General features: G+C 30.8%; 3 protein-coding genes across 6 annotated transcripts in view; all 3 read left to right on the top strand.

Moving 5' to 3' along the window:
• The window catches only part of LOC111678017 (adenylate kinase), a 14,846-nt gene extending 13,105 nt beyond the window's left edge, over positions 1-1,741 (top strand). Inside the window, exons 2-4 of the mRNA XM_023439250.2 lie at positions 408-644; positions 710-877; positions 946-1,741. Coding sequence (XP_023295018.1) covers positions 408-644; positions 710-877; positions 946-1,161 — 621 coding nt within the window. The 3' untranslated portion in view covers positions 1,162-1,741. The remainder of the gene's footprint in view (positions 1-407; positions 645-709; positions 878-945) is intronic.
• Positions 1,742-7,043: 5,302 nt separating this feature from the next.
• LOC111678015 (obscurin) lies at positions 7,044-33,952 on the top strand. Of its 4 annotated transcripts, none has more exons than XM_023439247.2 (30): positions 7,044-7,104; positions 10,612-10,730; positions 11,946-12,098; positions 12,179-12,349; positions 12,420-12,585; positions 17,686-17,778; positions 18,750-20,304; positions 22,003-22,188; positions 22,386-22,628; positions 22,698-22,833; positions 22,920-24,526; positions 25,030-25,317; positions 25,386-25,552; positions 25,616-25,730; positions 25,791-26,024; positions 26,094-26,462; positions 26,526-26,782; positions 26,860-27,071; positions 27,135-27,274; positions 27,332-27,524; positions 27,578-28,570; positions 28,648-28,949; positions 29,013-29,367; positions 29,433-29,573; positions 29,639-29,824; positions 29,887-30,706; positions 30,766-31,466; positions 31,524-33,308; positions 33,486-33,591; positions 33,662-33,952. In XM_023439247.2, the coding sequence occupies exons 1-30, from the start codon at positions 7,096-7,098 to the stop codon at positions 33,791-33,793; spliced, it is 11,934 nt and encodes a 3,977-aa protein (XP_023295015.2). In that variant the 5' UTR covers positions 7,044-7,095; the 3' UTR covers positions 33,794-33,952. The 4 variants fall into 4 exon arrangements, with proteins under 4 accessions (XP_023295015.2, XP_046810938.1, XP_023295013.2 ...); XM_046954982.1 differs by having other exon boundaries at positions 21,916-22,188; XM_023439245.2 differs by having other exon boundaries at positions 18,750-21,141; positions 21,916-22,188.
• Positions 33,953-35,888: 1,936 nt separating this feature from the next.
• On the top strand, positions 35,889-42,711 carry LOC111678022 (peptidylglycine alpha-hydroxylating monooxygenase). The gene is made up of 8 exons (XM_023439254.2): positions 35,889-36,325; positions 38,570-38,627; positions 38,753-38,840; positions 39,083-39,155; positions 39,220-39,352; positions 39,422-39,470; positions 39,534-39,872; positions 42,234-42,711. The coding sequence occupies exons 1-8, from the start codon at positions 36,128-36,130 to the stop codon at positions 42,400-42,402; spliced, it is 1,107 nt and encodes a 368-aa protein (XP_023295022.1). The 5' UTR covers positions 35,889-36,127; the 3' UTR covers positions 42,403-42,711.
• Positions 42,712-67,230: the final 24,519 nt, after the last annotated feature.

Genomic DNA, 67,230 nt, shown 5'->3' with positions numbered 1-67,230 from the left:
CCACCAAAAGTGGATTTCTGGGTGAAAACATAAAAGTCCTTTTTCTGGCTAAACGGAAGGCCCTAGGGCAAAAAGTCGATTTCTGGGTGAAAACATAAAAGTCCATTTTCTGGCTAAACGGAAGGCCCTAGAGCAAAAAGGATTAAAATCTGTGATCACTTTTATTTCCCACCAAAAGTTGATTTTTGAGTGAAAACATAAAAGTCCATTTTTTCGCTAAACGGAAGGCCCTAGGGCAAAAAGGATTAAAATCTGTGAACACTTTTAATTTTCACCAAAAAAAGATCTAAAAAACTGTGTTCATATTTATATTTAATCGAAAAATGAGACAAGTATTGTTTTGTTAGAGTAAAAATTTTGTAGTTCTAAAATAAACTTTAACTAATAATTTTTTAACTTCTTTAAAGGCCCCTTTGTTGAAGGAGAAATACTGCGTCTGCCACTTATCTACTGGTGATATGTTGCGTGCTGAAATCAGCTCTGGTTCCGAATTGGGTGCCACTCTCAAAAAAGTCATGGACGAAGGCAAATTGGTGTCTGATGAATTGGTAGTCAATATGATTGATAAGAATTTGGATAAACCTGAATGTAAAAATGGTTTCTTATTGGATGGCTTCCCACGTACTGTAGTACAAGCTGAGAAGGTGAGTTAAATAAAAAAATAATAACAAACAAGAAACAAATAATAAAATTTTAATTTACTTTACAGTTGGATGAATTATTGGCCAAGAGAAAATCTGAATTGGATGCTGTTATTGAATTTGCCATTGACGATAGTCTGTTGGTGCGTCGTATTACCGGCCGTTTGATTCATCCTAGTAGTGGACGTTCTTATCATGAAGAATTTGCTCCACCCAAAGTGAGCATGAAGGATGATGTAAGTTTTAAGACAAAATAAACTTTTCTGAAACTTATAGCTTAAAAAATGTTGTCTGATTATTACAGGTAACTGGTGAACCTTTGATCAGACGTAGTGATGACAATGCTGAAGCTTTAAAGAAACGTTTAGAATCTTATCACAGACAAACTAAACCTTTGGTTGACTACTACGCCTTGAGAGGTTTGCACTTCAGCGTTGATGCTGCCAGAAAATCTAGCGATGTCTTTGCCCATATTGATCAAATCTTTGTCCGTCAACGTCAACAAAGAGCGCAATCTTGATTAGGCTTGTTTTTAAGCAAATTATTTATTTAATACTTGATTTTTGTTTACAAACATATATATTTTTTTCTAATTTTTTTTCTTTTGACTGCCAGCAAAGTAATAAATGCAAGATTTTAATTGTTTTCCCGTTCTCACCTAGAGTTTTAGTAAATTTAAATTTATTATTTTAATTTAAATTTATAAAATAAAAACTTTATTTACAAATGCATAAGAAAAAAAATGAAAACAAACTAAAACAACCTGTACTATAAAAATGACTAATTCCTCTTGTAAATGTGTAATAAACAAAACAAAATTTTAAAACAACTTAAGAATAAACTACATAAATATAAATAAAAAAAAGAAAACAAATTCTAAATGTCCAAATATACATATGTACATTCATACGTACATACACTCTTATATGAATGTTAATAAAACGTTCTTTTTAAAAATAGCCATCAAAGAATAAACAAAGTAGCTGCAGATTGAAAAGTATAAACAAAATGGATATTATAAATATATCCATAAAAATGATACATATTATTAGTGCATTTACAAAGAATTATAAAATACATAAATAAATAATTAAAGAATATTATTATTTAGGTGTCAGTATATACATACATATATAAACAAACAAACTTCTTTATTAAATAGATTTGTAATTTTAGTTGTTTTTCTTTCATAAGGGTAATTAATTAATATAATATTTTTGTGTGTGTATCTTATACAAAACAACAACAACAACAGCAAAAAAACATAAAAGAAAAACAATCAAATATAAGAAAAACTACTTGTTATCATGGTACTAAAAATAAATAAAAAGAAATTATTCAAAATATATTAAATTATTTTTTTGACTTAAATTATTTTAGTTGAATTAATATTTAAATTTTTGCACAAAAAAAAGATTTCATTAAATATTGCAAAGAAATTAATAATATATGTTATATATACCCTCTTGTGGAACTAATTCTTTTCTCAACGATACCTATTTGAAGTTGTTAAGACTTGTACAGGATATACGAATCTAGCTGCTAGTGATTCCAGAATAGTTCATAAAACTTCCATAATACTGATTTCAAAACTGAACAAATCTTTGATCTGCAAGTAGAACGGTTTCAAGAATAAGGCTTTCTATTGAAGTAGTAAAGTACCACTGGATAACTAGTGCCAAAAAACTGGTTCTTAGGATTCTCCTTAGAAGTGCAATGATCATAAGAAAAAGTGCTAGAAGTATTGGAGACATTACTTGTTCCACAAAAAAAGCATAACAATTTGTTATATTTCTTTATGTAGGATTGGCTTTTGCTTTAGCCAACTAAAAATTTCTTCTTAGAATATGAATTTTTGTTTAAAATTATTTAGCAACTTATAGTATTTGAATTCTAAGACCTATTGCAGAAGATTGCTTTTGTTATGTTGTTGACAACTCAGTCAAGTTTTTGACAGCTACCATTAGGTTTTAATTGTTATGTTTTATTATTAAATTTTAAAATGTATTAGAGCTAATGATTATTCGAATCTTGCACTTCAAATTTTAACTAACTAACTAACTTGTCAAGCGGCACTTCTTCCATAAAATTCTACCACTTCCCTATTAGTTAGACAATGCAAACAAAAATCTGTCAATGCTGGGTCGCCCTGTCTAACATTTTCCCTTGTTTGGGTACCCTACACACAGAGAGTATTATGAAAATGAACTGTGAGATGAGGTTCCCAGAACGGTAATCCAGTTAGGTTTTAAAAGAGTAATATTCTATCTAAACGCTGAATGAAAATAGGTTGAATAGCCTAGACACATGTAACGGGGCGAAGATCTTGTGTTCAATGAGAAACGTTCAAGACTCCTTATAAACATATGTAAACGGCATATATCGAGATTGATAGTAGTAATAATAGGACACTGGGTGCTGGGCGACATGCAAATTGGTTTGAGATGCATTTCAATGAACACTGTAGCATTTGCAAAGACAGGGAAAAGGAAGACGAAACGGTCTTCCATCTTCTCTGCGAATTCTTTATCCGTTACAAGAAACCGTTTTATTGGCCGTTACATCAATATAAACTTGGTAAGATATCTGGATCTAAACTTAATGTTATCTTGAGATTTCTCATGCTATAGACTGCATTTAATACTATGCAGTACTACATCTGTCAAGTAAAGTGGTCCGGTCTAAACGGAGTCTCTTCAACTAAACTCGCGCGCAGTGTAGTCAAGATAGAATCGACTAACTAGCAAAGTAACTAACTAACAAACTGACGAACTAACTAACTAGCTAACTAACTAACTAAATAACTAACTAACTAGGCCAACAAAGTTCGGAAAAAGTCGGCACCCAGATAGGACTATCAAATGAAATAACAAAATTTATAAAAAGTGTATCTTCGCACTGTTACAGCATGGGACTTATGATGCGATGCCTGAAAATCTCATTTGATGTCTAAATTTGAAGCCTTTTTGTATATAGAATGAATATATAGGTCTATATGTTAAAAATTTTTTAGTCACTGTAATTATATTCAATTTGAAGAAAAGTACATCAACCGTGTATCACGGCTTTTACTCATTGGGTTTTCTAAATAGGTTTTTAATTTCAAAATCTTGAGGCTAGATTCAGGTTAAATATTCTTGTTATCAAACTTCTTATTACCTTTTAAATTAAGTTTAATATAAAATTCGATTCATTCCACAACGAGTTTTGTGAATTGCCTTTCGCTTTAATCGAATAATTCGAGTTAATAAATGTCAGTTCTAATGAGACAGTTTCGATGTAGTTGTTTTCGAAAATTTTCCGCCTTTTATGTACTATTTAGTATTTTGTGCAAAAAAACATGCATTTCAATTTTTGTTACCTTCAATGATTAAGAGATTATATTCGGATTTAGTTGTTGTTGTTGTGTTCCTCTCACACAGGTGTATCTGAAATGTTTGTTGTTGTTGTTCATATGTTCGTTTGCCATTCATATGCCGATTGGCAGTGTGTGACTAAATTGAAAAGTATTTTTGTTTACAATTTTTCACTAATGAATTTCACTACCTCATTCGCAGTCATTATCGTCATATATACATACTTATTTTCTTTTCAAACATTTAGCAATATTTTTGGCAAGACTTTGTTTTAAACTATAAAAGGGTACACATTTTAGGGTCATAGAAAGGTTAAGGAAAAGATCTAAGCAATACTTATAGAGTAAAACATTATTTTTTCTCTATATTTTTTTTAATTGCTAACGATTTTGTTTATATATTTTTTTTTTTTAAATTTCATATAAAAGTGCTTTTAAAAATATACCCTTTATTTAATATAATATGTATGTTTTTGAAATTTTTAAAAATTATTTCCATGTTAGCAACATAAACAAGTACTTTTAATTTAAAATAAACAATATTTTAAAATTTTGTTTTTAGACTTTTTGCAAAGAACGCTCAAGAAAGAGACTTCCGCTAAAAGACAAGGGCATTTCGAATAAAAATAAATATTTTGAAAAACACTACTACATACATACATACATACATACATACATACATACATACATACATAGACACATACATACATACTACTTGAAAACATGATCAAAATTAAATTTATTAAAAGATTAAAATTTTTAATTTGACATTTTCTAAACATGTTGTTATTTTGAAATTATTAAAATGTAAATGACACACATTACACACATGTATACAACATGGATGTTTTTTTTTCTCTTTTGTAAATAAATATTTGAATTCAAAATTTTACCAAATGTTGCAATAATAAGCCAAAAAATAAAATATACATTTGGATTTATAAATTTTATTAACGTATTATTATAGTCGGATGGATCTTTTTTAGCCTCATGTTTTTAGTTTTTAGGGATTATAGGCGAAAATGCTTACCAAACGGACAGACAGACATACATACTCGTTAGAAATAAACTGAGGGAAAAACAGACGGAACCACTAGGGAATTGAAATTTGAAGAAAGAAAGAAAAAAAAAACCAAGAACAAAACAAGAACAACAATGAACCTAACATCATATTAAATACAAAATATATTTTGCAATTGAGAAAAAAGCTAAATATAAAACAGTTTTTAAAAGAATGCATTATTTGATATCAATACAAATTCGATACAAATCGAATTTTAGACTAAAGCTATTATTTATTAAGTCTTAGCCCAGATTGAATAAACCACTGGTTTTGGAAGAGATAAATCAGCTTTCTATGGTCTAGACTATAGACCAGACTTTAAACTAGACTTTAGACTAGACTACAGACAATAATATAAACTAGACTATAGACTAATATAGACTAGACTATATGCGAAATAATATACTATAAACTAGACTTTACTATAGACTATACTATAGACTAGACTATAAACTAGACTATAGACTACACTATATCCTAGAGTATAGAATAGACTATAAACTAGACTATAGAATATACTTTAAACTATATAGACTATATACTAGACTATAAACTAGACTTTAAACTTGACTATAAACTATACTATAAACTAGACTAGAGACTTGACTATAAAATATACTATAAACTAGACTATAGACTTGACCATAGACTAGACCATAGACTAGACGAACTATAGGCTAGACTATAGACTAAACTATAGACTAGACTATAGACTAGACTATAGACTAGACTATAGACTAGACTATAGACTAGACTATAGACTAGACTATAGACTAGACTATAGACTACACTATAGACTAGACTATAGACTACACTATAGACTAGACTATAGACTACACTATAGACTAGACTATAGACTAGACTATAGACTACACTATAGACTAGACTATAGACTAGACTATAGACTACACTATAGACTAGACTGTATACTAGACTACTCCAGATAATAGACCAGAATTTCATCTGAAAATCGAATTTTTTATTATATTGAGCTATTTACCTACCTATCCTATTCCAATGATCAAGATTCGTCCCTGTGTGATTATAATTACATTCACTGCATACAATTAAAGAACTGGTCAAGTGAACAACAAAATGTATTTGCACATGTATTCGCATTACCAACAAAATTTTGAAATTTCACAAAAAAAAACCACATTATATTTTTTCAGCTATAAATAACTAAAAATAAGTATAAAGTATATGAAATCAAAAAACACAAACACAACAATAAAATTTTCGTAAAAATCGACCGACTTTACTCAACAAGCACTTTGTTGTTTATTGTAACACGGATTGTGCCTCGTACATGTCGTTTAGTGATTTAGAGTGGCCAACAATTGACGGTTTTTATTTTTGAAAATTTCGAAAGAAAACACAAAAAAAAAACAAAAAAAAAAAAAGAAAGTACAACAATTGTGATAAAATATCAATCAGTGAATCGAACGAAGAAGTAGTGATCGACTGGCACACAATTAATTTTCTTCACATTTAAACATCGAAGTAGATTTCGTGTACAACGGTTGATCCCATTAGTACGTTGATCGGGTTGTCGTTAAAAAAATATATATTTATATATATTCTTCGTCTCATGAAAAAATATAAAAATATTGAAATTTGTAATAATTCATAAACATTCAAACGTATTGCAAGCGAAATTTTAAAAACAAAAACAAACGGAAAATTTGTTTATTTATTTTTTAATTTAAAAATAAATTAACTCACCTTGTTGGAATTAATTAAAGAATTTCATTACAAAAAAAATGAAATTTTCTTTTAAATAAAGTTACATAATTGCTAGAAATTGTGAAAATTTTTTTAAAAAAATATAGAAACTTTTTTAATAAAAAACAAAATTTGTTTAAGTGTATTAAAGTGTAAAATTTATGGAAATTTTTGTTTTAATTTTATTCATATTTTTATTTCAGTGAATTATTAAAAAATCATATTCAACTACTTTAAAATGTAAAAAGTTAAAAAAATCAAGAATTAATTAAAGAAAAGTAAACCAAAAATCAATTTTAATATATAAAAATATGGAAACGGTGAGTTTGTTTATGGATAACACGAGTTGAAATGTAAAAAATAAAAGTTATTTTCAAAATGTGTCAAATAAAAGAATAAAAATATATTCGAAATAAGAAAATACTAAAATAGAAAAAAGTTCATATGGCTTTTGCCGTTAAAAAAGTGAATAAAAAAATTCAATTGTTTAAAATGTGAAAAGTGCATAGAAACAATAAAATATTTTTAAATACACTGGGAAAAAAATGTAACTAAAAAATAAAACTAATATTTAAAAAAATGAAATTAAATATAATAAAATTTAAAATTAATAAAAAATCAAAATTGGTGTTTAAAAATAAAAATTATTAATAAAAAAATGATGAAATAATGAACAAAACCATAAAAAATAGGTCAATAGGTCAAAGTTCATATTAATTAATAAATTAAAACAATATAAATAAATCCAAATTTACGGAGAAAATATTTTACATTAAATTTGATTTATTTTTAGGGCGATCATAGTCAAAAAATAGTGGCAAAATATGCTTCGTGTTCGGTTAATTCCCTAAATCAGGGGAACGAAGAACTAAAGCTGAATTATATATTATAATTAAAAATGAAAAGGAATCATAAACAATGAGAAATTTTCATGAAGACTTCCAACCAGCAATAAAATAAAATAAAATAAAATAAAATGAAAAAATCGGAACTTATACGATGTTTTCAAAAAATATATACATATTTGAAAACTGTTTTAAAATCAAATTGAAATTACATGAATTAAATATAATTAAAAAAATCAAAAAATAAATTCAAATCAAATAAATCAAAACTGAGTGTTTTTAATAAAAAAAATTAAAATGTCACTAATCATCTGATTAACATTCATCATTACAACAACTAAATGTTATCTTCAATGTTTTTAAACGTATCTAGTAAATCGGTTTCAAATCGAATCGAAATTTTCTCCATTTGTCTGCATTGGTTTTCTATATTTCGAATCGATATTCGAACGTGTCCAGTTTTTGGGTTTGAACTACATTTTAATTCTAATCGAAACTTTCTCCGTTCACGAACTTTGGTATTCTATTATTCAATTGGATATTCGCACGTGTCCAGTAAATCGGTTTGAAATAGTCACTCCTATTCTGCATTTCAATTTGAATCGAAATTTTCTCCGTTTGTCAACTTCGCTATTCTATACTCGAACGTGTCCAGTAAATCTGTTTAAAATAGTAACCTCTATTCTGCAATTCCAATTCTAAATTTTAATTGGTATTTCAATTTTATCCTTTTGGCAACTTTGGTATTCTATATTTCGATTCGATATTCGAACGTGGCCAGGAAAAAAGGATTGAAATGGTCACCCTTATTCTAGATTTCAATTCTAATCGAAATTTTCTCCATTTGGCAATTTTCAATATTTGAAAGTGTCCAGTATATCGATTTGAAATAGTCACCAATATTCTGCATTTCAATTCCAATAGAAATTTTGTCCTTTTGGCAACTTTGGTATTCTATATTTCGATTCGATATTCGAACGTGTCTAGTAAAAAGGATTGAAGTCATCTCTATTCTAGGTTTCAATTCTAATCGAAATTTTCTCCATTCGGCAACATTGGTATTCTGTTTTTCGATTCGATATTCCGTCATTAATCTAACAATTGGAATGAAATGGAATTATTTATTCTCTTTCCGTTTTTAGTTGGAATACCATTTTACTGGATCAGGGAATGCAAGCAAAACTCAGAAAAGGTCTAAGTGTTTTAATAGACCTAAACAAAAAAAACCGGTAGTACATGAACTTGGAATCATATTTAAAAAAATCTGACCTCACGGTCAGACTAACGACATACAATGGTTTTTGTAAGCCAAAAACTATTCAGCAGATTTATCACGGAACGGAACGTAGAAACTAACTAAGCCCTAAAACTCAAACGCCTTTTACACCGCTCAATTAAGCAACAACAAAAAATATCAAACGGTCAAAGATACTGACCTAGAATATCTAATGTCTAACGGACATATTATGTGGCTAGATATGGGTTAAATGCAGTAAAATGCTTTTGCAAAGTATACTTGTCCAGGCACTATTCTATAGTTTTGACTAAAATCTAGTTTTAATCAAAACTATAGAATAATGTCCAGACTATGGTTTAGTCTATAGTTGGACTATAGAATAATGTCCAGACTATGGTTTAGTCTATAGTTGGACAATATTCTAGTCTACATCATCTGCTCAAGTCTAATCTATAGTATAAACTATATTATATAGTCTTAAGTTTGAACTAAAGTCAAGTCTATAATCTGAATTATAGAAAAAGTTGTCGTGTTACTTTTTCTGAAGAAAAAAACTAGGCAAATAATTCCACTTTCGATCTGATAAGAATTCTGTGTAAGGCCTTAGAATGATTCTCCAAAAATCACATCCATATTTATTTTTTTTTTTCATTTTCGATCAGATAGGAATATTTATTACATCATATAGGTCTACAGTTTTATATTAAACATCTGATGAAGTTTTTTCTGTTAATTTCTTCAAGTGTATGATGTATGTACATATATGTATGTATATACTTTCATTTTGCATTTAATTTTCGCATTTAATTAAAAATGCATTTTTCTTGTATTTGATTTAAAATTTTTGATGAAATTAAATTTATCGTTAATTTTACTTTATGAACCAATGACACAGTGAGGCAAAAACTCAAAATCTAAAAAAAAGATCTTTAGAGGAATTTCTGCTGCAGACTCGTGCATAGAGGGGCGGCAAAAAAACCACAAAAATCTAACAAAAACAACAAAAGACAACAAATTGCAACAAATAATAAAATTAAAAAAAAACACTAGTGAATCGTGAAATAACACGACAGCATCGTTAATATACAATTTAATTAATGCAATACACTTACAGAAATATTTTTATCTTATATATTTATAAATAAACAAAAAAAATATATTTTGTATTGTTGTTGTTGTTGCAACTGCATTGTTTATAAATGAAAAATGTAATGCATTTCAGCAGTTTTAGTCAATTTTAATTATCACATCAGCCAACCGTTGACAGATAATTTGACAGTTTTACACTTTCATTTATAAATTTGACTCCCTCTCGTTTTTTTTTAAATTTTGTCATTTCTCTTGCTCGTTTCGTTTATTATTCGCGATTATTTTAGGAAGAGACTCTTTTATTTATGATTTCGACATGACAACATAACTGTAAATAGTTCAAACGTGAAAATGAAACATATTTAAGACTCAAACCATATTAACCTTCAATTATGAAAGATTTATTAAATGTGTTTTAAAATCAAAAATTAAAAAAAATGTGCATTTTAGTCAAGGCAACATCCAAATAATTTAAAAATTTAATTGAACGTGTATGAATATCAAAGGCTTGTTGTAAATGAGTGTGCTGATATTAACATTAAATTTTTTAAATATAACATATTTTGAAAATAATTTATGATTTTTGTGGATATGATTGATGTCTTTGATATTATTATAAAAGTGCAATATTTATTAAAAATAATTTGCTTTTTTAGGCATTTGATATATTAGTTGTAAATCAAGATTTCAAAGCGGAAACCTCGGACTCTGTCACTTTAACACGCGGTGATATTGTAGAAGTGCTGAAAACCACTGAAACCAATGGAAATTTGAAGTAAGTACTTTCTTCATTTTGAATAGACTGAAATCATAAATGCTAGAGTTTTCATGTTGTCTTCACTATAGTGCCAGTCTAATCTATTGTTTAGACTATAATCTAGTTTTGTAGTAAAAACTGAATTCCTGGATTTCAATCTATAATATCAAACAAAGTCAAGTCTATAAGTTTTACTACCGTAGTCTAGTCTATAAAATGGATTAAACTATAATCAAAAATGTAATCTGAATAGAAGTCTAGACTATAGTTTAATCCATATTCTGGTATCTACTACAGTCTAGTCTAGACTAGGCTATAGTCTAATACATAGCCTAAGTCTATTGTCTGGACTAAATTCTAGTCTACAGCAGGACTATGGCTAGATTAAAAATTCTAGTCTGCACTAAAAACTGGCCTAAAGTCTGGACTAGTCTATAGCCTCAACTGTAGTTTACTATACAGTCTCGACTGTACTTTAGTCTATTGTCTGGGCTATACTGTAGTCTACAGACTAAATATTGTATATTCCACAGACATGGCTTTTCTATAGTTTGGATTATAGTCTAGTCTATAGCCATGTCTGGAATATACAATAGCCTATAGTTTGGACTATAGTCCAGTTTACAGTCTGGACTATAGTCTAGTCTATAGCCTGGACTATAGTCTGGAATATAGTCTGGACTATAGTCTAGTCTTGACGATAGTCTAGACTATAGTCTCTAGACAATAGTCTAGTCAATATCCTCGACTGTAGGTTACTCTACAGTATCGAATATTCTTTAGTTTATAGTCTGGACTATACTGTAGTCTACAGAATATAATCTATATATAGTCTAGTCTATAGTCTGGATTAAAGCCTAGTCTATACGCTGAACTATAGTCTATTCTATAGTTCAAACTAAAGTCTAGTCTACAGTATGGAATAAAGTCTAGTCTACGGTTTGAACCATAATCTGGACTATAGTCTAGTCTATGGTCTGGACTGTAATCGGAACTAATGTCGGACTACAATCCAGACTATTTACTGGACTATAGACTAGACTGTACTCACGACTATAGACTAGACTGTAGTCACGACTGTAGACTAGACATGTCTGTCTTTTCTTAAGTCCGGACTATAGTTTATTGTCTAGTCTATAGTCTAGACTATATAATCTGAACTATAATACAATCAATAGTAAAATTGTTTAAAATCATAAATTTTCAATTAATTATATAATTGTTTATTTTTAGAAACGTAGCAGATACTGATGCTACTGTGAAATGGTTGGTTCGAGTATTCGGTGATAATGCCAAAGAGGGATGGGTGCCGAAAAATATTTTAGATGCCGGCCTAAATGCCATGTTAAATGGCAACGAAAAAGAAAGTGCTGATTTTCAGAAAAAGTAAGTTATTATTGTATTAAAAAGCAAAAAAGATAAATTTTTAATAAAATTAAAAATTAATTAAAATCTTTAATGAATAGAGCCGTTATACGTGAACTAATCGAAACAGAGGAGGAATTCAATCGTGATTTACAAAATGTAGTTGATCGTTATATTAAAGCCGTTGATGCGGCCACAGCGCCGCGCAATGTACGCGATAGTAAAGATATAATATTTGGAAATTTTCAACAAATTGCTGAATTTCATAATATGTGAGTAGAAACAGCGTTAAATTAAACTGAAGATTTTCAATTTAAATGTATTATCTTTTAAACCGTTTAGGGTTTTCATTGATGGCGTCAAGTACTATGCGGATAAACCGAATATGGTGGTCAAAACCTTTTTACGTCTGGAAAGAGATTTTGATATGCATGTTAAATATTGTAAAACCGAACCTTTAGCCCAAGAATATTTAGCATCGAATAAAGAAGCCTTTACATTCTTTCAGGTATGTTGTAGTGTTCATCATCTTCTACTACTATCAACATTTTGTTTCTGATGAGTGTTTTAAAGAGTTGAAAACGTTTTTCGTAAAACTATAACAGATTTCGGTTTAATCAGTATTGTAGTAAATGGAATATAGTTTCCAAACTGTCTTTATTGTTTAGGAATTCTTAATGTAGTGCAATCTGTAGGTGTTATTGGGATCATTTTATCGTACGAATATTTCCTTTAGATTTAATCGATTGTTAGATCTAGTCGATCCACAATTGTTTTTCCGTGTCAGTCTAATATTGTAGCACTTTTACTTTTGTTTACCTTTAGTTTTATTTTGAAATTTTTGTCATATTTTTAAACGGTTTTCTATTTTTAATAAAAATAGAATTTTATGTTTTTTTATATTTTCATCTCATCTTCAACCACCTGAGTTTGTGATCATTTTCTCTTCAGGCCAAAAGAAATCTCATCATAATTTGAATTTACTTTCTACCTATAACTATGTATATGTGCGTGTTTCTTCAAAAAAAAAAAAAAAAAAAAAAATGAAATAAAACAAGTTCAAGTTCATTTTACATCAAAGAATTTTCAAACTCATTAAAAACACAAATTTTTGTGTTTCACCTATATTTTTTTTATTTCCCCAGACTACAATTTAAAATTCCCCTTAAAATAACAAATAATAAAAATACAAAATGACCTTGATCAGTGTGATCATATAAATATTGAAAACTTCATTATAGAATATTTTTTTTAAATTTTAAAATTGTTGTTAACAAGTGTGTTGACTGGCAGAATGATATTGAAAATATTTGAGTTTTTTTTTGAATTTTATTAAGTTTATTTTCACCAGAATTGTGTGTATAATTTTTTAATTATTTATTATAATTTGTGAAGTTGTTTGTTAAACAAATAAAGAAATTATTTGTCTGATGTCAGATCATGGTCATATTTACTATTTAGAACAATTTTCATGGACCAGTTTATGAAAAATTTATGTTTATTTTTCTTATTTCTTTTACCAATAGTTTTATTTTTATTCCAGTGTGTATTTACTTATTTTGTTTTATTTTTTTTTTGGTTCAAAGCAAATAAGTTTTAAAATTATTAAAAATATTTTATCAACTTTACCGCATGTTTTTTTTTTTTTGTAATTTATAATAGTATTAGTGCGTGTGTTTATATATGTATATATGTGTGTATAAATATTTTTTTTGAAAAAGCTTTTATTTCCGCTCGTTATAAGAAAAATACTTTTCTTGTGATCTTTAGAGCTTTTGAGCAAAAAATTTCATAATATTTTTTTGGTTATTAATTATTTCTTTTACTTTAATTATAGATAAATTAAATTTTATTTCTACGGTGTATTGTATTGACCACTAATTTTGTAAATTTTACAAAGATATATAACACTGGTTAACAGGTTATATTTCAGAATTCGTCAAATTGAAAAAAAACTCTCTCGTGCTTATTCTCTTGTCAATAAAATTGTTAAAAAGCAGTTCTAGTTCAATTCTAGTTCAGTTCTAGTTCAGTTCTAGTTCAGTTCTAGTTCAGTTCTAGTTCAGTTCTAGTTCAGTTCTAGTTCAGTTCTAGTTCAGTTCTAGTTCAGTTCTAGTTCAGTTCTAGTTCAGTTCTAGTTCAGTTCTAGTTCAGTTCTAGTTCAGTTCTAGTTCATTTCTAGTTCATTTCTAGTTCAGTTCTAGTTCAGTTCTAGTTCAATTCAAGTTCAATTCTAGTTCAGTTCTGGTTCAGTTCTAGTTCAGTTCTAGTTCAGTTCTAGTTTAGTTCTAGTTCAGTTCTAGTTCAGTTCTAGTTCAGTTCTAGTTCAGTTCTAGTTCAGTTCTAGTTCAGTTCTAGTTCAGTTCTAGTTCAGTTCTAGTTCAGTTCTAGTTCAGTTCTAGTTCAGTTCTAGTTCAGTTCTAGTTCAGTTCTAGTTCAGTTCTAGTTCAGTTCTAGTTCAGTTATAGTTCAGTTATAGTTCAGCTCTAGTTCAGTTCTATTTCAGTTCTATTTCAGTTCTAGTTTAGTTATAGTTCAGCTCTAGATCAGTCCTTCTTTTTCATTCGTTAATGTAAAAAACACTTGTTGCCATAACAGTTCATTTGGCAGCAATTAAATCTATTCATAGATTTAATTAACAACAAAATTCATTAAACTTATTTAAACCCACAAAAAAAGCTCTTAATGAATGAAAAAGTTCAAAATCCTTTAGGGCAACGAGGTGAATTTACAAAATTGTAATATTACAAATTTAAATTGTTTAAGAGAAAATAATTAAAATCACAAAACCAAAATATTACAAAATGTTTAAATTAAAAGTGGTAAAAGGAAAAAGTGATCACAATTGTTTTTCATTTTGCGGCTGTTTTTTCTTTTTTAATATTTTATTTGAAATAGAGCTAAAGACACATAATATTTATATTTAGATTTCCACCAAAAATGAAAATTAAAGAAAAATAGAAATGAAAATCTTGTTGAAGCTTTTTTTCAAAGTTCTAGTAGAGCATTTTAGTCACTCTTTAGACGTTCGAGTGTACGTGTCGCGCTGAAACACCGTCTATTTGGATACAACGTGTTGGATATACATTTTTTTAAAAATTTTTCAAAATTTTCTCTGTTACTGATTCTACCAGAAGAAGAAGCATATATAGATATATATTTTCTAAACCAGATACATATATATACATATATTTCCAAGATATTCTAAATAGATATATGTACATTTATATATTGTATTTGTAGACGTCAAGTTATATTCAAATACATTCAAAAATATATATTTGTACTTGTGTGAGTGTAGTTTAAAGAAGTGAAAAAATCTCAAAAAAATCATTTATTTATTTGAAAAAGTATAAAAAAATTATATAAATTGAATTGAAAAAAAAATTGCAAAAATATTAACAAAATATTGAAGTTTTTTTTAAAAAATATTGTAAATTTATATATATGTGTACGGAGCATATATAGACAATTTAATTTACAAAAAAGTGAGTGAAAGCTTGAAGACAAATATTGAGTATTTATTTTGCACATCTTTAATCATTCATTTGGAAATCATTAAAAAAATATTATAACTTAATATCGGGTGACTTAAAAAAATACTTTGTATGTATATAGATATAGTAATCATTTTATAAACTTTTAAAAAGAAAATATTATTTAATGGACTCTTAATGGACTTTTGTTTAAGATTTAAAAAAAAAACATTGAAACTGAAAAGTGTTAAAAAAAGTACTAAAAGAAATGAAATTGTATATACAATTTTGCATAATTTTAATTTTTCTATATTTATTTAAAAGTGTACAGTGAAAGCTTTTTTAACTGGACTTTCTGATGGCGGTATATTAAAAAAAACATTCTTTTTTGGAATCTCGCTGTTTTAATATTACTGTGCCCATATTTTAAATTAATTTTATTTTTTTCTTAAATTCAAATATTCCTTATGACTTTTTATATTTGGTTTTTTTGTTGTTTTACTTTTAAATAATGTCTGATTTTATTTGCCAGTTGTATTCTTAAACGCCCACTAATGTTTCAAAATGATTATTCTAGGCCAAGACTTTTTCGTATAAAAAATTATATAGAAACATCATACATCGATGCCACATTTTTTGAAAAATCATTCTTGTTTATTTTTTAAACATTTAGCAGGGTCGTAAATTATTTGTCTGAGAAAAAGAATTTGTCAAAGTTGACAAAGTAGTTTTCAAAGTAGGTTTTTATAATAGTAGAAAAAATAAACTAGTCACGTGACTGATTGCTTGTGGTGAGGGCTTGCATTTTGTTTTGATCTTATAAGATCACGTTTCATTTATATATGTATATGTTAATTCATACATAATTCAATTTGGCAGTTTAGATTACTAAATAACTTCGATTTGAAATAATTATAGTTGAAAATTTATTGAAAAAGAGATAAACTACTTCAAATGAAACTAATTCAGTTTAGCTTTGGTTAGTCCTAGTTCAGTTCTAGTATAGCTCTACTTTAGGTCTCCAGTTTTTTTCAATTCTTGTTCAGTTCTAGTTCTAGTTCAGTTCAGTTCTAGTTCTAGTTCTAGTTCTAGTTCAGTTCTAGTTCAGTTCTAGTTCAGTTCTAGTTCAGTTCTAGTTCAGTTCTAGTTCAGTTCTAGTTCAGTTCTAGTTCAGTTCTAGTTCAGTTCTAGTTCAGTTCTAGTTCAGTTCTAGTTCAGTTCTAGTTCAGTTCTAGTTCAGTTCTAGTTCAGTTCTAGTTCAGTTCTAGTTCAGTTCTAGTTCAGTTCTAGTTCAGTTATAATCCGGTTTTAGTTCAGTTCTAGTTCTGTTTAGTTCAGTTCTACTTCGGTTCTACTTCAGTTCTAGTTCAGTTCTAGTTTATTTCTAGTTCAGTTTTAGTTCCATTATGTTCCGATACAAATATAGTAACAGTGTTTTTACACATTTATTTCTTTGAGTGTAACACTACTAATTAGCGATCGGCTGCCAAAATATTATTACAATTATTACAAAATATTACAAGACCTACCTCAATTGTGCATTTAAATACAAATTTTGAAATATGTAAACATATAAATAAATAACTAATAAATACAATGAGTGCACAATCACTTGTAATTAATTTTTGAACAATTTCCTAAAAATGTTAATATGATTTTAAAATTTTGAGTGCAAAATTCAGTTGTTTTTCGATTTTTAGAAATTAAACAAAAAATGCAATTAAAGAAAGGAAAACTAATTTCAAAATAGTATATGTATGTGTGTATGGAGAAAAGTAAACAAGATCCTATTGATTCATAGTTTATACAAAAATCTATTTTTAAATATTTTACATGGGCGATCATCATTCTGAATAGATTTGTTTGCAAAAACGAATACAGTAATTTTAAATCAGTTTATTTTTGCAAATTGTGGGTGTGGATAATTATAAACAATGTTCAGAATTGAACTAATAAAAAGAAAATCCAATATTAAGAAAAACAAAAATGTCATACTCAACATGTGGGCGAATTGGTCATAATATGAAAACGTCATAAAATATTTCACATCAGATCATGCATCATTATTTATTTACTCTTTTGCCAATAGAATTTGGTGAATTAAAATTTTAATTATTAAAAATTCTTTTCAGGAAATTTCGAATAGATATAACGACGAAAAAACTTTGAGTGAACATCTTAAATTGCCCATACAACGAATTAACGATTATCAACTTTTATTAAAGGTTTGTATGAATTTTTATTAATATTTTATCATTAACAAACAATAACACACAACTTTAAACAGATATATAGAAAATTTTCCACTAAAGTGATAAAGAAGTGATTTGTTTGTCAAGTGGTATTATAAAGTTTACTACGGGAGGGAATGTTTGCAATTTAAAAAGTTCTTCCCTTTAAAAATGTTTAATTATTTATTTTTTGTTATACATTTTATTGAATTGTGTAAATATTTTAAATCACTTTAATGGAAACTATTACCCCGGTATTCATAAATCACTTGTGATTACCGGTTTAAGTCAACAATAACAGTAGAACTATAGCAAACATACTTGGTACAATATTCAAAATATTCTCATACATTTAAGTGCAAATACTTTTAATATATACTTTCCAAAAATAAACTACAATCTAATTTCCACAAGTCCAAAGAATAAAGATCCTTTCTCCCTTTCCAAACCCAGGAAAACGAGCACATTTTAGTAGTTTGAAATTATATATTTTTAAGATTTTAATACTAAAACATACAAATTTACACAAAAATGTAGTTGAAATGCTTAAAGCTTAAAACACTTTAATAATTTGACACAACTTCTACATATACATATAAATCTATAAGCTTTTGTTTTTTGAAATAGTAATTTTATCCAAAAACAATAAACTCTAAAGGAATACTTTAGCACTTCATTACTTTACACCTCTGGTCACAATTTCAACATTACACCCAACTCCCTACAATAACCAATGCTTACACTTCCCAAAAACAAAAGAGAAAAATACACAAAAAAACTACATATATTCTCTAAAAGAGAGGACTCAATTCATAAACCATTTCTTCACTCATTTAACCATCCACAAGATGGCTTCTATCAGATTCTAATAAACATTTTCACCACAAAATAAAACACTCAAGAAACGTTAATTGCTAAACAAAAACGAAAAAAATCGTCAAAGAAAACTTTGTTTTATTTCACAGGATTTGCTTAAATTCTCACTGAGCTTAAAAGAAAACATTAAAGATATCCAAAAGGCTTTAGAGTTAATGCTTAGTGTTCCTAGCCGAGCCTACGATAATACATTCTTGAATAGCATTGAGGGTTACCGAGGTAATATAAATAAAATTGGACGGCTTCTTTTACACGAATGGTGGACTGTGATCGATAAGGAGGGAAAGCCCCATGAACGTTATCTGTTCCTATTTAAATCACGCGTGCTAATCTGTAAAGTACGAAAAATAAGTGAGAAACGTTCCATATTTGTGTTGCAAGAGATAATAAGAATCCCCGACTGTACGGTAGAGGAGGATACTGCGAATAATCTAATCAAGTTTACCGCCAAACCCAATGCTAAGGATGCCCAGCATTTGCCCATATGCCTAAAGCCTCATGGTAATGATCAAAAGGATATTCTAAATAAGTGGTATACGGAAATTTGTACTCATATAGATAAAGAAGTAACTTTACAAGAACATAAGGCAGACGATTTGCGCATAGATTCTACACAAATCCTACAAGAAACCACTTTAAATTTACCTCAAAAGGCCGAAGCCTATAATCCCGATACAAATATAAAGGCCTCCGATGTGGCCAAAGACTATTTCCTAACCAAAGAGGAAAAAGAACGTTATCAGGCTGAATATCAAGAGTTACTGCGTTTGGAACAAGAGTCCATAGAACGTTATAATAAAACGAAATTGGAAAGTTATCAGTCGGTGCAAAAATCATCGGTTTCTAGCAAAGAAACCAGCCAGCATTCGGAAATACAACAAAGAACCGAAACCATATCGAAAGTATCTCAAAGAATAGATGGTGTTGAGCAGCAGATAACGACACAAACACAATCGGTTCAAGAGCAAGAAAAAGTTGTTGTAAAGAACGATAATATTGTTGAGGCACAAAGATCGGCAAATGTCAGCTGCTCTCAAGAAACAAAAACAGAAATTGTAAATAAGGAAACTGCAACACAAAGTGTACAAGAAGCTCAAGAAAGCGTAATACAAAAGAGTGTTAAAATAACAGAACCCAAAGAGGAGCCTGTACCAAAACCGGCGCCTGAACCTAAAAGAGAATCTCCCAAAGCCGCCCGAGAATCTCCTAAGCATACTAAAGAGGAGCCTTTACCAAAGGCGGCACCTGAACCCAAACGAGAATCTCCCAAACCGGCCAGAGAATCACCTAAGCTTACTAAAGAGCCTTCAAGAGAATCTCCAAAGCAAGCAAAGGAACCTTTGAGAGAATCTCCTAAACCTAAAAAAGATTCTCCTAAGCAACAAGAGCAACCTGCTAGAGAATCTCCTCAACCTAAAAAAGATTCCCCAAAACCGCAAGAAACTGCCAAACCAACGCCCGAAGAACCAAAGGCGGCACATCAACAATCAGTTGCCATTAAGCAGGAACTAAGACAAGAATATATTGAATCATCTTCTAGAGAAGAACATAAGGAAGAGATAACCCAAACAGCTACTAACATAACTACAGAGACTGAGATCTTACCACCCTCGTGCCCAGTTGAGGAAATCGACGAAAATCTTGGTAAGAACGACACGCCTATAGAAGCAATATATGCGTCCCATGCTTTTACGCCTGAACCTTTGCCAGTTCCCCAAATCACAGTTACACAAGATATTATACCCAGAGTACACAAACCCATACAGCTAAAAGACATTGTTGGCTATCAGGAGTCGATCCGGCAAGCGGCTGGAGGTCAAGGTAATCCCAGTGGATCTGGTGGCCAACAAAATGTCTTTAATATATCTGATAGCGCTTCGCTTAGCCAATGGAATGATCGTCTTCATAACATACAAATGGGACGTGATGGCTTTGGGGATGGTGCAGAACCACCCCAGCCTCCCATGCCTCCACATTCTGTACGCATGCCTGGCTTTTTCCAGCCACTACCGCGCATTTCATACGAAACATCTATTGAAATTCTAATAGTTAAAGCAAGTCCCCCTTCGCCACCCCCACCCATTACACTGATACCACGCGTTGTGGTGCTCAACGATGCCTTAGAGATGAAATCACAAAATTTCCTAGAGGGTATTTATGAAACAGATAGCTTTGATACTTCCTTGCGTACGGCCAAAAAGAAAATCAGATCCATTAAATCAACGGTATTAAAATCGAAAGATTCCACCAATTATGCCGTGGATACCGTGAAAAAAGCCACTGCCCGAGATTTTTTGCATATATTTACGCCACCCATTAAACAAAAGCGACCCATTTATGAAATTGTTGAAGAACCATCTAGAAGTGATGTCGAAGATGATTTCTCCGAGTCGATGTATGGTGATCTGCACACAGAAGTAAGAGAACATAGTGTGGCACGTACCGAGGATCATTTGTCGGTGACATCTAGAAAACGTTATGGTATAAAGAATATGTTAATGTCAGTGTCAATGTTTCTTAAACGTGTTGGGTGTATTTGTCCCGTGTCCTACGAGTTTCCCCCCCACTCTCCTTAAAAGTCGTAATGCTGCCAACAAGAAATTTATGCTGCTTAAAAAGTATAGATTTTTTTTAAAAGCTTCAGCCTAGATTTCTTGCTAGTTTGGTCAGATGTCATAGTATTTTTACAACTTTTAGATTTTGTATTTCTCCTCATCCATGTCATTTCATGTATGTAGTTAGTTTTTAAATATGTATACATAAGTACTATTTCTGTAACTGTGCTTTTATATAATCTATTCAAAATTTATTTGTAGTTTCGATGTCTAGCAAAATTATTCTTTCTTACTTTGGAAATCAAACTCTTAATCGTACACCTGTATGTTTGTTTCGAAATTTTGTCAAAAATATATATTTATTTGTAATTAATACAACTTTTATTTAATTTCAACAAAAATATAATCTAACAATAAGCTTTTCTTCTTATTCTTTCCCCCTTTCTCAAAATTCCTCCACACATACAAATTTCTGGCACATTCTATATCTCCACAACTACCACCAAACCACCATCATCATAATTATTATCATGCACACTGAACAAAAAATTATTTACTATATCATGGCATGTTTTGAAAACAACTTCATATAAAAATTTGCCTTATGCTGACGCTGAATTGCTGAATTTGCGAAAATAAAATGTAAAACTAAAAAAAAACACAATGTGAAAATGCTTGGCTGCCTTTGAGAAATCTGTAGACAGTAGAGCACGCGATTTCTCGAGAGGCACCTCGTATGATAGTCTCGCTGAAGTAGATGCACTTAAACCACCAAGAAATGTTTTAGTTGGCAGCACTAGTACACTACTACGGTCACACAGTCGCTTAGAAGATCGTCCTTATTCCCGTCAATCAATAGCATCCGTTAGAACTCTTGGAGCACGCTCTACCACATCCCAAATGGAGGGCCGTGCGCATAAATCGATAGATAAACCTATCGTTATGAAAATGCTAAGATGTGCGCAGGTTCAACGTAAGTGGTTTGCAAAATAAATATTTATTGATAAAAAAAAAACAAAAAATGAAAGTGAAAAAAAGAATTCTGAATATTTAGCTATAAATATTTATGTATGTATGTGTATTTACATATGTAGACATGAATCTGTGTACAAATCTTTGGAGTTATTGTGTTCCGTTATTAATAGTTATTTTTTGACGGACATTTTTTAGCTGGTGAACCCGCACACTTCGAAATACAATACAAAGAAAAACCTGGTTTGGTAATTTGGCTAAAAGACAACAAGCCCTTGGATGACGTATTAGCTGATCGCATCACCCAAACTGAAGCCGCGATGAACTCTTATCGCTTGGATATTAAAAATTGCAGTGAACGCGATACTGGCGCTTATACTGCTAAAGCAACAACTGGTGCTGAGGTCACCACTTGTACAGCTCAATTGGTAGTTGGACAATGTAAGTTGGCGATTAAATGGATTCGTAAAAAAAAAATACGAAACATTTCAATTTCTTTTTGTTTTTTAGCTGCCGAACATGATGAAAGTAGAACAAATGTGGCTCCCATTTTCTTGGTCAGCCTTAAGGATGCTGAGATGTTGGAGAATACCATGTTCCGCTTTCTGATCAAAATTATGGGTGATCCCAAGCCTAAAGTTGAATTGTTAGTATTTAAACACCTAATGAGTAATCAGTAACAATTAACTAATTTTTCTTCACTCTCTCTCTTTCTTTCTCTGTCTCTGTTAGTTTCAAAGATAATAAAGAGATTTTAGACTCGGATACCAGACGTCATATTGTACGCGAAAAAGACTACTTGGGTTATTATGAATTGGTAATCAATGAGGTAACTAAAGATGATGCCGGCACTTATCAGTGCAAGGCTTACAATAAGCATGGTGAAGCTTTCTGTGAGGCTACCGTCACCACAGCGGAGGATAAGAACCCCTTCGGTTCGTTGGCTGGTCAAATTTTACCTCCCGGTGAAAAGCCTGTATTCCAATGGAAACGCAACGGAGCACCTTTCGATCCCGAAGAACGCTTCAAGGTGTTGTTCGGTGAAGATGAAGATTCATTGGCTTTGGTGTTCCAACATGTCAAGCCTGAAGATGCTGGTATTTACACATGTGTAGCACAGACTACAACCGGTAACATTTCCTGCAGTGCCGAACTATCCGTGCAGGGTGCCATACAAACCCTTAATAGGGAGCCAGAGAAGCCCACTTTGGTTATTGAACACCGTGAAGCTAATACCCATGTTGGTGGTACCGCAATTTTGGAATTGCAATGCAAAGGTTTCCCCAAGCCAGCTGTACAGGTCAAGCATGAAGGTGAAATTATCCAGGTTGATGAGAGACACAAGTTCTTGTACGAAGATGATGAAACAATGTCTTTGTTGATCAAAAATGCCACCACCGATGATGCTGGCATTTACACAATTCATGCCATGAATGAATTGGGTGAAGACACGTCCGAAATTAGTTTGGTAGTAAAAGCTCCACCTAAAATCAAAAAAGTCAAAGATATCACTTGCCATATAAGTGAGACTGTCAAGATTGAGGTCGAGGTTGAAGGCTACCCCAAACCAATTTTGAATTTGACCAACAACGGCAAAGACATTACTTGTGAGAAGAACATCAAAATCTCAGAAGTATCGATTGGCAAGAGCACTGAAAAGGTTGTCATTGAAATTGTCGACATTAAGCTCTCGCAATCTGGAAATTTCTCTTTGAGGGCCACAAACGATCTGAGCCAGACCTCAGAGTACTGGAATTGTACGGTACACTCGAAACCAGTGTTTGTTAAACAACTCGAGGAGGAGTACGTGCACGGTGAAAAGGAAACGGTCATCATGACCTGCAGAATTGATGCATTCCCTGAAGCCAAGCTTACCTGGTATCAAGAGGGTAAAGAGATCAATATGAAGAATAGCAAATATTCTGTATCCTGTGATGGTAATGCTTACACTTTGAAAATCACCGGAGTTACTAGAGTTGATGCTGGTGAATATTCAGTTAAAGCTGAAAATGAACATGGTACCGCCACCAGCAAAACTAATTTGCTAATCAAGTGCACCCCTGAAATAACCACCAATTTGAAGAATATCATCGTTACCGAGGGTGATACAAATGTCATGCTAAATATTGGCATAGATGCTTATCCTAAACCTAGTGTTAAGTGGTACCTTGATGGTATTGAAATCGATGAAAAACGTAATGAGTTCAGACGTCAAGAGGAAGGACATGATTATAAATTGATCATGAAGGAGGTTACCACTTCCCTACAGGGTACTTACAGTGCTGTAGTTATGAATGATTATGGAAAAGTACAAAACGAATGTATTGTTACCGTACAATGTAAGTATGCTAGTTATAAGGATTATATGGGTAGGGAACGATTTCGATTTGGGGACTCTGAGAAGGTTTTTTTCAAACAAAAGGTTTGTTAGCCAATTCATAGCAAGCATGCAAATAAAGCTTTAAAAGTCCAGTACATATTTACTAAACTTGCACAAAAAAAAAAAAAAAATTGGAAAAATAACAAGATAGAGTTCTGTATTCGTCAAAACCGATTCTTATATACCCTTCTCCAAAAATTATTTCAATTTTATAAAATTGAATATTTTCCGAGCCCAGCACAATTTACCCTCCCTGTTTGGATATGATTTAATCAACGCCGCTATTAGGACCCAGTATAATACTTTATAAGGTGAAGGGTATACAAATTAATTGGAAATGTATTATAATTCTATATAAAATTGGGAAATCTATAGCTATTAATAGTAGAGTAGAGTCTGCTTATAATTTCTTAAATATTATGTGATTCTAGCAACTAATTAATTCCAATTTAATTCAAACAGGCAAACCTAAGATCAAGAAACAATTGAAGGATACCGAATTGGAAGAAGGCAAAACATTGACCCTCGAAACCGATATCTATTCTGAACCAGAAGCCACCGTTAAATGGTACAAAAATGGTCAAGAATGTTCGGCCGATGCTCGTTTGAAGATCCATCATGACTCAAAACGTTACGAAGAATACAGCATGACTTTGAACTTATGCAAGCCCGAAGATAGTGGCACTTATGAAGTGAGAGCTAAGAATTTGGTGGGAGAAAGTGTATCCAAATGTCAAGTTAATATATTGAGTGAGTTGTGAGAAAAAAAAAACAATGGCTTCCTTTAAGATTAATTTTCTTTTTAATTAAAATTTTAGCTAAACCTGAAATTGATCATGTGGATATCTTTGAGAAACACAGTTTCGAATCTGTACCCTTGAAATATGAGGTCATTGCTCATGGCATACCCAAGCCCGAAGCTATTTGGTATAAGGATGGCAAAGAAATTAAGCCCGATGAAAATACCGCCATTATTGTGGAGGGTGTAGGTTTATTTTTAACTATAAGAAATTCTTGAAATTAATTCGTTTGTGTTTTTCTTGATCAGGAAAAATATCGTTTGGAGAAGAAATATTTGAAATTGGAGGATGCTGGTAACTATAAGGTGGTTATTAAGAACAAAGTGGGTGAAAAGACCCATCAAGGTGTCTTGTCATTATCGGGTAAGCTGCCAAATGTTTGATTAAATCGTAAATTTAACTTAAAGTTATATTTTTTAAAAGGTATTGCTGAATATCGTAAACCAATTGTTAAGAAGGGCCTGGCCGATATCAGCACTTACAAGGGCAAACCTTTATCATTGCCTGTTGTCTTTACTGCCGATCCTGAGCCCAAAATTACTTGGCTTAAGGATGGCAAACCCATACAAGCCAATGAACACGTCAAATTGGAAGTTGTGAAAAAGGATTTGGAACATGGTTTGGTGGAATATGCTTGCACTTTGAATATTGATAAAAGTAAGTTTTGGCAATTTGATCAAAAGTTTTGTGGTTATTTATTTATTATTTCATCTTAAATTCTATTAGCTGAACATGCTGATAATGGACGTTATGAATTACAAATTGAAAATAAATTTGGCCAAGCTAATATTAGCTGTTTCGCTGATGTTTTGTCCAAGCCTGAAATCATTGGTCTTAAAGATCAAGGCTGTATGCCTGGTCAAACTGTCTGCTTTGATGTGGTGGTACAGGCCAATCCTAAACCTAAGGTTACCTGGAGTCGTGGCAATGAAAACTTGTGCAACAATGAAAACTGTGAAGTTATTGCCGATGTAGAGGCTGACAAATATAGATTAGTATTCCAGACAGTGGGTGCTAATGAAGGTGGTACTTACACTTTGACGGCTGTCAATAATGAAGGCACTACTACCCAAGACTTCAAGCTTAATGTTCATGGTAAGTTTAGTTATTGTTGAAAGAAGATGAGAGTTTGTTATAATTTTCTCGTCCTATTTTTAGTTGAGAAACCCACATTTATTACTCCACCCGAGGATCAAGTGATACATGATTATCATGCCGCTTTAACCAAGGTTTTGGTACATGGTGTTCCATTGCCCAAAGTTGAATGGCTTAAAGATGGCAAACCCATTGATATTGAAGCCACCGATAAGCTTACCGGTGAGAAAATATATCGTGTGGCCCACAATGTGGTTGCCACCGATCAAATTGCCAGTGAAATGGAAGTTGTACACTTCCGTTTGAACGACATCGCCAAGGTAAGTCTATTCACTATATTTAGTCCAAATATTATAATAAAATTTAATATATATTTTTTCTATTTCATCTTATTTAGTACGCAGCTGTTGGTGTTAATGATATTGGCAAAACTGAAGCTCCCTTCAAACTCACAATGTTGGATTTGGCTCCCACTTTTATCAAGAACTTGGAACCTACTCAAGAAGTTACAGAAGGCAGACCTCTTACACTACAATGTGTGGTCGATGGCAGTCCTTTGCCTGTAGTACAATGGTTCAAGGATAACGAAGAGGTCAAACCTACCGAGCAGTAAGTTTTTTCAAGTTTATAGTAAATTTTTGTGAATTTTTCTAATTTTGTGTTTATATTTAGCATTAAAATTACCACTACACCTCAGGGTCTTATTAAGTTGGAGATTGAAGAGTGTGTGCCCAATGATTCCGGTGCTTATAAATTGGCAGTTACCAATGAACATGGCAAAAAGGTGGCCTTGTGTGCAGTTGCTGTTAATCGTAAGTATTTGTAACAGATTTCCTAAATGAAATTTAACATTTATTTTCTTGCAACAGCCAAACCCTTGGAACCAACATTTGTTAAAACCTTTGGTGATCAAAAGATTACTGTCGGTGAGCCTTTGAAGTTGGAAGCTGTGGTAAATGGTTTCCCTGCTCCTGAAATCAAATGGTTCAAGGATGAAGTTCTTTTGAGACCCAGCGAAGCTATTAACTTTATTAATAATCCCAATGGCCAGATTGGTATTGCGTAAGTTTTTCATTCTTCTCGAATTTCCCTTTTTAATTATTTGTCTTTTGCAGCATTGATTGCTGTACTCCCCACGATGCTGGTATCTACAAGTGTATCATCAGCAATCCTGGCGGTGAAGTAAAGGGTGTAGCCAAAATTCAAGTTGTTCCCAAAGAGACTAAACCTGAATTTATTGCTGAATTGAAAGATGCCAAGAGTATTGAAGGTTTTCCTGTTAAAATGGATGTCAAGGTGGTGGCCAATCCTATGCCCGATGTTAAATGGTTCCACAATGGTCAAGAACTTTTGCCACAAAACAAACACTGTACCTTGGTGCAAAATCCCGATAATACCTACAGTATGATTATCGAAAAGCCTACACCAGCCGATTCTGGTCTTTACGAAGTTATTGCTACCAATGACAAGGGTTCTGCTGCTTCCAAGGCTAAGCTGTATGTAGCCCCAGTAACCGATGAAAACGCTGCTGAAGAAGCTCCCAGTTTTGTGTCCTCACTGCGTGATGTCAACGCCGATGAGGGTCAACCACTTGAATTATCAGCTCCCTTTGTTGGTAATCCGATGCCTGAGACCATTTGGAGCAAGGATGGCGTACCACTTACACCCAGTGAACGTATTCTCATGACCTGTGATGGCAAACATGTAGGTTTGATCATCAATCCTGCCGAGACTTCCGACTCTGGTGTTTATAGTTGTTTGTTGGCCAATCCCTTGGGTGAAGACACCTCCAAGTGTAATGCCAATGTTAGCAAAATCTATAAGAAACCCATTTTCACCCAGAAAATTACCGATCAACAACAGGTTTATGGTGGAGATGCCAAGATTTCTGTTTCAGTTTCAGGTGTACCATATCCAGATTTACAGTGGTACTTCAATGACAAACCCATTGAGGATGGTGATAAGTACTATATGAAAAATGATGGTGATCACCACACTTTAACCGTACGCGACTGTGGAGATCATGATAAGGGCACCTACAAGTGTATTGCCACCAACAGGGAAGGCAAAGATATTACCCAAGGACGTTTGGATATTGTTAATGAAATGTAAGTACAAATACATATATATTTTTAAATGTAACTGTAAAGAATTTTTTACAACTGTATAATTTTTATTGGAATAGCAAAAAACATATTCGCTCTGAACCACCAGTATTCCTTAAGAAAATTGGTGATTGCGATATTTATGCTGGTATGGCTGCCAAATTTACGGCCATGGCTACTGGTTATCCTAAACCCGAAGTTGAATGGTTCAAGAATGGTCAAAAACTCTTCCCCACCGATAAGATCCATATGGAAACGGAAGCTAATGGTTTAATGCGTTTGTGCATTAAGGATGCCGATGAAAATGATGTAGGTCGTTACAGCTGTCGTATATACAATCCCCATGGTGATGATCAATGTGAAGCTGAATTGATGTTCGATAGTAGGTTTTTTTTGAATGCTAACAATTAAGAAAGATTTTACATGTTATTTATGTTTTTCTTAGCCTTCGACAGTCCTTCTCAGGCTCCTTTGGGTGATCAATACAGTGATTACAAGAAATACAAACATAGCGGTGCTCCAAATCCTCTTTCCGAAGCTCCTTATATTTTGAAGATGACCGATCGCAATTTGCAATTGGGCTGGTCACCTTCAGTGCCTTCAATGCCACGCTATCCCATTACCTATCAAGTAGAAATGATGGATCTTCCCGAGGGTGAATGGCGTACTATTCGCACTGGTATTCGCAATTGTTCCTGTTATGTCAAGGACTTGGAACCTTTCAGAGATTACAGATTTAGAGTGCGTGTTGACAATAAGTTTGGTGTTAGTGACCCCAGTCCTTACATTCAAACCTATAGGTAATAACATGATGTGCTTTAAAAATGTTTGTTTTTAATATATTTTCAATTATTTTCCCAAACAGATCGAAATTGGTGCCCGATCCACCAAAGACTTATACATATTTGGCTCCTGGTGTAGATTTCAGACCAGAAACCTCACCTTACTTCCCCAAGGACTTTGATATCGAATGTCCTCCTCACGATGGCATGGCTCAAGCTCCCCAGTAAGTTATTGTTAACGAACAATTTCTTTTAGAATAAAATTAAAATATATTCTCCTCACCCATAGATTCTTGCGTCGCGAAAAAGACGTTACTTATGGTGTTAAGGGCCATAATACCGAATTAATGTGGTTCGTTTATGGATATCCTAAGCCTAAGATGACCTATTACTTTGATGATATGCTAATTGAACCTGGCGGCAGATTCGACTTCAGTTACACACGTAATGGTCAAGCCACTTTGTTCATCAACAAGTAAGATTTTTCTTTAATGTTATTCGATGGTAAATTTCAAAATTTTATTTTCTATAAAACAGAATGTTGGATCGTGATGTAGGCTGGTATGAGGCTGTGGCCACCAATGAGCATGGTGAAGCCAGACAACGTGTAAGACTAGAAATCGCTGAATATCCACGCTTTACTAAACGTCCCGATGAAACCTTTATCATGGCCCGCAAGAATGGTCGTATTGAGGCTCATGTTGTAGGTGTTCCCATGCCAGAAATTCGCTGGTATAAGGACTGGCAACCTTTGGCTGATACCACACGCATTAAGATGCGTCATATTGAACCCAATATTTATATTTTGTCACTCAGTGATACCATCATTAAGGATGCCGGTCTCTATTCGATTAGTGCCCGTAATGTGGCCGGTTCGGTTAGTTCCTCGGTCATGGTCCACATTGAAGATAATGAGGATCAATATATATTTAATACCTATGGCAGACATCCATATGTGCGTACCAAGCAGTTCCGCTGTGAAGACAAATATGATTTCGGTGATGAATTGGGTCGTGGTACTCAGGGTATTACTTATCATGCTGTTGAAAGGGCCACAGGCTACAGTTATGCTGGCAAGGTTATGTATGGCAAGCCAGAGATTAGACCTTTCATGCTCAACGAAATGGAAATGATGAACATCATGAACCACAGAAACCTCATACGTTTGCATGATGCCTATGAAACTGATCGTAATGTTACTTTAATTTTGGAATTGGCAGCTGGTGGAGAATTGGTCAGAGATAATTTATTGAAGCGAGACTATTTCAGAGAACGTGATATTGCTTCATATGTAAGACAAGTTTTGTGGGGTTTGGAACATATGCACGATGCCGGTTTGGGTCATATGGGTTTGACGGTAAGTTTCTAGAGTTTTTTTAATTCGTAGAAAGATGTTTAAATGATTTATTTTTTTAGATTAAAGATCTTTTGATTTCTGTTGTGGGTGGTGATTTCTTGAAAATATCCGATTTCGGTTTAACACGCCGTATTCATACTCATGCCTTGACTACTCTCGATTATGGTATGCCTGAATATGTCTCACCCGAAGTGGTCAACAAGGAGGGTGTTGGTTTTGCTCACGACATGTGGAGTGTTGGTGTTATCACTTATGTTTTACTTTCCGGTCACAATCCATTCCGTGGTGCTAATGATCGCGAAACTTTGCAACGAATTAAAGAAGGTCATTGGGACTTTAGCGATTCCATTTGGACTCACATCACCGATGAAGGTCGCGATTTCATTAAACGCCTTTTGGTTTACAGCCCCGAGGAACGTATGGATGTAAAGACAGCCTTGAGACATCCCTGGTTCTTTATGTTAGATAGACGTGCCTCCGATGAAGAATATCGCATCAGCACTGATCGTTTGAGGAACTATTACAATGACTTTAGAGATTGGTATGCCAATGCTTCTTGCAAGCACTACTTCAGACGTAGACGTTTGAGCGGTTGTTGGACACATCCCTCGAAGATGGTTTATCCACCAGGCTTAGTTTACACCCCTGAACCAACACCCGAACGCACACCAGAACCCAGAATTCGCAGTAAACGTGTTGAAACCTATTCGAAATACTTACATCCCGAATACGAATTGGGTATTATTCAATCCGAAAGCCAGTAAGTAGTTAGAAACTTCTTTAACGAATTTATTAATAAAACATAAATCATTTCCAGCTACCAATATGGTCCTGATACCTATTTGTTGCAATTGCGTGATGTTAACTTCCCCGTACGTTTGCGTGAATACATGAAGGTGGCTCACAGAAGATCACCTTCGTTTGCCATGAACGAAAGCTTGGATTGGTCTTTGCCAATTATTCGTGAACGTCGTCGTTTCACCGATATTATGGATGAAGAAATTGACGATGAACGTACTCGCAGCCGTATTAGCACATATACTGCTCAGGACTCTTATACCATTCGTAGACTGCGTACCGAATTGGGTCCACGTTTAGATGAATATACCGAAGCCGAAGCTATGATTGAATGCAGACGTGAAGGCTATCCTCCATTCTTCAGAGAAAAGCCTCAGGCTTTAGCCATTACTGAGGGACAACCGGCCCATGTTCATTGCTTTGCTGTTGGTGATCCTAAACCCAATGTTCAGTGGTTTAAGAATGATATGGTTTTGATTGAGAATAATCGTATTAAGTTCCACACCGATGAAGATGGTCGTTCGATTTTGCGTTTTGAGCCCGCCATGCAATTTGATGTTGGTGTTTACAAGGCTGTAGCTCGTAACAAGGTAGGCCAAACTGTAGCTAGATGTCGTGTGGTAATTGCTACCTTGCCCGATGCTCCTGATTCTCCCGAAATTTCGGCCGCCAGTGGTAGTGAAATCTTGTTGCGCTGGAAACAGCCACGAGATGATGGTCACACTTCTGTGTTGTGTTATAGCTTGGAATACAAACGCTTAGATGGAGATGCCTGGATTAACATTGCCGACAATATTGATCACGAATTCTATTTGGTTCACGATCTTCAACCCAATACCCAATACCAATTTAGATTAGCTTCTAGAAACCGCATTGGCTGGAGTGAAATGGGCATTCCTATTACTGGTGCCACCAGTGGCATGGATGCTCCTAAGATTCATATTACCAAAGCCATGAAACATTTGCAACAGCTTACCGAAAATGGTCATGTTGTTTTGCCCGAAGAAGAACGCGTCCACACCGATTACCATTGCGAACGTGAACCTCCCAACTGGGTAACCGATCATTCGGTCAATGAGAAATATAGTTTCATTTCGGAAATTGCTCGTGGTGAATTCAGCACTATTGTTAAGGGCATACAAAAATCTTCGGATGCTGTTGTAGTAGCCAAGATCTTCGAAGTCAATGACGAGAATGAGGAGGATATTGTAGCTGAATTTGATAACTTTAAGACATTAAGACATGAACGTATTCCTGCCTTGTTTGCCGCCTACAAGCCTCTTAATGTTCCAATTGCCATTTTCATTATGGAAAAATTGCAAGGCGCCGATGTTTTGACCTACTTCAGCAGTCGTCACCAATACACCGAACAAATGGTTGCCACAGTTATTGTACAACTTTTGGATGCTTTACAATATTTGCACTGGCGCGGTTTCTGCCATTTGAACATTCAACCCGACAATGTTGTCATGGCCTCTGTCCGTTCGATACAAATTAAATTGATCGATTTCGGTTGCACCAAGAAGGTCAACAAATTGGGTGTTCAAGTTAGACCATGCGGCATGTTGGATTTCCAATCTCCTGAAATGGTTATGGAGGAACCGGTATTCCCACAATCGGATATTTGGTCAGTAGGTGTTTTAACCTATTTGTTGTTGTCCGGTACAAGTCCCTTCCGCGGTGCCGATGAATACGAGACCAAACAGAACATCACCTTTGTACGTTATAGATTTGAAAATCTATTTGGTGAAGTGACACCTGAAGCCACCAGGTTTATTATGTTCTTATTCAAACGTCATCCACAGTAAGTTTAGATTATTGTTGTTTTCCAAACAAGTCAGTTTTACAGTTATAATAACAGTTTTAGCAAGAGATATTAATTTGAAAACCCTGCAAATCTGACTAATGTTAGAGTATAATTTTCAAATTTTTTCTAATCCTAAAGATAAAAATTAACTCATACTTTGTTTCTTCTTTGTAGAAAACGTCCATACACCGAAGACTGTCAAGAACACAGATGGCTTATGGCTTCCGATTATATGGTTAAGAAACGTGAAAGAGCTCACTTCTTAGGCAATCGTCTCAAGGTATGTTTAAAACTTCCTATAACTTTTAACACTTGAAGTATAATTTAACTAATTGTTATTCTATTTATAGGAATTCTCTGATGAATATCACTCTCAAAAGTCTGCTAAAGCTGCTCCTAAAATTAACTTTGAAGGTGGACCCACTCCCTCTCAGCTTTTAAGATCTAACAGCATACAAGAGGAATTATTTACCACCTATTAAACAACAACAAAAATGCATTATTTATTTAGATTCAATAATAACATCTTCATCATTTGCAAAAGAAACTCGAAAAAAGCAAACATTTCAAGATCCACTCATTGTAAACTTAATAACGAACAAAACATATTTTATTAAAAAAAACTCATAATACGAAACGACTTATTTACAAAAAAATATAAATAAAAAAAAAATTGTATAGAAAATCAAAAAATTTAAATATGTATTTTTTAAAAAATTGGTTGCAAATTTATTACTATTATTAGATTTTTTTAATATTTATAGAAAATTCAACATAAATTTATATTAAAAAAAGAACAAAGTTGTATATTTATTTAATAAATATAAAATTAAAGAAAAAACTAATTATATTAAAGATTTATTTTAGGTTTTATTAGCCAGATAATAAAGTTGAAAAATCACATTTTTTTGCCATATTGAAGACGTTATGAAAGTGCGAATGCGAATTTATAAATTTGGAAATCTATTTAATTGACTTTAAAATAAAGTCTGAACATCTTATAGAACTTTCACCATTTTCAAGACATCATAACCTACATCTGGAAATAGCTATAAAGAGATTTTTACCTGATTTTTCTATTATGGGTCGCAATTGTGATGTGATGAAGAAATTCCAAAGCTAGATTTATATTTATGGATCGATTATGTATCTCGGTTGCCACTTCAGTTGCATTGTCAAAACGATGTGGATATTAAACTCTTTTCAAACAATATCATGGAAACTTTATAAATAATGAATGTTTTATTCTCTAAAAATCTTCATCCAATGAGTTTTTGGTAGATCTGAACCATTTCTAGACTAAAATCCTTCTATTATTTTGAAGCTAGCAACTGAAGTTAGGTTGTTATATATAATCGACATTATTCTTCACTGGCCTTTGTTAAAACAAAGTCTTTAAAGATTGAAAACCTTTCGTTTTTTACCCTTAAGCTGGAAACATTCATAAATTTATTAAAACATAATTTTCTGTTTCGCGGTAAACCTATGGCTCACAATTATTTCTTAACTTTCCGCGCATCTCTCGCTTTTGCCAACTGATGATCCGTATTTTGATTCGAAAGAAAAAGTTTTCGAAAAACAATGTATTTAACATACAAATTCGAAATGCTTTACATTCGAATCGAGTTACAGAGTAACCTCCTAGGGGTTTCTTAAAGTTTATTACATAATATCTCGAAAATCTGATGTTAGGAGAAATTATGTCGTCAGATTCGGTTTCAATGCAGCTTGTTTGGGTTGCGACTTTTTCAACATTTTCTTTTTTTCCAATCTGTTAAACAAAATAAATTAACCTCCAAAATAGGAAACATTCCTTGACGGAAACAAATAAACATTTTAATTCTATATCGGAATGTATTTTTACAATTCAATCCACATACCGTTAGTATTAAACAGCGGTTTCCCTGAACTTGTTATTGTATACGTCAGCAGCCATATAGATTTTTTAATGTAAGGTATAAAATTTGATTTCAGGGCAGGTTATCCTTTAGAAAAGTAAACCTTTCACATTTTGCTGACTGGCGTTATTTTTTTTAGTATAAGTATTTTAACCTCCAAACAGGAAACACATTTTAATTCTATATCTCGGAATGTATTCCTACAACTCAACCCACATACTGTTAGTATTTAAACAGCTGTTTTCCTGTTTTACATCAGCAGCCATATTGATTTTCTGATATGAGGAAGAAATTTTGATGCCAGATTTAAGTTTAGACCAGCTTAAGTTAACTTTGATATCTGAGTTGCGAGTTTTTTCCTTTATTTTTAGCCTTTTTTATTTAATGTTTTAATCTAAATATTTTAACCTCCAAAAAGGGGAAACATTCCTTGACGGAAACGAATAAACAATTAAATTCTATATCGTAATGTATTTTTACAACACAACCCACATACCGTTAGTATTTAAACAGCTGTTTTCCTGTACTTTTTACTGTAAACGTCATCAGCCATATTGATTAATTTAATCCAAAACACTGTGTAAAAACAAAAAAACAAATAAACAACAGTGTTTCATATCTCATGTTGTTCTCACACAAGATTTAACATTTCTCACTCTGTTCCCAGAGATGAAAACATCGTCATTATCATTTTTGGCGCACACAAAACAAGAACAATAAATACATTTTTTTTAAGTAGAAGTAAATTTTTAACAAAGTTATTTATAAAATATAAAGAAAAAGCACCGACTAAAATTCCCCCACAATAGTTGTTATTGTTTTTATTTTAGTTAAAAAAAAAGATTTAAAAAAAAATAAACAAATAAAATTAAAAGTGTTTTAATCAATAACTCAGACAACAACAACAACAGAATAAAAATGTTAAAAATTTACTCAGGGATGGCTTTAAAGAGGCTACAAGTGTTAACGTTTGTACTTATTGTTTGGCTAAAATTAACATATGGAATCATAGATGATGATGAATACAACAGTATCTACAATTCCCAATTGCAGGCGGAGCAAAATCATGAAGTGGGACGTTTTCCATTTCTAATGCCAAATGTTAGACCAAAAACTGTAAGTGACAAGTGAATTTCATAAAGGTTTTTTTTTGCACTATGGAAAATTTTTAAAGGATTTTGTTGTATATGTGCAGAAAAAATGCTGCTACGTCAACATGAAAAAAATTAACAGGTGGCAGTTTCTTTTCTTCAGTTACATATTTTTTTATGGAAAAACTGTTTTATTTTTGTTTTTTAACTTTATTAAACCTACAAATGTGTACTTTGTGTAGAGTATTTGTTTAAAAATAAAAAAACAATTATACAAACAAAAGTACCTAAAAAAAGTAAAACACAACACCTACTCGTTCGTCTTGCCTACTACTACCCTTTCCTATGTTATTTGCTACTTCTACCTGTTTCTTTTCTTGTTTACCTGCCGGACACTCAATGTCTGTACTCGTGCCAGGGTTTTTAATATTTTTGTTGAATTTTTGGGTTTTTTCTTAATAACAACATTATTAATTTATTTAAAATTTTGTTTATAAATAAATACTTATTTATTTGTTGAGATGATTTTGTTTGACCTTGTAGAGATAGATTACAATTTTAATCGGAGTGATTTCTAATGATATTTATTAAAGAGTAATTCGTAGGTTTGTTTGTCTTTGTAAAAAAACATGTTTTTGCAAGTTAATAATATTCATTTAAGGGGAATTTCTATTATCTGCAGTGCACAACTTGATTTTTACTTATTCTGAAATAATAATAAGAATTTGCTTAACGTGACCAACAAAGTCCTAGAAATGTCTTGAGTATTGTTTAATAATAAATTAAATATCAACTAAAATTTAAAAATATTTAGAAAATTCTTATTAAAAATAAGATTTTATATTGTTTTTTATTAGATTTTTCAATAAAAATTAGATTTTTTACATAAAATTCTATTTTTTACAAAAAAAAATTTACAACAAAAATTGATTTTAACAGAATTGATTGTTGCGAATAAGTTTTATTTAATTTATCATTATAACGTGACATATCTCTAAACGTCTATTTTTTACTAAAATTCAAATTTTCAATAAATTTTTTTCCCAAATTTATGATTACAAATCATGTTCTTTATAAAAATCCGATATTTTAATAATAATTTGATTTTGTACTAAAAATCTGTTCTTTTTCGACATTTCACTAGGTCCCAAGAAAAGTTTTAGAACTTGTTCTAAAAACTACTAGATCTAGAACAAGTGAAAACAGAACCACTTGAGATTCTTAAACAACAGCTTTGGAAATAGTTGTGTCGCCATTACTTCTGGAATCCCGTTCCTTACAATATTGTTGTGGTTCTTAATTTCTTCTAAATAGTTTTCAAGGAACTAGTTCTTTAAAACTAGTTATACATTCCTCCATTAGGCTTGTTGTTCTATCTCGATCTAAAATGTGCCAGAAATAGGCTTAGTTTCAGGCAGGTTTTCCTCTGTATCTCTTAAAGGTAGTTGGCGACTTCCAAGTACAACTGGTCTGTGCTTTAAACTAGTCTGTTTATATAAACATGATAGATTCCTTGTTATATTATAGTTATAAAAAGATTTTGTCTGTAAAGTAGAATATGATTTAGACTGTTGTATATTCTGCGGATCTACTTTCTATGATCTTTAATATTGTCAGTTAAAACAGTATTTTATTTAAATCCAAATTTTCGTTTGTTCTAGTCAAGTCTGCTTGTCTATTGTTTGATCTAGTCAGTGTCTATGGTCTTGGTTGATTCCATAGTATAGTTTAGAACTTGTTTGTGCATTAAACTATAATTTACACTGTTTTGTATTCTTTGGATTTACTCTCGAACATCATAAATCTTGTCTCTATTCTTGTCTCTTGTATATAGGCTATGGTCTAGACCTTGATCTAACTTGTCAATAAACTTAACTCCCAAAAAAGCAAAGTTTTTTTTACAATTTCTTCTGAAAATGCAGTTTTTTGCAAACATATGTCAAAAATAAGATTTAACTTAAATCAAATATGTTATTCCGAAACTTGAGAGTTTCAAGCAAATTATACCTTTCCAATGAAAAGGTTTTATTATAAAGTTTAATTAAATATCTTAAAAAACAATAAAATAATTTGTATTTTAATATTAAGGTTAATCGCTCTCTGTTTCCTATCAAAATCTATATTTCCAATTTCTTCGTCTTCTTTTAATTAAAACGTATTAACAAACCTAAACCTTATAATGGTTTTATATATGGATTTCTATTATATTAAACTTTTGCATTTTATTTTATTACTTAAAACATTTATTTTTGGATTATCTTTCTTTTAGCCTGAATTATATCTTTGTACACCGATAAAGGTGGATTCCACAAAAAGTTATTACATTGGTGAGTGCTGATAAAATCATGTATTTTTTTATTTATAGACATTTTAATAAAAAAAAACAGAAACTTATCTATAAATTTATTAATATAATATTTATTATTATTATTTTGCAAACTTATCAATTTAGTGGGTTATGAACCGAATGCCACTATGAATACGGCCCATCATATGCTTTTATATGGTTGCGGTGAGCCTGGGTCAAGGAAAACTGTGTGGTAAGGCATAAGGAGAATAGTTTCATAATTTACATACACATTTTCGTAGCTTATTATTTATACTATAAAAACAATTATATTTTAAATATTAGCACCAGATTAGTATTAATTATCTATTTCAAACATTAAGAAAATATTAAATGTTTATCCACATTTTATCTTTTATTTCTTAATTAAAGTCATTTCATTTAAATTTATTTTTATTCCCAATGAATAACTCAGTTTTTTTTAATTATTTATAGGGATTGTGGTGAAATGGCTAAAACGACTAATGAAGAAAAACCTAGTCCTTGTGGTTTACAATCACATTCTCAAGTAAATTTCTTTAAATTCTTTAAAATTTAGTAATTTATTAATATTATTCCTCTTTTTTTAAAAGATTCTCTATGCCTGGGCTAGAGATGCACCCAAATTAGAATTACCCGAAGGTGTGGGCTTTAAAGTTGGTAATGATTCTCCCATTAAATACATTGTACTGCAGGTACATTATGCCAGCATTAAAAAGTTTCAGGGTAAGTAAAGAACAAAAAACAATTTATTAGAAACATTTAGTTAAAATTACACTAAAACTTTTACTACAGATGGCAGCACTGATGACTCTGGTGTTTTTATCAGATACACTGAAAAACCGTAAGTTTTATTTTAATATTACCAATATTTTAAATTCGAATTCTTAAATTATTTTTATTTCAGCATGGACAAATTGGCTGGTGTTTTATTAATGGGTACCGCTGGTGTTATACCACCCATGTCAATTGAACATATGGAAACTTCTTGTGAAATTAATGAAAATAAAACTATACACCCGATTGCATATCGTACACATACACACAGTCTGGGCAAAGTTGTTTCCGGCTATAGAGTACGTCCCGACGATCATGGTATGCATCATTGGACTTTACTGGGGAAACGTGATCCATTGACACCACAAATGTTTTATCCTGTGGAAAATTCTGAACCCATTATTAAGGGTGATATTATAGCGGCTCGCTGTACCATGGAGAGTCATCGTAAACGTGTTACAGAAACTGGGTGAGTGAAGAGAATTTTATTTAAAGGGTAGGACTGTAGTGAAAGGCAATATTGTAGATTTAGTATGACTAAAAACTTGTTTCAAAAATAACTTAATTTTTTAAAAATTTAATATTTTTTTATTTTTATAATTTTTTAATTGATTTAGATCATTTTGTTTTAAAATAACTTTTGCTAAGTCAATGACCTTGTCTGTACTCTAATTTGGAGTTTAATTATTGATCTTGTCTATCTGTAGTTTTAAATGAAATTAACATGACTCTTGATAAATTTTTCTATATTTTTGACTAAAACATTTTCTACAATATCAACACTAGATCAATGTATAATCATGACTCTAGATCAGTCAATATCAATATCAATATTCTTGCTTTAAATCAGTTTATAATCTTTACTAGGGAATCGTTTAAAGACTTACCTATCGATTAGAATAAAATCTTTAATATAGATACTTTTTTAATCAAGACCATAGATCAGTTACAGATCAAGCTTAAGCGTTTGGGTGAAGATTTTTTCTTTTTTACTCATTTTGTTTTTGTATAATATTTTGGGGTATTAATTTCATTTAGTTCACAGTCCTTTCAATAGATAATTATATATTATTCATTTCTATAAATTAGTCTGTGGTATTGACTATCAAGCAGTCTGTAATATCGACAATCGATCTTCAAATAATCTTAAATGCAGATCAGTTTTAACTGTAGTTCAATCAATCGTCTTGACTTGATAGATCTGTCTACAGTCTTGACTATCGATCCGTACATAATCTGTCTAAAGTCTCAACAAAATCGATCTGTTTATAATCCTCACTATCATTAAATTATCTTGATTTTAGGTACATTTTTATTCTTAACTATAGATTATTTTGTGGTTTAGATCTTTGTTAAGTCTAGACCTAGACCACAATCTAGAGATCAGTGAGACTAGTTAGTTAAGTTTACTTTACTGTAGATCATTCTATAGTCCCTAAACATGATGAGAGTCACTAATATTGATGAGAGTCCCTAATCTTTATAAGAGTCCCTAATCTTGATGAGAGTCATGACTTTAGATCATTCTATATTTGTCTGTAGTATAGTTTATGATCTTATTTCCTTGTTTAATTCTACAGTTTTAGTTCTAGTCTTTCATGTAGTCTAATGATTATTCTGTAGTCTTGTCTCTCATATAGTCATTGCCCTATGGTTTAGTCTATAGTTTCATCTATGATCTAGCGATCTACTTCTTATTTCTATAATTATGGTCTTTATAATCTTATTTCCTTGTAAAATTCTACAGTTTTAGTTCTAGTCTTTGGTCTAGTCTAATGATTATTCTGTAGTCTTGTCTCTCATGTAGTCTTTGCCCTTGTCTCTCATGTAGTCTTTGCCCTATGGTTTAGTCTGTAGTTTCATCTATGATCTAGCGATCTACTTCTTATCTCTATCTTATGATCTTTATGATCTTATTTTCTTGTTAAAGTCTACAGTTTAAGTTCTAGTCTTTGATCTTGTCTAATGATTATTCTGTAGTCTTGTCTCTCATGTCCCTCTTTGCCCCATGTTTGAGTCTATTGTTTCATCTATGATCCAAACTTTGATCTAGCGATCTACTTCTTATTTCTATTCTTATACCTGATGCAGTATGTAACTTAGTGTAGCATTTAGTATGTCTCTTAGTTTCTCCTTTTTTAAGATATTTTCTTTGATCTATAAAGTTTATATTCTAAACTTTGATATATTTTGCAAATATGTCTCTTCTCTTGTTTGTATTACATTACGACACTTAGTTTTAGATTAAGTTTGTGTCACATACATCAGGGTATAAATGATCTTGTCTGTTGTGTAATCTACAGTTTGGTCTATTATTTATTATAATACCAATACTGGTCTATAGTCTATGGTCAAGTCTTTGATCCATTCTTGTTTATGTTATATTATTTAGATTATGATACATACCAGTATATACTATAGTCTGTGGTCGATAATGCGATATCTATCTAGCATTATAATCTGGTGCTGTTATGTTTAATGTATTTACAAAACAGAGAGTAAAATTAACGTTTTATTTTTTCTTAAAGACTTTTTTGCAAAAATTGTTTCTTTTTAAGATTTTTTTTTTTGGTAAATCCTAAGTTTTTTAAATTGTATAGTTTTTAGTATTTTTGTGAAACTAGTGTTTTGTTATAAGAACTGAATGGACATATTGAAAAACATAAAAACAGACTGAGAGCACTTTGGTAAGTATAAGTGTAAATTTAAATGTAATAAATAGGACTAGAGAAAACGTAATGCTTCACGGACATGAACCCCTTAAAAACGTTCTCTTTAAAACTTTAAGAAAGAAAAACAAAAATAAATAAAATTTGATTTCTAATTACAGAGCCACAAATAAAGATGAAATGTGTAATTTCTACTTAATGTACTATGTGGAAAACGATGAACCATTAAAAATGAAATATTGTTTTAGTCAAGGACCGCCAATGTTTTATTGGAGCAATCCCGATGTTGGCCTCAACAATATACCACATATCGAAGCGAGCACTTTGTAAAAATGTTCAAAACAAAAAGAAGAAAAAAAAAAAGGAAATGAAACTCAAAACACAAATGTAAAAGAAAAACCCCACAAACAAAGCTTTATTTATTTTTATTTTTACAAAACAAACAATTGTTATAAACATCACAATATTAGGGACAAGTGCAACAAAATAATAATTTAAACAAAACAAATTTTAAATTAAATTAAAACAAAAAAAAAAAGACACAAATATCAACAAAATCATAAAGATAAAAAAATCGATAATGATCATGACAACAAAATGATAACGCTTAGGATGGCAAACAAATTAAAATTAAATTGATTATGATTAATAAGTTTAACGATGAATAGTATATTGACCATGAATTTTATTGTTTTTGTATTGGCCATTAAGTAGAAAAAACAATTATTTAAAAGACCAGACACAAAACTAAATTAAAACATTCCAAAAATACATAAACAAAAAAAGACGTAATATATATGTATGTATATCATATTATAAAACATTATATAATTATATTAATAAATGTATAATATCAAAATTTTAAAAAATAACAATGAAGGTAATAATGCAATTATATTATAGAAAAATTGTATAGACTTATAAAAAAAAAAAACAAAAGGAAAAAAGTTTGTAAATCTCTCTGCAACTGTAACTAAAAACAAACTACAATACGAATATGAACTTTTACAACAACTACTTCTACAACTAACTAAACTATTCATAAGTGTTATTGTAACTGTAAAACTGTAACTGTAAACATGTAATAAAATACTGAATGTCATTAGAAAAAATCCAAAAAAAAAAAAAAAAAAACAAACCAAACGGTGTTTAAAATGTATTCTGATTATGGTATTGAATGATATGACAACCTGATGCCTGACACATAAAAATATATAAAATTTTCAACATTTCTGGAACTTACGCTGAACTTACTGTAAAATATGTATTACAACAATTCTAATACAGTGAGTAAGAAAAGTATATTGTATACCCCACTGTTATCCTACTTAATTGTCAATTATTTGTTATTTTTAAGATTTATTATGCAAACGTATACGTTTTGTCAATCTGTCTGTCTGTCTGTCTGTCTGTCTGTCTGTCTATTTGCCTTTCTATCTATCTATATAATTTTTTTATATTTTGCATTGTTTACAAGTTGACAACATTTTAATCATCACCACTAATCATTTACTTGTCTTAACTAAATATGGTTAATTCTACGACAACGACATGCTTTTCAATTTACAAACTACAATATTTAATTGTTGGTGACAAAACAAAAATGTGAAAAAAAACGCTGCTACGCAAAAATTCTTCCCAAAATAGCTAGTAAATTATAGCGCTTGCATAAATGCATATACATAGCAACAGTTACATATATACAACCGAGTATATTACAGTTAGAAATTTTCCATTGATCTTAGACACTATTTAAGAAAAAAAATTAAATGTTAAAATTTTTCTATACACATGTTTGTAATTAAGCATGAAACATTTATTTTACAACAACGTAAACATATACATAAATTTAACAGGAGAACAGGGCTAAAATGAATTGTATAAATTATTTGTGAACAATTATAAGTGCTATAATCAGCCAATACTAAGCATTTGTCATAGTTTATTAGGAGATTATACTTGCGCTCGAGAAGCCATTAGACCCATTGTGATTTCCTGCATAGAAGACCTAGAGACATAATGAAAGTCAAAGTCCTTTACGTGAATACTTGCCGTGTTGGCGATATTTTACGCTGGTACCTTTTTAACCACAGGTTGAGTTGATTAGACGATTCACGACCATACCATTGTGCTTCTTTCCATATACATGTACAAGCACTTTACTCAAATTCTCAAGCTATCTAATCTCTGGCCAAAAACATCACTTCCGTTGAAAATCACGTAAATAAGATGGCCTCTGTTTAGTCGGTAACATAGGTACATTGAAACACGAATCCATCATACCTTTCATCCATCACCATTTAACTCAGCACAACACTCATTCATTCGACACACTCACTCTAGGTATACAGGTAGGTAAGGTCCCTAAACTCATCCCGTATTATACACGTGGGGGGCACCAAACTTATTCCGAATTATAGACTTTACCACCTTTAAACCGACATTCTTTTCCCCGAATTTCGTCTTAAAATACAGAAAGAACATAAACACCTTGTCTGCAATAACTGGGTCAAGATAAAGTCCGAAACCCTGCCCAGCGGACTACAGGTTCTGGTTTTTTACTTTGACCTCATGCTAAATCATTCTACGGAAAGCCTGAGGCTACATTTGATCTTTTAAAGTTTATAGTACTGGCATACTATAGGTACTGGTAGCTCCAACATGAGGATCTTTCATCGAGCTCAAATGGCCAAGGGGAGGAAGTGTAATTCTGCTTAGTAACACCGCAAGTTCATTTAAAAATCTAGCATCTAGAAAGGTTATATTCCAAAAAGTTAAAACTCTACTCGGAGACTACAGAGGTCCAATGTAATTTCCTTCATTGAAAGTAACGAAGATTAGGAATTCATTAATAAAACACAAAGAACATAAAAAGACAAAGGACTGGAAGTAGACTGAGTCTCAAAGGGTGTAATCTGTGTAAGAGGGGGTAAATATGATAATAAGGATTCCGATACTTACTACTACAATCAAAAATTCTTCAGATAAAATCAACTAGACTGTAATATACCCCAGTTTATTAGAAAACTATTTCGTAGTAATTTCAGTTTAGGACCTTGGATTCTAGAACAATGACAGATGATAAAATCGTTACTGTAGTCTGCAATCGAAAATTTGCAAGTAGACTGTAATATATTTCCTTCCTTGGAAAACCTTTTTTCGCTATTTCAGCTTACGACCTTTGATGATGTGCTATACAGTTTTAGATTCCCAAAGTCCTCGCAAAACCTTTAGAAATCTAATAAGGTATTGTACAACTTACCTCTAATAAAACAATATACCGTTATAGACCCTGTCGGCATTCTTATCTATCCGAAAAGTATCTTGATTGATTTACATTAAGTCATGGCCATAAGACCTTTTATTCTATTATACAACTCGATTAACTCGCAGTAATTGAAAATAAATATCTTTCATATCGTTTTTAACGAAACGATAGATTGATTTTTGTTTAGTTCTTACTATGTTCTACTGTATATTTAATATATATTATATATATTTATTATACATAAAAAAATATATATGTATTTTGCAAATACGTTCTATATAAATATTACACTGAACCAAAATTTTAATGAAACATTAAAATGTAATGATCGAATTGCCGCCTTCTAAATTGACTTAACTTTCGTAACAAAAATAAATTACCTAATTACAATTTAATTGAAATGAACTAGGTTATTTGTTTAGACAAAAAAAGATCAATTTAACTCAAATACGTCATGGTTCTACAATAAAATTCAATTAGTCCAAATTTAACTTTCACAAATATACTTAGACTAAAAAACTTTTATTCCGACTACCGTCGTCTGTCAGTCTACTGGTCTGTAATCAAATTATACAAATATTATTCTATTAGAGTTATCAGTTAGACGATATACACATGTACCAGTGGGTCATACACGTGTTTCATCCAATACGTGCTTAGACGTAAAATTTGTTCGATTTATATTTTAATTGACAAGTTTTACATAAGAAACTTAGATTCATAAGTTCTATATTTTAAGACCCCTTGTGTTAGCAGGCATTAAGAACGTGTTTATATAATTACGTAAAAGTCAACGTATGAATCACATTCAATTTAGTTGTAATTGATCCAAGTTTTTATGAAAGTCCAATTCGGACGTAATCTGGGAATTGCTTTTCATTGAAAAGTTATATATACTTATATACTAGTCTAAAGTGTAATCTATAGTCTATAATAGAATCTATAGTCTTAGCTATAATCTAGTCTATAATCTATAGTCTAGTCTATAGCATAGATTATAGTCTATAGTATTAGATTATAGTCCAGACTATAGTCCAATCTATAGTCCAGACTATAGTCCAATCTGTAGTTTAGTCTATAGTCTAGTCTATAGTCCAATCTGTAGTCTAATCTATAGTCTGGTCTATAGTCTATAATATAATCTATTGTCTAGTCCATGGTCTAGTCTATAATCTAATCTATAGTTAGTCTATAGTCTAGTCTAGTTTATAGTGTAGTCTGTAGTCTAGTCTGTAGTCTAGTCTATAGTCTAGTCTATAGTCTAGTCTGTAGTCTAGTCTGTAGTCTAGTCTCTAGTCTATAGTGTAATCTATAGTCTAGTCTATAGTCTAGTCTATAGTCTAGTCTATAGTCTAGTCTATAGTCTAGTCTATAGTCTAGTCTATAGTCTAGTCTATAGTCTAGTCTATAGTCTAGTCTATAGTCTAGTCCATAGTCTAGTCCATAGTCTAGTCCATAGTCTAGTCCATAGTCTAGTCCATAGTCTAGTCCATAGTCTAGTTAATAGTCTAGTCCATAGTCTAGTCCATAGTCTAGTCTATAGTCAAGTCCATAGTCTAGTCTTTATTCTAATCTATTGTTTAGACTTTGGTTAAGAAAATGTTGTACCTAGGTCCCCATATAATAGTTGTCTATTTTAAGAGTGTATTTATTAGTTTTCCTTATAGACATATTTGTGATTATAATTTATTTAACCAGTTATTTTATTTGCACTTTTCTAATAAGACAAGTTTATGTTTTCATGTCAACTTTTTAAATTAAATTCTAATATTAAATCATCGAGTTAAGTCTATGTACAAAAAAAAACTTGTTTTAAAGTTTTACTTATAAATTCATGTAATAACCAGAAGTAATTAATTTATTTGTTAATTTAAATTATTGGTTTAAAAATTCAAAACAAACTATTATAAAATAGTTTTTTTTTTTAAGGAAACTAGGAATTCATAAACTGATCATTTGACAGGACTTTAACTTGACGATAAACAAGTTAAATTTTTATTTCTGATTTTTATTTCTGCTAGGATCTCTTAAAAATTAAAGAAACATATTTGTTTTTCCGACATTCTTATAAATTATTGTTATATTTTTTTTTTTGTAGGAACGGGGGGTTTTTTAAGATAAAAATTTCAAATGAATCATTGAGAAATAAAAAACGTTTTTCATAAATTGATTTACGATTATTTTTGTTAAACCCAAAAGTAAATAATTTTAAATATACAATTTATAAATAAATAGAAATTGTATCTGCCGAAAAAAACCAACCAAATTTAATGTCGTTTTTAAAAAATTCTACAATAGAAAAATGTAATTTAAACAACAACAGCAACACAAACAAACATTATTTCAAGGCATGAGTAATTATAGACAAATTAGAGCCCAATATAATTTAACGTCGTATTAACAATCCAGATATCAAGGTATCTGCATTTATTGTTATTTTTTCACTTTATCGTATAGCCTTTTTAGACACATGTCTGACAAAATTTACTTCCAATTCGCGTTATCAATTAGACGAACATACACACATATACATATGTATGTATCAGTGGGTCACACGTGTTTATTCAAATACGTGCTTAGGCGTAAAATAGTTCGATTTATTTTTTGGTAGCCAAATACTTACATATGTATATGTTAATTGTCATGTTTTTGTATAAGAAACTGCGACTGATGAGTTCTTTATTTTAAGGAGAAATGTCATAGAAATTCATTTTGAGTTATCAGTTATTAAGAACGTGTTGTAATAATTACGTAGTATACGTTAATTTCCAGACAAAACTATTTTTTTAGAAATTAAGCCGAAATTCATGTTTCTAGATTTGTAATTTAAAATGTCATGAGTCACGTAATTATATATGTGATAAAAAATGGTTTCTGATTTACTCCCCATTTTTCGATCTTTGTGTGTCCTGGGGTACATTCAACAAAACAGCAACCAAACCGGAAGGTTAGTATTCTTGTCTGGAATACCCGATGTGGTGGTTTCGAATCTCACTTGTGGCACTGGTTAAGGAACGCACAACATGCCCGACAGAGGCCTAGGTGTATTTCTTCGGATTTGATGTACATATGTGCATCCTCCATATTTCAAATATGGACTTATCTGTGAATGTTTTTTTGAATTTACGTAAACACCTGCCTGTGGGCCTTATTTCACGTTGGTCTTTCAACCACTTCTGTGGCGACTCACCACCAGTTTTGGGGTCCAGCTTACGTGCACTTTGTTCAAGTACTTGAGCTATATAATCTCTGACCATTACTAAATTTCCGAGATGCAAAATATTATAAAATTTACCGTACATAAGTCTGACCGATCAGGACTGGCTATCCGTAGAACCAGATTATGTGGTTCTCTGTTTCGACTACATGTCGAATCTAGGAATATCCGAGGAGAAAAATAACAACACCAGTTTATAGTCCCGACAGACTAGATGTACTGGTAACAACTCTTTTGGCCGGGGGGACAAGTTAGGGATATCACTAGTCTGGAATGTAGAGAAGTCTTTGGACTGGTATAATAATTAGTCTATATACTATTCCCTTGAGGGGTCTGTGGCAGCGCGGATGCAGCGCTGTTTAGTCTATGCACTAGTCTATTGAGTATTTTTTTTGACTAGTTTTGTGACTATTCTTTTCACTTGTCTTTGTATATATAATCGCTTGATTGGTATGTGATCTAGTATGTGGACTAGACTAATGACTTAGTCTTTTTGATAAGTCTATGGATAAATTTATTCATTAGCCTCTTGAGAAGTTGATTGACTAGTCTAAAAACCATTTAGGCTTGTCTATAGACTATTGCCGTTGTCAAGAAGTACTAAAAGAATTTCAAATAGTACTAGATATTCTATGAGTATAAAGCTTAAATTCTCCAGAATAAAAATATAAAAAAAGCTTCATAATCATTGTCTACCCAGGAAAAACTTTACTTACCTGGTAAGCAGGCAAGAAATATTGAAGCAATGTGGAAGTACTTATTTTTGTTCAACGAGGTTCAAAAAATAACTAGTTACAAATGTGCTTACCCAACTTTCCCAGGCTTAAATCTAGCTCTATAGTTTTTTTTTTTTTAATTTATAGGTCTTTCCACTTACTCAGTGCTCCACTTACAAGTTATTTTAAATAACATTTTGGAATAGTTTATACATAAAAGAATAAATCGATGTTTTTGAAAAAAATTCTCATATCAAATATGATTCAAACCACAAACTTTGGATAGATGCTTTGGACTAATTCTCTAGATAACTGATAACGATCACTCATTACTAGGTAATGTATTAAATAACTACATTATCTAGATTACTTATTACCAAAATTTGAAGAAGATTTTTTGCTGGGTATTGCATAATGTGTCTAATGGGATGCAACATTTTTCTAAACAACTTATTAATAAACCGATATTAAAAACAATATTTTATTGTTATTAAATTGCGACACAATTACATACAATTTTCCATTCTAATGAATCTTTCAAATAGCACTAGAGAATATTTACATATGTATTTCAGAACTTAATTATGCAATACATACATACAAATTAACTTTTTGCTAATTTGAGACTAAAAATAGTTGTCTACCAGCAGATATGATATTGACAATTTAAAATAAAAAAAAAATTAAAAGTTATATGTATAAAAATTAGAGACACCCATCATCAACTTAGATATTTACACAAATACATACATTTATGCATACACATATGAACATACATGGGTAATCTAAAAGAATATATTTATGTATGTATGCATGTATGTGTATTAAAATTAAGTATAAAAATTCATTCAAAATATTGCAACAAATGTTCGTGATTTTTTATTAAAATCCCATTATACGTTTAAGCATTAAAATTTCAAGACATCCACGTACTTTGCACATAAAAACGTTCCAATATTCTCTTTTTGTTAAAAAAAAAAAAACAAATTGAAACTGGTGGCACGGTCTCGGTAACGTGCAAATGTTCAATACTGGTCTACTGGTATTATATAGAAAATTAAAATAAAAATTAAATTAATAAAAATATAAAAAAATAAAACTAAATACAATTAACATGCAATTTTACCTGTTGTAACAAGTATTAAATGTATGTTTGTAATTTTATTTGTTTTTATATATTCTACCAATTCATTTCATTTCATTTTTTTCTTTTCAATATGACAAGTGTCATAATAATAGATACTTGTTTTACATATACATATGTGACTATATACATTATAGTTCTACGATATATTCTTTTATTGTACTAATTATTTATATTATTATTATTTGGTTATTTATTTGTTAATTGTTTATAGAAATCATTATCAATCAAAACATATTAATTTTGCATTAAGTATTTATTACTATTTTGCTAGTTGTCAAGTATTAATTTCTTATAGCTCTGGAAAATATTTTTGAGGTTTATTTAAACAAAAAAAACTTTCTTTAAAATTCGTTGACTTTTAAAAAAAAATTGGTTTTCTATATAAATTTAAAGGTCTTTTAACTTTTAAAATTTATCCTTGTAAGGTTATCTATCTTTGAATGTTAGTTAAGTTGTAAGAAATTGTTTTTATATTAAGTAATTGTGCCACATTAATGTTCAGGCATATATTTGTTGTTGTAAAATGGTGGGCATAATTATAGCACAACTATTAACAGGGTCTCAATTCGCTCTAAAGAGTTATCCATGTAATGATCTTTACAACTATCTAGATTAGCTAATAGAGTTACATATTACTAAACTAGTACCTAGACAAGTCATTAAACTAATCAATAGTTTAGTTCATAGACTAGTAAATAATAATACATAGACTAGTTCTTAGACTAATCGAATTCATAGACTAAGAGTAAGACTAGATCAAATTGTAAATTTTGAAATTATACTAATATTTTCTAACTAGAGTACTTTTCAATCTTTTGAACCTAAAGCCTCCATAGAAGACTATTCCACAGACTTAGATTAGTGTATAGAATAGAAAATAGTCCATAAACTAGTCTATGAATCGACCTATTGTATAGTCTATATATTAGTTTATCGATCAGTATATATACTAGTCCATCGAATAGTCTATAAGCTAATCTAAAGACTAGTCTAAAGATTACTTTATGAACTAGTATAAAATCAAGTCTTTAAATTGATCTAGTCTAAAACTAGTCGATGAGTACTAGGTAACTAGTTTATGAATTAGTCTAAGTACTTGTTTAGAGAATTAGTCTATTAATTTATCAACTAGTCTAAAGATAAGTCTTTCAAGTAATCTATATACTAGTCTAAGAACTTGTCGATGAACTAATCCATGAACTATTCTCTATTAACTAATCTAAAGACAAACTCTTAATGTAATGCATAGACTAGTCTATGAACTAGTCTAAAGTCTACTCCATGAATCAGTATAAAACCTAGTCTGTAAACTATCTACTAGTTTCCAAACTAGGTTAACTTTTTTATAAACTAATTTTAATATTACTTCATGAACTAGTCTAAAGACAGACCTTTAAAGTAATCAATTAAGTAGTCTAAAAACTAATCGATTAGCTTGTCTAAATACTACTCTATGAACTAGTGTAAAGACTAATCCATGGACTAGTCAAAAGACTAATCAATAAACTATTCTAAGCACTACTTCATGAATGGGTATAATAACTGGAACTAAACTTTAGTTATTTTAATCTTGAAAACTTCTTCTATTGTAAAGCTGTTAAATATAACGAGCGGTCTGCAATTGCCCCGTAGCACATGGGCCACTTATCGAACATTACTGGTAAAAGCTACCTCTAATTTCAAAAACCATTAGTGCCATTAATATGACCATAACTGCAAATAACCTACAACAAGATCTTATTTATATGTCGGGGTAAAATCTGACAAAAAAAAACGATTTTTTATAAAAAAAACTACGTAAGCGTACATTCACTTGTCAGTGCACTCACTCAATGAGTGCTTAGACCTCTAATAATATAAAAAAGGAAAATATTAACGAACGACAAAAAACCAAACCAAAAACACAAGAATAAATATATATGTATATAGGAAAAAGTGTAATGAGGGAATCAATTTTAAATTTTGGCTACAATCATACTCTGGCAAATTTACCACTACCACCACCACTGTTTGTCTGTCGTCTGTATACGAAAGAGGTTTTGCAGAAGCTACACCTACATCCAGAGCACGCACGCATCATTTCGTATATATTCAACTATGTAGTAATGGATGCGTGTGAGTGTTTTGGCGATAGCAATGTCCTATCAATGCTGTTAGTTGACCTTTGCCCTTGCATTTGGGTGTTATATACAAAGTTCATGTTGTATTCAAGTATGTTCTAATTGTGTGTTAGTGTTTTCAATAGACCTGTCGTTTTGAAAGTTTGCGAGACCTACTTTGATTGAACACTAGTAATTTTTTTAGTTCTCCGGTATTCTTAAATGTATCATTATGATTTTGCTTCCTGAATACTTTTCGGATCTGTTAATAGTGTTGTTGTTGTAAAAGTTTCACTGTTGTCAAGATTTCTTTCTGAAAAAATAATCTTTCGTTTAATACAACTATTACTGAATTGACAATCTGTCGTTTCTCGTTTCTTTTCGCAACAAAGGTTTTACCGTCGTTCATTTTGTTTTTTATTTTCAATACAAAATGGTGGTATTCAAAATGACCAACTAGTTTTTAGTATTGCAGGGTTAATGTTTCAATGTGTGGGTGAAAGAAACTCTCCAGTTTTGTAGTTTCTGTTTTTGTTTTATTTTCGTACATTTCGGCGACAGTCTTCATAATCATCTTTTGGAGTGTTGAGGTCTTATTTTACTGTTAGTCATTCCCAAGACAGACGGACAAATATGCAGACATATAAGATCATATAAAGTTTGAAATTAAAATATAAATATTTGCATGTATGTATGAGTAAAGTAATTGCCCTGTGGTTCTGGTCGGCGGTGAACAACAACAGCACACACCAGCTTGTTGAGCGTTTGTGCTTTACCGTCAAGACAGGAATGTCGAGAGCTTTAACGTAAGCACCTGCCTTGACGGCCTTATCTCACGGTGGTCTTTTTCATCCACTGGGTAGACTTGAGAATGGTCTACCATCGCTCCTTTGTTCTTCAATGAAGAATGCAGGTGGCAATTTTTGTACATTGGTTCTGGACGGTCCATGCACAAGTACTTTGCTGGAGTACTCGAGCTATCTAATCTCTTGACCATTGGATGGCATCTGTTGATTCGGCAACAGCACTTAGAGACGTAACCGGTGGACCGAAGAACGATCATCAATAAGCCGTGGACATCATTCTTACTCACAGGGATACACTGTGGTAATTCTGATATGAATAGAGTAAACTCTGAACATATCTGGACAAGGAAGGAAAATTCAATACGACACATTCATAAGAGAAAAACATACGACATATTCATTAGATAGACGGGTGGGGTAAGGCCCGCCGAACTTATATGGAATTTTCTGTCCAGTATACTTGTATTTTTCTCGAGCTGTCTAATCTCTTGCCATAGTGGTCGCGTTGGGAAATGTTAACAGACATATTTCAAGGATCTACTGTGATAACATGAGCATAATTAGAGTAAACTGGACAATAGGCTCAATTCCAAGATTTTATTAATCCACAGCCTTATTTCACTGTGTGTCAATGTTTTAACGAAGCACCCCTTCCTGCGGGTTTAGGTTTAAACCACAGCCACTAGGTGGATCCCGAAAAAACCTTAACCCACTGACCAACCAACTAACAGACCATCCGTTGTATCAGATAATGCGGTGCTCTGGTTAAACCCCATGTCAAATCATCCAAGAACTAGTTAGGTAGTGAAATGTCATCACCAGTTCAGATAAGAGGAACTGACCCAAAATGTGGATCCGACATCAAGGGGAGGTAGAAAGACAAGTGAGTTTACACCGATTATAAGTAAATAGGGAATTGACTCTCTATAGATTACTTGTAATGGGTTAAATAACTACTTTCTAAGACAGAACAATACAGATAAAATTGATTTTAAGAAACGATAAACTTGCTTTCGATTTTCTCATCACTTTACAGAAAAAATGTATGACTACTAAAACTTCTAAAACTGTTGGGTCCATACAATTTTAATAAACAATTATATTTATGAGAAATTCTAAAGAAATAAATAAATTAAATTTATTTATTATTTTTATTTTTTATTTTGTTAATTTTTATTTTCGACATGATTTATTTATTTGTCCATTTAAATACTTATTCATTTGTTGATTTAAATTGTTGTTTGGTTTTGTTTGTTTATTTGTTATGGAATGGAACGGCACAGTTTTAATAGGACACCCTGAAGTCATAAAAATTATGTCTCATATTATTGTTGTGTTTGTGAGTATGTGTTGTTTTTGTTGCCTTCATATTTGTTCGGTTCATTTGTTCCCATTTTGATGTGTCGTACAAACATAAATGGTTCCACTTTTATTTTTTCTTCTTTTAAATACGAGTACCAGAATGAGAGTATTGAAAGTAAACAAATATGTAATAATAAGGAAAAAAAGAAGAAATAAAGCCAGATTGTTTTTGAAAATAAACTTTTTTACTTGTCGAGTATCCATATCAGACATTTGCAGCTATATAAATATTATATATATTTACTTTAAATCACATATGTAAGTGCATATATGTACATATGTAGTTTATATGCACATGCATATTGCTGCATATATATTTGCATGCACATGCATATGTATGCATAAACTTTATGTCGTTTTTTATTATTGTTATAATAAAAAAATTTATTTAAATACTTACTTACATATGCCTTCAACAATTGGGGTACGTACTAAATTTACATATAGAGAAGTAAAATTATACAGTGAGAAAAAAATTGTTAGTTAGTTAGTTAGTTAGTTTGAAAGGAGGATGTATACACATCAAATCCGAAGAAATACACCTAGGCCTCTATCGGGCCTGTTGTGCGCTCCTTAACCAGTGCCACGGGTGGGAATCGAACCCACCACCTCCGGTCTACCAGACTAGAACACTAACCACTAACCTACAAAAGAATATTTCTTACAAAAAAACTGAGAGCAAGTGGATGAAGATCTAAATAAATTCACTATTAAAGCTGTGATACAAGAACACAAAGTATACAGAGATGTCACTTTTGACATTTGAAAAAGTCTAAAATCAGCTTTTGTCTGATTTTGTTTGGTTAGAAGAGGTATTTAAAATACAGCTAAAAAAATCATTGAATTCGTTTTGTGCGAAAGAGAGGAAAATAGCTTTTTGCTCGTGACGTCTCTGTATACCCTGTGACAAGAATGTCAGACCGGTGGCGTCCCATAATGTCCACTGATATTGTGTCCTCAGACGTTGTGACACTCAAAAAAGTGTCATAATGTCAATGGTCCATTTTTAAAAATTCATGAACATTGAGACTAGAAAAACGACATTATAACAGCGATTTAGACGTTCTCGTAATCCTGATGTGAGAGAGAGAGAGAAATTATAAGAATTCAGTTAAGCTCAATACTTTTAAAAGGTATATTTCAGTCTCCGGTAAAACAATTTGTTGTGTTATTACAAAAATTCAGAATTTACACTGAAATCTAGAATGTTTTCCTAAAAGCTTGTTTTTTACTAAAAAGTTTATATAATATCAATTTTTCATTAAAAAGAAGTTTAAATTTTTTATGCAAATATGTTCAAAATATCGATATTTCAAAAAAATATAGATTTTACACCTCAATTTTTTATCAAAATCTTAATTTTTCGCTAAATCACAGTTTTTTCTGAAAATTTTAATTTTTTACTAATATTTTCATAAAAATACGATTTTTTCTTTAAAATTTCGAAATTTAAATTTTTTACCAAAATCTTAAATTTTGAACAAAATTTCAAATTTTGAATAAAATTTCAAATTTTGAACAAAATTTTAAATTTTGAACAAAATTTCAAATTTTGAACAAATTTATAATTTTAACCAAATTCGTTATTAAAAATCTTATTAAATATCCAAATCACAATTTTTATAAAAAAATCCAAATTTGTACTAACTTAACAATTTTTAAAATTTAAATTTTTACCAAAATCTTAAATCTTAATCTAAAATCTTAAAATTTAAATATTTCCCCAAAATTTTGACTTTTTACGAAAATAAAAATTTTTTACTAAAAACTTAATTATCACACATCTCAATTTTTCACTAAAATCTAAATTTTAAACTAAAATATAAATTTTAAGCTAAAATTTTATTATTTTCCCATAATATTGATTTTTAAGAAAATCTAGCTATTTTACAAAATTCTAGTTTTTCGTGAAAATCATAATATTTTTACCAAAAATTTCAATTTCATACTAAAACCAAAATTTCTGTTAATTTTTTGCAACATAAAATATACGAAAATCTTGAATTTTAATAAAATTTTTCACAAAAAATTTTTTTTTGCAAATTATATATTTTCATCTGCTTCGCCATTTTGTATTAAAAAATTTGCATCTGAACTATTCTGTTGTAATTAAGCATAAAAAATTAGATGCAAACTTATGCTATGTGTAAATGTTTGTTAAATCTTACAACGCTGGCAGTAAAATGCGCAGTAAATGGCTAATCACACTGTCAACTTACAAATTTTGTCTTGCAATATTGTCGGTAATGCTATTTCTGACAACGTTGCAAAATTGTAAATTCAGACGATTATTAGACAATTTCTGAACAATTTACTGACAACGTTGTAAGATCTGACAATCCTGTATTACGGCTTTTAGTCTTAACGAAGATGTCACATCAGGCACCAATTTTTTTAAATAAATTACGTTTGGAAAGTGCCCTTTTCCAAAATTTAAATGAAAAATACCTTTTAAATTTGCTTTAAAAAAAAAGTTAATATATTTTCAAAAATTTCTTCCTTCTTGTAATTTATATGTCTGTAGGACTGTGTATCTATTCTCTTAAAAATTTTGTTAAATGCAGTTCTTAACAAAAACAAAAAATCATTATCAATTCAATGAAATCAAATAATACCATTCACAATATACTAAATTCCATTAGCTAATAGTGTTTTAATTGAAGGTCATTAATTTTCTAAGTGTAAGTAATGAAACCACGGACATAAACTTATACGTACATACATATGTACATGTATATGACATACATATGAATTTTAGTTTAATAAGTATGTAGTAAGTTAAACAAATTACAACAACAGCAACAAGAAAAAACAGTTCCATTACGATCAAAAAGAAACAAAAAAAAAAAATAGACGTCAAATCTATAAGATCCTACCTACCCTACCCTACTTTTTACAGCACTGCACCACAGCAAAATTAAATTAAACGAGTACTGCTGGAAATCCGAGATACGACGACGCTAGCACATTTAGTACACGCTCACTACTACACTCTTAGAATCGCCTCGCACTTACTCACTTACTTACTTTACACACTCTTCGGCCATAAAGAGCTCACCAAACAAATCAGCAAACATCATCATCCATTATCAGTGTTAGAGACGATAAATTAAATTTTTATTTTTGTTTTATTTTTCGCATATATGCAAGAAAAAAGTACTTTTTTGTACTTTTCGGAAATTTTTCACATCGTTTCATTTAAAATGTTAATTCCCAACAGACCAATCTTAACTAATAAAGTCCCATTGAATTAGTTATAAAGTGAACTTAACAAATTTTAATTTTTAGGCTGTGAATCTATTATTCGCCTTTATTCGAACATCGGAATATCTTGCAGAATCAGTAAATGAAAAAAAAACGCCATTCTTCCCGATAGACCGTTGTTCTTTCTTTAAGAATAGATGCTTAATTCAAGGATATTACTTCAAAAAAGATGTTCGTGTACGTGTAATATAAAAGGCCTCATCCATCGAGTATGACCAAGATTTGATCACCATAATCCATCCATTCTCAACCGAAACATTACAAATTTTCCCAGAAGTTAACAGAGGACATTTCGCAAATTCCATTGGTTATGATTGTGGTTCACTATGTACAGTTATAGGGTTGAATGGACTTCATTTTATACAGGACCATATTACTTGTTGTATATTCAACCAGTAGCAGTGGGATTTATCAGTAGATCATAAAGTTTAACTTACTAATATTGAATCTAGTGTAGTTACCAAGTAATATACTTATTTTGCTTGCTAGGCAAGAGTATTTGTACAAACATACCCTTGTCAGATTTATATATTAAAGAAGATCCCAAGTTGACAAAGTACCCACTGTTCTTATACATCTTCGAGAAATCTCTATTTCACGTATGTTATGAATTATTAAGCTATGTATACACGGTTGTTAGATCTTACAACGTTGGCAGTAAAATGTGCAGAAAATGTCTAACAACGGCACCAATTTACAACATTTATGTTGCAATATTGTCAGTAATGTTTTTTTCTGACAACGTTGCAAAAGAAAAATTGCAAGTTCACACAATTTTTAGACATTTTCTGCACATTTTACTTAAAACGTTGTAAGATCTGACAACCGTGTATAATAGCTATCTTTGCTTAACCACTAGGTCTTTCCACTCATCTATTTCTAGTATTTTTAATTCGGAACATACTGGCGATATTCATTAGCTAGTATTGATGAGTGTTGATCTTATGAGCCAAATGCTTAAAGCGGGAAATTATAAACTGTTTTAATCGGTTGTGTTCTTGATGGTGAACTGAAATCTGAAAAGCAAAAGTCTTTACCGAGGAAAGACAGTAGTCGCTAAGTTAACCCATCATATGTGACTAATTGTGTCAGCGTTCCCGCGGTAGATATTTGAACGATATCGATTTCTAAAGAAAAAAGTACAAAAGTATAGTCTGACATGATCGATCCTCTATGGGGGCTCGGTTTTATGGTGACTAGGTAAAATAATGCACTGATTTTAACTATTTGTTTTTTGTGTTTCCTTGTGCCAATTTTTTTAATATTATCAAGAAAATTCCACCCAGTAGGTACCTTCCAAAGTAAGACGGATAACATGGCCTAATCGTGTAATTCCAAAAAATTGATAGTAATTCGCTAATGGTCCAAGATTATTAGCTCAAGGATATATTTATGTATATATAAGCGGATAGATATATTATTTATAGTTGAATAAGCGGATCTCTATGATAGTGTTGTAGTTTTTGGATATAAACGATTTAGAAAATAAATATTGCTGTCAAAAATATAAAAGTTGTAAGCGCAAATTTATCAGATCGTCTATCAAATGGTTCAAATGGTTCTTTTTCTAATATAAAAGAACCATTTGAAATCGAGAAAAATGAAATCTGTCAAGCGGATATATTGTTAATAGTTGCATAAGCGGATCTCTACGATCATTTCTGTGTTGTAGTTTTTGGACATAAACGATTTAGAAAATAAATATTGCTGTCAAAAATATAAAAGTTGTAAGCAGAAATTTATCATATCGTGAATCATCCAATGTATGTTATCTCGGTTTTCTAATAAAAACGAACCATTTCAAATCGAGAAAATGAAATCTGTCTAGTTCGACTAGTTAGGACTAGAGAAAACAAGGTATGTAGTAAAATAAATGGATTTTCTTATTTATATCGTATCAGAGTTAATTGATTAACAAAAGAAATATAGTATAGAGCAAATATAGTACTTTAAAATATAGATTTTAAAAGCTAATATATAAAAGTACACTGCAGCTAAACCTAATCGCCAACATCGTCGTTTCTATACCATTCGTTTGCGTCTTCATCCTCGTCATTATTCATCCATCCATCCATCTATACATTCATCTATCGTATGCATGTAAAATGTAAGTAAATGAGACCAAACGGCCAAACTACCAACAACATACAAACATACATACATATTTATGAAATTGTAAATGCATTTATTTATGTATATATGTAAGTATTTATGTATAATTGTTTTATTATATACAGAGTGTGCGAACATATTGTTTTGTATCCAATATTATATAGTAAATATACAACAACATTTAACCAGCTGACAATTCAAAACATTTGGATTTTATTATACAGAATTTCGTATCCAACTTGAAAAAAAAATTATAAAATAAAATAAATAAATATTACTACATTTCAATAGTGTTTAAATAAATATACATACACTCATTCATACATATGGATGGATGTATGTTTCTACATTCATATATGAATGCCCGTATGTTCATACGATCGATGGATGAACGGATGGTTGGAACGAATGTTTATGATTAATTTTTTTTGTTTCTTTAATTTTTTTTGTTGTATTTTCAATATACAAACTACACACTTGCATTTGGTAAGAGAACACTTACTCTGAGATTTTACGTTTTATGTTTTTTTTCTTCCTCTATTTCTTTGGTTTTTGGGTATAAAAATCGAATTGAAGGAAAAGAAAAATCACAAAAATTAACTGGACAGACGGAATACAATAACAACAAAATACTACATACATCCAACCAAATGATGATGATGATGTTAGTGGTGGCAGAATACAAAACCCAACAGTTTTATAAGGAGTAAATGTATCCTTTTTGGTTGTATATAGAGCAGGACAATTAGCAGTTTTATGTTATTAATTGAATGGTCGTTTTAGTGTTTCTATGCTACTTTGAAATTATTTATACTGAACCATTACAAGTAATCGATTAAGCATATAGTAGTCTTGTTATAACATATTCTGTAATCGTTTCTGTCACCCCGAACTACAGGGAAATTATAGAGGTTTTGTGTGGTTGTAATCAGTTGGCATGGATTGCCCTGTATGTATCCATATGTATGTATGTATGTATAATGAAATTTATATACTACTTACATACATATGTACCTACTTATAAAGTAATATCATGAAATTTGTTGTACATAATATATATGTATATAAAGTGTAGTTCTAAACACCAGATAACTTTTGAACCTGATTTATGTTTTTGTGTGGTTTTAGTCACTTTTGCTGTTTCTTTCGTTCTTCATATCAAACCCCAGAAACCAGAAACACAACTCAAACACATGATAAAAAAAATAGTTGTTTATGTTTACAATGTACACGAGTATAAACAAAACAGAATCAAACAAAACGCAACAAAACAAAACTTTGCTATTAAAATAATTCATATAAAACTAGAGATGTGGCCAGTAAAATACTATAGAGGGGGAAAACTTTTACTAGAAATTGCGATTTTGTAAAGATGATTTTGTTCAATAGGTACTAGCAATTACTCTTCCTAACAGCTGAAATTTTCACCTGCTCTGTGTTGAAAACTCTTAATATATCCCACTGCTGGACCTATTTAACAGCATGTCAATACAAACAGTTTAAATTTTTTCTCATTTGGGTTCAATAACTATGTAAAGTATGATTATTTGTAAATGGTAATGAAAAGGTCACTAAAGGTGTGAAATTAACAACAAATACAAATGATGAGATAAATAAAGTTTCATTGATAATGAAGTACATATCAGTACAATCCAAGATTTAAACACCCCTACTTAACCTTTTTCTTCCTAAATTTACTTCGCCCATTCAAGGAAATAATAAATAATCTATCCAGACGACCGTATCATCTGCGCTAGGAAATGAAGACCTATTTAAGATAGTACTACATACATGACTACATTTATACCAGTCTATAGTCTGTCTGTAGTCTTGACTATTTATATGTCTATAGTCTTGACTATTTATCTGTCTATATTCTTGACTATAGTCTGTCTATAGTCTTGACTATAAATTTGTTTATAGTCTTGATTATAGATCTGTCTATAGTCTTGACTATAGATCTGTCTATAGTCTTGACTATAGATCTGACTATAGATCTGTCTATAGTCTTGACTATAGATCTGTCTATAGTCTTGACTATAGATCTGTCTATAGTCTTGACTATAAGTCTGTCTATAGTCTTGACTATAGCTCTGTCTACAGTCTTGGCTATAGATCTGTCTATAGTATTGACTATAGCTCTGTCTATAGTCTTGAATATAGCTCTGTCTATAGTCTTGACTATAGATCTGTCTATAGCCTTGACTATAGATCTGTCTATAGTCTTGACTATAGATCTGTCTAGATTCTTGAATATAGATCAGTATATAGTCTTGGCTACATATCAGTCTATAATCTTGACAACATACCAATCTATAGTATTGACTACAGACCAGTCTATAGTTTTGACTATAAATCAGTCTATAGTCTTGACTTTAGATCAATCTATAGTCTTGACTACAAATCAGACTATAATCTTGACCATAGATCAATCAATAGTATTGACTACAAATCATACTATAATCTTGACTATAGATCAGTATATAGTCTTGGCTACATATCAGTCTATTAGTCTTGACATCAGACCAGTCTATAGTCTTGACTACATACCAATCTATAGTAATGACTACAGATCAGTATATAGTCTTGGCTACATATCAGTCTATTAGTCTTGACTTTAGATCAATCTATAGTCTTGACTACAAATCAGACTATAATCTTGACCATAGATCAATCAATAGTATTGACTACAAATCAGACTATAGCCTTGACTACACACCAGTCTATAGTCTTGACTACACCCCAGTCTATAGTCCTGCCTACAGACCAGTCTATAGTTTTGACTACACACCAGTCTATAGTCTTGACTATAAATCAGTCAGTCCTGACTTTAGATCAATCTGTAGTCTTCACTATAAATTAGAATATTGTCTTGACTATAGGTCAATCTATAATCTTGACTATAGATCAATCAATAGTTTTGACTATAAATCAATCAATCAATAGTTTTGACTATAGATCAATCTATAGTCTTAACTATAGATTAATCTACAGTTTTGACTATAGATCAATCTGTAGTCTTAACTACTACTATATAGTATTGACAATAGATCAATCTATCAGCTTGACTTTATATCAGTCTATATTCTTGAATGTTCACCAGTCTATAATATTGAAGAAAGTCAAGTATTGACTGGTCTGCAGGCCAATCTCTCTTGTTTTTGTGAAAAGTTCTAAAAATTATAATAGTCACCTTATTTTAATGAACGTCAGTGTAACTTATAGATATTTTAATATTCCTATAAGAATAAATATCTAGGTAGGTACTTAGGTACATACTTACTTATCATTAAAACAAATGAAAATGTTGTTTTTTTATTTTTCTATTCATTTTCAAAGGCATTGACACCGAAACTACAAAATCAGCTGATCCTCAGTATGACTACGACACTGAACGTTTGCATGTACATATGTAAAACAATTTGTTTATAATTTATTTTTGCTGTTGTTTTTGTTGTTGTTTTATAAACAAAACAAAATAATTTTTGTTAGGTTCTCGACCATAAGTACGAAATGAAATAGAAAATATAAATGAAATGAAATAGAAAATATAAAAAAACAAGTCAAAGTCGGAAATATATTTTTAAATTTTCTGTCAGAAACATTTACTGTTATAACAAAAATTTTGTAAAACTATTTGAAGGATTTTTTGTAAAAAAATTATGATAAAAATTATATATATACAAATTTAAGTGTATAGAAATATCTGCAAAATAAAATAGAAAGAGCGAGAGAGTAAATGTTTTTATAATCTATATTTTCTAAAATTCAAACACAATTTTTAATATAAATATTGAATGCATTTATCATGTCTAAATTCCACTTTAATTTTAATGCTTCGTCATTCATTTATTTACTTTCCACAATCCACATACGTACACTCTCTGTTATTAAAGGCAAACAAAAACAATCCAAAAGATACGGATACAACAAACACAATGAAAACAATTCTCAAATGAAAACAAAACAAAAAATCACTCTCATAGATACTTGCACTTTTTTCAAAAACATATGAAAAAAACAAAACCAATATTTTGATTAGTGTGTGTGTTTTTATGTGTTTGCGTGTATGTAGTAGAGAGTGGTGAGTGTTCATGTAAAAAACCATATGATTAATACTCTTAAGAACAGCTGATTTCAGTGCAGAACGGGTATTTTAATCAGCAGTTTTATAATTTGTTTATATACAAAACACTACAACAACAAACATAAAACAGTTGTTGCTGCTGCAGCATATAACGAAAAAATCAAAAGAGAACATTTCACAAAAACATACGTTCATATATTCATATATAATTTATATAATATACATATGTATATATATAAAATTCAGCTGTGTTTTATTTATTTATTTTTTTTGTATAAACTATATACATACATACTTATAGCAGATATACAGACTAGATATTCAATCATAAAATGTACCAATCTGATTAAAACTTTGTACTTTTTGTGGTGTCTATTGTACCGGAATATGTTTGAACAAAATGCATATGGAAAGTTATTTTCTCTCCATAGACTAGACTATAGACTAGACTGTAGAATATAATATAGAATATTCTATGAAGACTAGACTATAGACTAAAATATAGACTAGACTATAGACTAGACTATAGACTAGACTATAGACTAGACTATAAACCAGACTATAGACTAGACTATAGACTAGACTATAGACTAGACTATAGACTAAACTATAGACTAGACTATAGACTAGACTATAGACTAGTCTATAGACTAGACTATAGACTAGACTATAGACTAGACTATAGACTAGACTATAGACTAGACTATAGACTAGACTATAGACTAGACTATAGACTAGACTATAGACTAGACTATAGACTAGACTATAGACTAGGCTATAGACTAGATAATAGACTAGACTATAGACTAGATAATAGACTAGACTATAGACTAGACTAGACTATTGACTAGACTATAGACTAGGCTATATAATAGATTATAGAATAGGCTATATTATAGACTATAGACTAGACTATAGACAACAGTCTATAGTCTATATAGACTAGTATATAAAAAAATGTCTGTCACAAAATAATTAATTAATTTTATTAAACAAATATCACTAAACTTTAATCAAACAAGACTCACTGTAAATATAAATTCACAAATACTCCGACACAATTATGAATGCCATCTCTTTACAGCAACCAACAGCAACAACAACATCTCTGCAATCAACACTATGAAAATTACAAAAAGTAAAACTCAAAAGAAATTCGTAAATAAAATATAAAATACCCCATAGTGAATAATCAGCAAATGGACAAATTAAAAAGAAAAAAAACGTGTAAAAGTGTGAGTATTACTTATACTATAGTTTCGTTCCCCTGATCTAAAGCTATAAGTGTCTTTGTAAATGGCCATTAGTAACGGTGCTATTTGTAAGCAGAAAAAAAGTACTAACAACGAATAGAACATTTTAAAACCCTAAAAGAAAAGAATAACAACAATAATAAAATTAAATCGTCAAAATGTCTACCATGTTATCGGACTAAAAAATCGCACAAAACAACCCATTTTGTGATTGTATTTGTTTCGCACTAGCCATAGACTTAGGTAAGTATTGTTTAGTTTAGCTTTTTTTTCTTCTTCTATTTTTTTAAATAACTTCTTATCAATAATGATATTATTAACTAATATACATATTTAACAATTTTTTTTCGCCATCTACAAAAGAAATAACACAATTAATGCAAAAGGGGAAATTATTGAACTTCGAAAAACATTTAACATTTCCCAAGGTCATTTCAAATTTAGGATTTATAATTTTTTTTATAAACACATTTATTTAGATAAATTTCATTGACCTTTTCGTTAAATAAACACTTATAAACTGATTTCACAAGAATTGACGTTATTGGCATAAATTTGAAGAAATTTTTAAATTTCAAAATGGTATATAGAAAATAAATTTTGGGTTTAAACAAAATTTCTTTAAAGTTATATAGATTGAAGTTGAGGATGATTAATTTCGTAAAATGATTTTGTTTAATTTCATAACTTTCTGAAACTTTTTATTAAGGTTTATTGGTATTGACGAAGTTTTTTTTAATTTAATCGCAATAAGTGTAATAAATTGTTTTTGACCATAATTGATCAAGTTAAAGGGATTTTTCTTTTCTTTTTTTGTCTATCAATATAAAGATATTTGATAGTGAGTTAAATACAATTGTAATTGGCATAAGTTGAAGTAAAAGCTAACATTAGATTATGACTCGTCTTAATGGCATTAATAATTTATTAAATATACTTTAATATATTATTAAACTGATTCGAATATTGGAGGAAAGTTGAATCTCGAGTTAGTTTTCAAGAAATTATGTAAAATATTGATATATTTACTTGCATTATAACATACTTTTCTATAACTACTATATATCTTCTTGATTATAAAGAAGAAGTTTAATAATGTGTTAAACAAATAGTACTTACATAAACATATATTAGTCATCTTCCTCGCATTACTTGGTAAGTACTTGCCTTCCGTGTTAAAATAATGAACCGAACTAGAACTGAACTAGAACTGAACTAGAACTGAACTAGAACTGAACTAGAACTGAACTAGAACTGAACTAGAACTGAACTAGAACTGAACTAGAACTGAACTAGAACTGAACTAGAACTGAACTAGAACTGAACTAGAACTGAACTAGAACTGAACTAGAACTAGAACTGAACTAGAACTGAACTAGAACTGAACTAGAACTGAACTAGAACTGAACTAGAACTGAACTAGAACTGAACTAAAACTGAACTAGAACTGAACTAAAGCTAAACTAGAACCGAACTAGAACCGAACTACAACTAGACTGGAAGTGATATGGATACAAATTATGTATCCATATTAGAGAATAAGTCTTATGATATTAAAGATCTTACTCGTCCTATCGGCCACAAGGGACTTAAAGCTGAAAATAGTCAAATCGTAAAAGTCAATACCCAACATTTCTGATCAATGAAGAAGACGCTACCGCTCTTTTTAAGGGTGTAGAAATACTATAAATTTGTTACAGTTAAGGGAAAGTCCGAATTATCATATATTCCTTATATATGTATACTTGGTTGATTTAGTCCAACAGTATTGCATATGGGTTTAAATAAAGAAAAAATTTCCTAATTGTACAAATTAATGTTAATTAA

The sequence above is a fragment of the Lucilia cuprina genome, chromosome 6 (assembly GCF_022045245.1).
Source record: "Lucilia cuprina isolate Lc7/37 chromosome 6, ASM2204524v1, whole genome shotgun sequence".
In the NCBI taxonomy this organism is placed as follows: Eukaryota; Metazoa; Arthropoda; class Insecta; order Diptera; family Calliphoridae; genus Lucilia; species Lucilia cuprina.
The sequence above is the reverse complement of the archived record's forward strand: the minus strand, read 5'-3'. Positions and strand labels throughout refer to the sequence as shown.

What these genes read in the sequence shown, in the direction of transcription:
- LOC111678022 (XM_023439254.2), top strand. Translation starts at nt 36,128, where the DNA reads ATGTTAAAAATTTACTCAGGGATGGCTTTAAAGAGGCTACAAGTGTTA. An exon ending in CAAATGTTAGACCAAAAACT is followed by an intron (nt 36,326 to 38,569) that starts GTAAGTGACAAG and finishes TCTTTCTTTTAG; the next exon opens with CCTGAATTATATCTTTGTAC. An exon ending in CAGCATTAAAAAGTTTCAGG is followed by an intron (nt 39,353 to 39,421) that starts GTAAGTAAAGAA and finishes CTTTTACTACAG; the next exon opens with ATGGCAGCACTGATGACTCT.
- LOC111678015 (XM_023439245.2), top strand. An exon ending in GACATCTAGAAAACGTTATG is followed by an intron (nt 21,142 to 21,915) that starts GTATAAAGAATA and finishes AGAAATCTGTAG; the next exon opens with ACAGTAGAGCACGCGATTTC. An exon ending in CCGCCATTATTGTGGAGGGT is followed by an intron (nt 25,553 to 25,615) that starts GTAGGTTTATTT and finishes TTTCTTGATCAG; the next exon opens with GAAAAATATCGTTTGGAGAA.